The sequence below is a fragment of the Lethenteron reissneri genome, chromosome 54 (genome assembly GCF_015708825.2).
Source record: "Lethenteron reissneri isolate LAM-NWPU_2019-01 chromosome 54, ASM1570882v1, whole genome shotgun sequence".
NCBI classification, from domain to species: domain Eukaryota; kingdom Metazoa; phylum Chordata; class Hyperoartia; order Petromyzontiformes; family Petromyzontidae; genus Lethenteron; species Lethenteron reissneri.
In genome coordinates this window covers 8,987,365-9,059,453 of record NC_083832.1, presented here as the reverse complement: position 1 = coordinate 9,059,453, position 72,089 = coordinate 8,987,365, and the positions used below count along the sequence as shown (strand labels likewise).

General features: G+C 47.3%; 1 protein-coding gene across 2 annotated transcripts; it reads right to left on the bottom strand.

Annotated features, from left to right (window-relative positions):
- Positions 1-34,194: 34,194 nt before the first annotated feature.
- LOC133356443 (protein Wnt-7b-like) lies at positions 34,195-67,251 on the bottom strand. 2 transcript variants are annotated; one of them, XM_061573973.1, is made up of 4 exons: positions 66,461-67,251; positions 45,850-46,076; positions 41,576-41,847; positions 34,195-38,408 (listed from the first exon to the last, which is right to left on the bottom strand). In XM_061573973.1, the coding sequence occupies exons 1-4, from the start codon at positions 66,529-66,531 to the stop codon at positions 37,929-37,931; spliced, it is 1,050 nt and encodes a 349-aa protein (XP_061429957.1). In that variant the 5' UTR covers positions 66,532-67,251; the 3' UTR covers positions 34,195-37,928. The 2 variants fall into 2 exon arrangements, with proteins under 2 accessions (XP_061429957.1, XP_061429958.1); XM_061573974.1 differs by having other exon boundaries at positions 41,633-41,847.
- Between the last annotated feature and the right edge of the window lie 4,838 nt (positions 67,252-72,089).

Below are 72,089 nucleotides of genomic sequence, written 5' to 3'. Positions count from 1 at the left end.
CACACGGTAGGCCTAGCTGGTAGCGCTCTGCTTTATGAACCCGGCGACCCGAGTTCGATTCCCGCTCACGACCAACAACAGTGACGATTTTGATGAACCGGTCCTGGGCCCGTATAGCCTGTAACAGACTGTTGGGAAAAGTGCTGTTAGCGAGCACGTATTAAGGCCGGCACGGCACACGAGAGGGTGGGTGGCCAACACCACGCCCGGCCGCCTTTATCTCCCTAGTCGCGATGTTTACACACATCACCAGCTACTAATTTGAGGCTGAGTCGACCTAAGGGAGGCCCAGGACCGGTTCAGATAATCGTCACTGGTATTGGCCGTGAGTGGGAATCGAACCCGGGTCGCCAGGATCGTAGCGCAGCGTGCTAACCGCTACACCACCGCTCCCTACAAACACATGCACACTTCCACTGAAAGTTCTGTGCACCTGAAACCCCTGAGAGCCAGGTTTGATTTCTAGCCATGGTGGTGAACAAACACGAGTCGCCACCCCCCCGCCCGCCCAACGGATATCTGGACCATGCAAAGGGGGGGAACTCCAAAAGTTGACGCGGCCCAAAGTTAAGAATGTGGCGTTTTTTTTTTTGGGGGGGGGGGGGGGGTTTGGGCACCGATCAAACGTTTTTCGCGAGAGACGAACGCGACTAAGTTCGCCCCAACGTTGGCCCACGCCGCCAAACCTTCCCCCGCGTCCTCCGCAAATCGACGACGAAGATGATGACCCCCCTGCCAATCACTCCCTTGACTCGGAGTGGGATTTGAGCGTCGAATGGTCAAGCGAGTGGGAGAGGTCAGCGGGGACGAGACGAGTGACGTTCGTTGTCTTTGAATGGCTCCGGCCTCCTCGACCTTCAGTATTGGGGAGGGAGGGGTGGGGCTATTTATTTTAACTGAACTGAATAATTGGTGAGTATTTTAATGACTTTCAATCGGGCTCGCACACGTTCCTTGCAGATGGTCAACAGATGTGTGTACGTACGTTGAACCTTCTTTCGCACCGTACGTAGCCAACCGCGCGAATCGGAGGTGCGGGAGATGGACAATAAACTTAACACAGACAGCAGTTCGAAAGAAATGCGTTTTCAAACGAAAGGCTTTAGAAATCAAATACAAACTATATATTTTTTGCATGCTGTACTTTAATTGACGAGCTGGCGAGAGTTTTGTTCATATTCCGCGTTAGATTTCGAGGTTCAATAAGAACAGAGAGCCGTGATGAACTGGCATTGAAGTTGGCACCTCGACCATGCAGAGTACATGTGCGTCCGCCAGGCCATGGAAGGACCTTTTAGAAGCAAAATGAATCTCAATTATGAATATTAATTAATACAATTAACCTCACTTATTAATATTATTATTACTCTTTGGTTTTTTCGGTAAAGTCTCGTAGGTAAAAAATAAAATAAATAAAATTAAATAGAATGAAAACAACTAAAAGAACATTTATTTTAGTTTTCATTCTATTTTATTGTTTTCATTCTATTTTATTGTTTTCATTCTATTTTATTTTATTTATTAAAATTTTTACCTACGTGACTTTACCGAAAAAACCAAAGAGTATGTTTCCTTGCAGTCACGAAAACTTCTAATATAATTTATTTATTTATTACCGCATGCTCTGGATTATAAAATACTCTCTGCCCAGTAAGACACCCCCCCAAACGTGTGCCATGCAAGTTCAGCAGCAGTGGCACATTCACCGCGTTGTTGCAGAGGTTTGCTGTGCCTGATGTGGCAAGTCACGTATGGTGGGGTAAAGCGTGGGTGTTGTATTGCCCACCTCTTCCAACACGTCTGGTCAACGTGGAAGAGTAGACCAAATTCAATCTCGAATTCACCCTACCGGTGGCCCTTCCACGAACAGTGGCACGAGTGAGTAATTGCAGAGCTGCACTTTTTCAATTTTTTTTTATGTTTCTTACAAATGTAATATTTATGAGGTTTTGCAATATTTCGTGGAATAATTTCGCATGAAAACCTAGCGGTTGAGAACTGTAAACATTACAATTGACATACTGATAATAAGGTATCTTTTATTTTGTCAATGCAGGGGAAATATTTGCAAGAATGTGTTTGTGTGTTTAGGCGCACTTTTTTTTTTAACAACATTTCTCAAGTTGGCCAGATGTTGAATTTTCTCGAACGTGTTTATTTGTTAAAGGGTAAACTGTGGAAAGACAATCTTTAACCTTGAATTTGTTTTATTTACTAAAATAACAAGGCCTTGTTTTTTGGGATTTGTTATTTTTTGCGGAGAACATATGGGACTGGAGAGTAATTACGATTATTTGTTGTTGTTGTTTTGGATGAATTTAAAGCATTCTAACAACACAATATTGTCATCTACTTAAGCCTATTATTTTTGGGGTATCTTGAGATGAGGAATTTCTTACGGGGAGATAGGAACACTAATGTTAACGAACCTGGCAATAAATACCAGCCTCATTTCGGTAAAAAAAAAATTGTGACAAAAATGTGAAGGCGTAGCCCTGCAATTGCTTGCTCACTCCGCTGCTGGCAGAAGGGCCTCCATCAGAGAGGGAGAGAGAGCTCTAGAAGATATTTGGCCCACTATTGCAGTGCCCACACTTTAACCCACCACACGGAGCCTGCCAATTCGACTGACTGTGGTGAACGCACTTCCGCTGCTGGGTGGACAGAGGTGAAACCTGGCCACGTTTTGGTCGTCGTATTTCAGAAAAAACCCATATCCAAAATCCAGAAAACATCGTCAAATTACAGTTACGCACGATATATATCAAAATATATATGTCGTCACATTAAATCAATCGTATATCCAAACGCTTGTGTAAAAATACCAAAACAGCGTCGTTTGTTAGCATTATTTAAGTTTAAATTCGCCGTGTGTGTGTGTGTTTTTGTACCAAGTACCTGGCTGTGTAAGCGTTGTTCTGGCAGTGAATTGTGACTTGCCGAGGCATGCGACAGATAAACACAACCGGATCGACGATTGATGGCACCGAATTCTTTAAAATCGTCATAACTTATCAACTCGAAACTGCATCGTGGAATGTTCTCAGTAGCATCTGGCAAGGCGGTATTTAAAATCCGTGTCTTAATTTTTTTTACACCTTTTTCTGGCGTGGCAAATGAGAAAATATCTCGCATTCACGAGAACGGCAGGTCTACGTTTTAACAACAAGATTTGTAGCACACGTTTTTAACACATTCGCGTAATTGTCAATGACGCGCGTGATCTCCAACATCGCCGGACTAGAGCAGGTTGGAGTGGTTTTGGGAAGCTGAACTTTAGAACAAATAGTAACATAGCAGTGTGGCTGAAAGAATAAAGCTTTTAATCAGTGATTATATTGGTGATTACCCGCAATAGGGTATGGTTAGGAACCGTGGTCATAAATGAAAACTATACAACAAATACTGATGGGCATGCAATGAAGCATGAACAGAAGTCATCAATTAACTAAACTATTTTTTGATTTTACCACGCAAGGCCCACTGAGCTGTCTAACTCTTTTTTAGAAGCGATCTGGCCACAAATGATAGCCCGACGAAGTGGCTTATCACGTGGAAATGTATAGCAGCCAAATACTCTAAACGCACGATGATTCTAAATGTGGAGGAAAACGCCGGAGGACTCCGAGACACATCCACGCGACCACGTGGAGAGAGACACGCAAACTCCAAATACACAGCAGGCGTCAGAGTAGGGATCTAACCCATGACCTCCTGCATACCAGGCGAGGGAGTTAACATCTCACCACGGAGAGAGAGAGACACATCGTAAACTCCAAATATACAGCAGGTGTCAGGGTCGGGATCGAACCCACGATCTGCTGTATACCAGGCGAGGAAGTTAACATCTCGCCACGGCGGCACAGGCGCGCACGCTTGGATTTGTCTTGAGAGACAGGAAGAGGAACACGTGGATGAAAGAACGTGGTGCGCGAGTCAATGACATTATCCAAGAGTATGGCGAAAAGTAAATTGGCCTTTGGCAGGGAACGTCGGGTTTAGAAGGTGTGAGAAGCGACGGTGAAGAGTAATTGGAACGGAGTGGCAGCCAATGGAACGGAACGCGTTCCAAGAGGACCTCCACCGAGGATGCGGAGCGATGAGATCGGCTCGCGCGATGGCGGATTGTCACATCGCAGGAATGTGAGAGATGACGGTGACTGTGGCGGCCTTGGGGGATGCCTTCATCCAGCGGTGGATTGTCCGTGGCCGCTGACGACGACGACGATGACAATCGAACGCGTCTCGCGATAGTACGAAAGAATCACGCAACGTTAAGCAGTTGTGCAGATGTAGAGGAGTAGAGGAGAGTAGTGGCGTCGTGTGCGCTGTCCAGTGCGATGACGTCACGGGAAGTGGGGTCACGCGCGCTGGACAGTGCATATGACGTCACGTCTCCTAGAGTACTTAAGGGGGACCCCGTGACGTAAGCGGGATGACTGTGGGAACGGGTGAAGTAAGAAGGGTGAAGAGGGAACCAGGGGTAGAGAGGGATCGAGTGGTGAGTCTGGGGAGAAGCCGGTGGTAGCCGTAGAGGTGCTTTTCTCTCCGCTCGGTGGAGTCGGCAGAGTTCACGATCCGACACGAGAGAGAGAGACCGGAGCTAGCCGGCAGGGACCCGGACTCAGAGTAGGACCCCTAGCCCCTGGGAGTTGTGTACCCTGCTGTGTAATATTGTTAAGCTTTAATAAACCCTGGCGGAAGCCTCTTAACTTACCTCCGTCTACGAGTACGTCCGTCGGAACTACTCAACACATTTAACAACAACAACAACAACCATATTAAAACATCTCCCCGCACCTGCGAGCGGGTTGTGTGCACCTAAGCGACACGGCACGGGTAATGCGCCCCCTAATCCAGGATTACAAATTGTTTTGCGATGTCTCCGAGCATCCACCTGCCTGGGCTGACACTGCTTCTCCCAGCGGTGAACGAAGCCCACCCCAGCTCCCCGTGGCTCAGAGCCAGCACGGATTTGCCCCCAGGGGCCCCCCGGACAGATTTGCGACGGGGGGGAGTTTGGCAGTGAATCAATCGGGACGTCAAACTCAAGTTGCTCCCTTACACTGACACGCTCGCTTTCTACCACACCTTACCTCTCTCTCTCTCCCTTTCCTGCCCCCCCCCCCCCCCATTTATCTCACTCTCTCTTCACCACCCCACCTCCAAGCCAAAAGGCTTTAAAGCATGGCACGCCTGTCTCTGTGAAACACAGCAAACGATGAAGGTTTTTTGTTTTTACACATATATACTTTTGATTTAAAGCTTTCGTGATTGCAGGGATTCATATGCTTGGTTCTTTCGGTAAAGTCACGTAGAAGGAAAATAATAAGTAATTGTTTAATATTTTTATAATGTTATTATTTCCCTTCTACGTGACTTTACCGAAAGAGCCAATAATACATATAAACTTGTTAAAAAAAACTCACCGAGGGAGTTAAACAGAAGTGTTTAGGCCGTGTAAAGTGAGCGGACGGGGTGAGTTGGCAGTGGTTAGCGCACTGCACTATGAACCCAGTGACACGGAGTTTGATTCCCAGCCATGGGCTTGGCTTCAGTGACGAGTGATATCTGAACTTGCCCTGGGTTCCCCCTCTGCTTTACCAACGCAAAGATGACCAGCGTCATGAAGCACGGTCTGATGTTACTTACAAGCAGATTGCTTTATTGTGGGGGGAGGGGGTGGGTGGAACGGGGAGGGTTATTTATTATTTTATTATTTTTTGTCGCGATTATTGTGATGAGTAGAAATGTTCACTCTAACGCCAAATGAATGTAAGGAAAGCCTTTCTTCGGCCAAATTTCTGTTTTTTTAAAATATATCTTCTTCTTACGGCTATGATCTCCCTGTGAAGACCACATTGGATACGACATGTGAATGAATCATACGGTCGTCTCCTTGCGAGATGAAACACCAACATCGTATCGTGAGTGTGTGTGTGTTGCATCTTTGATAAAGGGATTTCAGGTCGACTCAGCCTCAAATGAGTACCTGGTGCGGTGTGTAAACATCGCCACTAGGGAGACAAAGGCTGCCGGACGTGGTGCTGGCCACCCACTCCCTCCTGTACTGTGCCAGCCTTCATAGGTGCTCGCTAACAGCACTTGCCCCAAAAGTATGTTTAGAATATACGGGTGATCTTTGTCTGTGTTGCATATTGCCACTCCACCTCTCTCTTTAAAACACACTTGTCCCAATGAGTCCTTATGCACTTATGGATAAATGGCTACCTACCAACGTAACTTCCTACCTACCTGATGACCTGCCTCCCAGTCAAGTTATCCACCTATCTACCCGCCCACCTATCTAGCCAACTATCCACCTACAAACTTACATGCCCACCTACCTGCCGGTGTAATTATCTACTTACCTACATACCGACGTGTCTACTTACCTAAATATCCACCCACCTCCCTATCCACCTACCTACCTCTCCATCTGCATACTAGCTATCAACCTACCTACTTACCTATCCACCTACGCAAGGCCATAGCCATGGAGTCAACATTGGGGGGGACCAAAATCTGGGTCTCCCCCTCCCCCCTATAAAACAAAAATCTAAATTTGAAAACTAATTTCCTGCCTAAAATATTATTATTTTTACTATCGCATGGGATGGACTTTTTATTTATTTTTTTACAATAATTTCTAATAGTGTATTGTATTACATTGCTCTGTTTCTTCTTTTTTTACCTTTTCTTGTTTCATTGTATGTAATGGCAGAGATTAGGGATTTATAAAGTACAACCATAACCACAATCATATAATGTAAACAGCACTCTATTTTATAGCGGTATATTGGGGGGGGGGGACATTTTGAGCATATTTGAATATCGGGAGGGATGTGTCCCCCCCCGATATATATTATAATTACGGCCTTGCATCTACGTACCCATATATCCACCTACCTATCCACCGACATACTTACCTACTTACCAACATACTTTCTGTCTGCCCACCTACCACATTGTCTCCGTACGTACCTACCTTCCTACCTGTCATTTTCCACTGACATTCACAATCCCGTCCATCACATACCTGCATTTCCCATAAATATGCTAAATTCCTCTTGCTATGCAAATTCTTTTGTCAAGGCGCCCTTTCCCCCTTCCAACCCAGCTTAAATAGACGCTCCAAGCGTGGGGGTGTTTCATTCAGACGCAGTCTCCCCGACAGACCTGGTCTTCACCTGAGGACGGCTGCTTGCGTTGTGGCCGAAACGTCGTGAGAATTATTTTATTATGTTTTATTTTTATTATTTTATTACTTCCCTCCTACGTGACTTTACCGAAAGAACCAAGAAGATGAATCCCTGCAGTCACGAAAGCTTTAAATCGAAAAATCCCGTCCTTGTTGCATTCGGTGACGCATTCGCAATCCTCAAGTAACTGTGCACTGATTTTAAGTCCAGCACCTATTTGCACCTGGCTTCACAGTACATTTTCTACCGCTGTTCAACATATCTTTAAAAGCAGAAAACCATATTGATAACTGGTGACGTTTCAGTCAATGGTCCTACTTCATCCTTTGTATACGTGCTACGAAGAAGGATCATTGCCTGAAACGTCGCCTATTGTATGCGTCCTTTTAAGGCGACACGCGTTGGTGTTATTGACACGTGCGTTGAATTTACCATTGTCGATTGCGTTTGTGCACCATTGTCAATGCAGCAGCAGCAGCGGCGGCGGCGTCGTCGTGACAAACAAAGCACGAGTTCAACACAACATCAGAACGTTTCACGCGATCCGCGCTGACGAGACGGATGCGCGTCATCATACCGTCGCTTAAACGGAAACAAATCCACAGCCGAGCGATTGCGACACACGGGATGGACAGCCCGGGGTCCGGCAAATGCTTCCATACTTTTAATATTGATCGGTAATTCAGGTGGAGGAGCAGGCGGGGTGGGGGGGGCGTTTTATTTGAACTCTTTTCCTGCATCAGCTTCTGCCACTCGACACTATCTCCCCCCGCCCCCCCCCCCCCCCCCAGGAGTTCATGTCCACTCGCCATCCACTAACTTGCCAGAGATTTACTGCCGTGGGAATGCGGGCCGTGCTGGCCTACATCGAGCAACATCTTGGGGTTTGTACAATGCTCCTGGGATGCCTCAGCCACCGTGGCAAAACGGGGGGTAAAAGTTAATCAGCTCCAGTGAAATGTAAGTGCGCATTTATTATACGGCTTGCCATCCTATCGCCTCCACAGAATTCACCAAACAATGTTGATGCCAGTGCAATTAAAACTTTAGATGTCTTTTTTCTTCCTCCCCCTTTTGAACATATAAATTGTGCATGGCCTCGTTAAATACATTTGGATATTTTGGAATTGTTTTCTCTCCCAAATTGCCACTGTTCGTTTTTTTTTTGTTTTAACATGCGTAGCCAGTAAACGGACCGTGTTAAATTTGTAAATGTAGGATGTTTGGCAGGAATGTTTTCACCTTGCAATGACAGATTTACGGTTGCTTGCTATGCAGCATGGCACTGATTTATTTTCACGCAGTAAAGAACATTTTACAGTCGCGCTTGCTCTATATATGTTCAGTGCCAGTCTACCTAAAGGATTGAGAATATCGGGGTACGTTTTATTCTGGAAGAACGTTGGTCTTGCTGCATGCTGCAAATCGTTACGTTCCGGATCCGCCCCCCCCCTCCAAAATATGATTTGCTCTTTGTCCTGAAATGTAATGCAATCATGCTGTCGGCATCATCTGATGAGACAAAGCCTCTTTTTTTCAAGAAGGTCCTGGGATTGGAATGTTTTGCCAACAACATTGCTGAGTGTTTGGTATGTGGGAGAAAACTGGATTACCCGGAGATAATCCACGCTTACCAAGGGGAAACACTCAGCAACGATGTATCCTGGCCACCTCGCAAACCCATGGCCTGAACCATCTCCAACCAAACTCAACCGTGGACTCCAATGAGGTCAGGGGTCACCATAGCAGAAGACCGCAACAGCCTTCACGTGGCCCCACTCTGTTAGGTGAGAAATCACGACGAATGGCATCAAGGCGCCGACCGAACATCGACCATCGATCTCTCGATCTCCAGAGGAACAAAACCATGGGGGTCATCGTAGCGCGTTGTTGGTTGTGCCACTGTATGCAAGCATTTCAAATTTTCTGTGGAACTAAATGCAGTAGTTGCATTATGGCTGTAAAGTTATTATCATGACCTCTCAGTTTATCAGGTCAGTTATCACGTCTGTTTTTTTTAGCCCACAATTAAAAGTGCTTTTGTCTCTGAGCTATCGGACCAAAGATGACTTATTGGTACCACCCACGGTGGCAAATGTTACCAAGGCATTTCTTGAAGCATTTTTTCTCTGAATCACGAATATTTATGATAGCAAGATCCGCGTAGAAGCTTTTTAAAAATAAAAAATAAACATTTTTTTTAATAAGAGTACCGCAGTATGTGTGACAGAGAAAATAATTTTGGGAGAAAGAAAAACCCCGAACGTGATATGAAACATCTACAGAATATGAGAATAAATAATCTACAGAAGAGCGTCTCTAAAACGGACAGGACGCATGCCAAGATTTCTGCCCACGGTGCATATACTAACCATGGTGGATAGTGCCAATATTCACCACCCTAAGGGGTGTTGAGTTCATGGGCTACTTTGCATTTTACAGACAGCTTTACTCTGCGTTTTACCGCATAGCATCCAGCCTCGTCTGCTTAACAGGTGGGCTGGCTGGTTTCCCGGGTATGCGAACAAACCCACACGGGAGATATCTCCCCTCCCCCCTTCTTGCGAATGTTGCTTCATGAGACACCGACGTGCCGTGGCGAGGCTGGCATCCCCGCGGGCGAAACGTCCGACGGTTCGCGCTCCAATCAGAATCAGAAACGGTTTTAATCGCCATGTAAATTTGCACAAACAAGGAATTCACTATGGCGGGACGGTGCATACATTGAACAAGTAGGAATCTTAACTTATATAAAAGGTATACACTCTAACTATACTAACGTTACAAAGTATAAGTAATACCAAAGGGCTAAAATCTTTAAAATTATGAATAAGTAGACCTTATAAAATGCGAATGTAAAATGTTAATTAGCCGTATTAAACAATCTTAAAATACAAAAATACAAATAAGATTACACGTTGTAAGTATGGAAAGGTGTAATTATGTAGATAAAATGTTATAGTAAGTGTAACAGTCATTTTAAGTGTAAACGTCCGACGGTTCGCGCTCCAACCCCCCTTCTCCCCCCGCAGTCCGTGTTGTCGCTTCAACGTGCGCGCGCGCGGTGGTCGGGGGGGGGGGTCATCCGCACTTGCCCAACGCTCACCGCTAACCCACCACCACGCTGGGAATCTATCGAGCTCCTCTCGCGAACGTGGTTCAGCGTGCGTCTGAACGGGGTCGGGTGTCGGGAAGGGGGGGTGGGTGTCCTGGGGTTCAAGGGGCAATCAGCCAAGGATGAGACTCGCGGTGGTCGCCTCTACTTACTCTCTGCGCTCGGGGCTGAGCACGCGGCCACTTGAAGGGCGCGTTCGATGTGCCGGCAAGATTAGCCGCCCTTTCCTCCGCAGCCGCACTCAAAATCCCCATTGGATTTGTCTTTTTTTTTTTAGGTTCTTTCGGTAAAGTCACGTAGAAGGGAAGTAATACAATAATAAAAATAAAACATAATAAAATAATTCTCACGACGTTTCGGCCACAACGCAAGCAGCCGTCCTCAGGTGGAGAACAGGTCTGTCGAGGAGACAGCATCTCCCCGACAGACCTGGTCTTCACCTGGCCTGCCCATGGACTAATTATATAACTAACATGACTAACTCTATAATGTAGACTGTAGCGATGGTTAATAATCATTGCTACAGTCTCCATTATAGACTACCAATACACTCACCAAACTTGATCACCAGGCTACAGTCTACATCACAGATTGCAAGTACACTCACTCCGATTAAGAACCACGCTACAGTCTACATTCGTATTTTTTTAAATTCACTTTCTTTTTAATTATTATTTTTCTATCTACGTGATTTTACCGAAAGAACCAAAGAATATATAAAGCACCCATTCATATTTATGGTTGGACAGGTGGGGGGATTTAATAAACTTGCGCCCATTGTGTCAAATGCCGCGCTGGGCGATCTAATCGAACCTAAGCCTCTTCGATCGGGGGGGCTATCTGGGAGAAGAAAACACAAATAACAATTCCCGTAATGCTAATCTCATAATGTATTTATTTTAAGTGGCGCAATCGCTCCGGGCAATGCTGCTCCTGTTGCATGCAGGGTGCGGTGAACAAAGTGAACCGGAGCGTAGAGGGCCCCGACACAACACGTGTCTGGTGAATGTATTTCATTCTCTCGGTGGCGTCAAGGTACATTGAGCGTGGAAGGATGGCCGTTGTTGCACCGCTTAAATTGTTGGCTTATTATTCAATAGGCGAAAGTGTTGGGGGGGGTGGCAGGGGCGAGTGGAAATGCCCCTTCTTAACATCACTTCCTCCCGCGATACCCATTAAGCACAATGCTCTTGAATGCCCCGTGCGCCACTCAACGTTACGTGCGAGACCTCCTCCCCCGTCCCCCCCCCCACCTTGCTCAAGTAAGTTATAACATTAACACGCCGCGTTAGATGCTCGCTTAATGTCGCAATTCCTCCAAGCAGAGACGCCGCTCGTCTCGACGTCCACATCACGGCACGCTGCCGCGGAGTTGCCGTTCGTTTCGCAGCTCCGCGGGGGAGGGTGGGCCAGGTATGCGACGCGGATTCGGGGCTCGCGTTGACACAATTCTGTCAGTGGCAAGGGGTAGCGACGTGAGAATGGAGAGGCTTTTCACGCACACACACACTGACCTGGGTCTTCGTCTCCCAGGGGGGGCGCATTGTCGACTGCAGCGTGACGCGCACTGAAGAGACACTGGGCGACAATGTAGTGTACTCCGTTAACGCACACGCACACACAAAGATCCCCCATTTAGCCTTAACAGACTGTAGGGGCAAGTGCTGCTAGCGAGCACCTATGAAGGCCGGCACGGCACACGAGGGGGTGGGTGGCCAGCACCACGCCCGGCAGCCTTTGTCTCCCTAGTGACGATGTTTACACATCGCACCGGGCACTAATTTGAGGCTGAGTCGACCTAGGGGAGGCCCAAGACCGGTTTAGATAATCGTCACTGGGTGTTGACCGTGAGCGGGAATCGAACCCGGGTCGCCGGGTTCATAGCGCAGCGCGCTAACCGCTACACCACCGCTCCCCACACACGCACGCACACGCACGCACACACGCACGCACGCACACACGCACGCACACACACACACGCACACACACACGTACGCACGCACGCACACACACGCACACACACACGCATGCACACACACACACACGCACACACAAACGGGGAAAGGCAAAAAAAAGCGATGCATGAGAGCCGTTGCACGAGAGGTGATTTATGATGTAGCCGTAACCTTGGGCCTCGCTCTCACCTTCTTGCCGACTGTGCGGGCCTTGCTGTACCGTCATGACCCCCCCCTCCCCCAGCGGCCGTTGTCTTTGAGCGAGACGCAAATAATAAGCCCTCTGCCAATCACCGGGCGGGCATGCCACAATGGGGGCTTTGCTTTTCTCTCTCTTTCTCTCGTCTCTCTTTCCTCGCTTTACGCGTCGGAACAATGGACAAATATGTCGACATTTTGGGGAAAATAAATTACCGGGGCGGACAAAGAAGGTAAAGAAAAATCCCCTTCAAAATATTTTGACACACTCTTTCACTGCCGAGAAGTTCAATCGCGTAGCCCCCCCTGTGTGTGTGTGTGTGCGTGTGTGTGTGTCTGTTTGTGTGTGTGCGTGTGTGTGTGTTGGGGAGCGGTAGTGTAGCGGTTAGCGCGCTGCGCTATGAACCTGGCGACCCGGGTTCGATTCCCGCTCACGGCTAACACCAGTGACGATTATCTGAACCGGTCCTGGGCCTCCCCTAGGTCGACTCAGCCTTAAATGAGTACCTGGTGCGGTGTGTAAACATCGCCACTAGGGAGACAAAGGCGGTCGGGCGTGGTGCTGGCCACCCACCCCCTCGTGTACCGTTCCGGCCTTCATAGGTGCTCGCTAACAGCACTTGCCCCTACAGTCTGTTCAGGCTATACGGGGGATCTTTGTGTGTGTGTCTGTGTGTCTGTGTGCGCTGTCCACGCAAACACGTCCCCGCGCTTATACTTCTTCGCGTTAACGTGTTTTCCCCTTTCTGTTTAAAGTCTGCACCCCTTTGAATGAACCCGTCACAATAAGCAGAGTGTTGGAAATTGATTAATTTATTAATTAGATTACCGGTGTGACGTCGCGAACGGACGGCACAATGGGATACCATGCTTTGAAAGCGTAAAAACCGTCAATTCAAAAGTTCAACAATTTGCCCTCCGCATTGGGGCCGTGTGGAGAGAAGTGGGAGGGGGGGTCCAATGATTCCACAAAGTGTCAGAGTTCATTCGGGGCTTTTTTGGGCTTTGAAATCTTTCGCAATGAATGTTGAACTTCTTTCGCACCGTACGTAGCCAACCCTGCTCATCGGAGGTGCGGGTGAAGGACAACGCACGAAATGCAAAAATCAGTTCCAAGGATATGAGTTGTCATTCTATAGATTTTAAGAGTGCATAGCTCCAAGTGGCTTCCTAATATCGGAAGAGCGTTCCAGACGGCCGCAGAAGTGCATCTGAAAGCCCTGCCCGATGCAGTGACCGTCTTTCTTCGACGGCTAGCCAAAAGCCGCTACTGCGTGCATAGCCGAATTACCTTTAAAACCACTCACGACGCTTTCCACAGCGCTACAACGTGGCAAGACCGTCGCGAGGGTGCAGAATTAACCGCCCAAAAAAAGGCATTGAGCATTTGTCCACCGCAGCGAAAAACTGTATTGAGAGTGACATTGGGACTACTGAAGAAGGGGAGTTTTTTTTGAGCGAGTTCTTGAATTACGACAGTGACTGCTTCACGTCGTGTTTCTCTTGCTCAACGCCGGCAACATTTCTCCACTGTACATCTCCCTTCTGCATACCCAAGAGCCCGAGGGCACACGGCTAAGAAATCAGGTATGTGGATTGGGCAGGTTTGCACGTCTGCATTTACGAAATATCCCAGGTGCCACCTCCATCCCAGGTCCTGCCACGGTCGTGAGAACCTGCCCGCGGTGCAGTGGTGGTCAGCGCGCCGGACTTGCAAACCAGAGTCCATCTTCCGTTGAAACAATGGGACGAGATATTTTAACCCCCCCCCCCCCCGCGCCTCCCCCATTCCCCACCCACCACCTCTGTCCAACCCAGCAGTGTAAGTGGGTTCGTCCGTAATCGCTTGGGCAAGCCGCGTGTGGTGGGGGCGCGTCCACCTCTTACGACGTGGTCTGGTCAACGTGGAAGATCAGACCAAATGCCTCGTAAAGTTCGCTCGAGTTGGAGGCCCTTCCACCAGCAGTGACGGTAGCAAGCAATTGCAGGGCTGCGCCTTTAACCTCGTTAACCCCCACCCTACCACCCCCCCGTGTCTTCACCATCTAAATCAAGGCAGCGCTCATTCTCACATCCTTGGAGGGCTGAGCCAACCTCTCAACCGGGAATTTGAACTTCTGATTGCGAGCCGAATGAGCCACTTACATGGCTCGGTTACTGCCACGGTGACGCGGCACCTCTCTAAACGCAACTCTCCCCCCCTCCTCCTCCCCACCATCTCTCAATGTACTCAGTCGAAGCTGCCGCTTTTGGGTGCCCGCCGGCTGGCTCGCCGACTGGCCGGCCTGGGAAAATCCGGAGAAGCGCATTTCAGAGCAATTATTTCGCTCAAGGGCTTGTGGTTAAGGAGGAGACCCAAAAACAAAGTCGGAATTAGATTGTTTTTGTATTCATTCATACTGCAGGAGGAATCCGATGAGCTATGAAGCTTTTTGATCACAGATGTCCAGTAGGGGCCGGTCAGAAAGTTACAACAGTGCAAAAGCACGATAGGAGTGCAAAGTATAGGAAAGGTAAGTACATCGTACACCAATATCTTTACTCTTTGGTTCTTTCGGTAAAGTCACGTGGGTATAAAAAACTAAATCATCACGACGTTTCGGACACAACACAAGCAAGCGTCCGTCATCAGGTGGGACAACAACAGAAATAGTTTATTGTTTGTTTCTTGCTGTGGTTGTCCCACCTGATGACGGACGCTTGTGTTGCGCTCGAAACATCGTGATTTAATTTATTTTATACCTACGTGACTTTACCGAAAGAACCAAAGAGTATGAATCGCTGCAGTCATGAAAAACTTCAAATCTAGACTAATAGCTTTATTAAAAAAAATGATAACAGCTCAAATCATTTTAAAGTGTCTTATCGAGTGCCAAGTAGTCGATGATGTCACGCTCGCTGCGTCTCTCCGCTGCTCAGGGTGGACACCGCTGAGGTGGAGCAGACAAACACCGTCACGTGTCCTTCTACTGCGAGAACATCTCAGACATGAAGAACATCTCACAACACCAGGAGACTTGCAACCTGTGGAGAACTTACGTGTAAACACATCGCTTTGAGTGATGAATTATCATCATCATTATTCACCATTGGAACCTCATTTTCCAGTAGCAAAATATGATAATTGTTTTTTTACCCTTTTACCTGGCAACAAAACTGACACCTTTTTACAAGGAGTCATGTTTGCATTGCCCACAATAGCTGCAGTCGGAATTCAAACAAAAAACATAACTCTGATAATGTATGTACTGTCCTTGAAATTGATTGGTCCACACCCGAGACAGCTTTCTTTAGAGCCTAGTCTCTCATGGTGTTGGACCAGATGACGCCAAAAGGCGACGCCTTGGACCAGATGTCCCGGGAAGACTCACAGATTTCCACTCAGGACAGCATTCTGCCTCAATAAGAGGACAGATCCTGGGGAAATCAGGACAGGCGTGGACCCTGATGGTCGATCTTGTTCTTGTTGCTGTTGTTGTCGCACGGCTGATGTAGATGCAAAACAACAGCTGCAATGTCTGATCGAGGCAGACAGACAACTGCCTTAAGGCACAAGTGCATCGATGCGTATTTGTGGATCGAGGATATTGCGTCCGTTATGATGCTGCACTTTCTGTTCTGGATGACCACTGGTCGCACACTCTTGCAGAATTTCTGATGGAGTGCAAGATTCACTACTTTCTCACGGCTTTGACTCGAACATTATTGTCGTTGCATTTCATTTGAGTGTACATTGGTTTGATAATCCCTCTCGAGTGGAGGTGATATTACATTTAAAACGAACACTCTTCGCGGTTTCCACGGCCAGTGACGTGATCTGTTCATCGGCGATGTTCGGGTTCACCTCCCTCGCGAGGGGCCCCGGTCAAGTCCACACTAATTGCACAGCAGTTGTTGCAACTCTTTGTATGCACGTTATACATTAAAACAAATAATCTCGCACTCACCTTTCACTAATCCGACGCGGATTAAAGAGATTTACGTTTCTGCTTTTAAGTTTCAAAAAGACACACACACTAAAATTTTTTTTTGTCATTACGTTAAGTGACCTGAAGTGGTTTTCGCAATTAGATGAAATGGGTGTCTCTCATACATTACCGCAGAGCAAAGCCAACCTGACTAATACGGATTTAGTGCCGAGGGTGATGTGCGCTGTAAAGTAAAGTCACCTGGCCAAAGTTGGCACATCAATTCGAGCACTTTCCCCACTTCGTGAATAACACGGCATCCATAGCAACAACAACAACAACAATCTACTGAATGTTTAGAATGCCAAATGCCTTAAAGAAGATTCCTTTTCAATTGCTTGCAGTGAAGTATGGATCACGCTCCACAGATTCCTTCTTCGACCTCCAGCACCATCGCCTCCTTTCCCTGCTGCGGCATCTCATTCTTTTCCAAACCCGATTACCGACGGCCGTAATACTCCACCCATCCTGCCCTTATTTTTGCCATTTTTATACCGTCGTGGGCAGAAGCATTGTCAAGCGCCTTGGCGAAAGGTGCCTTTATAAATTCCCCAAAAAGTTGAATAGTGTAGAAAAAGAAGTTTGAACAAAGACTGGAGTTACGCGGCGAAACGTGAAGCGGCACGTGCGTTGGAGATGATGGTGCAGCACATCATGTGGCATGTCCACGAGAAAGAGAGAGAGCGGGGGACTTTGGGAAGGAGCCGTCGCGAGAAGGCGCGATGGGCGTCTGGTTGAGACAACGACGGAGTGGCAGCCGATGGAGGGGAAACACGCCCGACCACGCTGACCACCGCTGAGATGGAGCAATGGAATCAGCTCGCGTGCGGGTGCTACTCTCATTGTTAGACCAAGATAACCACGAAATGTGTGATCATGGCCGATGACCAATTTAGTTCCGTACAGCACTGTGAGATGCAATCGCATTTCACAATCACAGCGGTGCTCATCGTCACCCACGATATTGCCAACTTGTGGATGAACGCCCTCCGAAGTTACACCCATCACTCACTTCTAGATATGACCGCACAAACCCGAGCTCTTGACGCTTTTTTGATATTTACAATGCTGCCGTTCGGCGCTGTTCTCTGGTCTAACACTGGCCGTGAGACATGGCCATGAAGGAGGCTAATCTGATGTAGGCCAATCCGTTCTCAAAGACAGTGCGTACATTGTCAAAGCATGTTTTAATCCGAGCACGTGTGGTTAATGCAAACTCGATATGTGGCTATTTGGTGTTTGACTATCTTAACACCTGCCGTAGTATTTCATCAAATGTTGCATCAAATGTTGCATTGAACTCTCTGATGGGATTCTGGGTTGCACCTGTGTTGTTTCCCGCACCTCCGATTAGCACAGTTGGCTACGTTCGGTGCAAACGAAGTTCAACATACAGGAACTCCTCTACTTTCAAACGAGTTAGGTTCCAGAGGTCTGTTCATAAGTCGATTTGTTCGTAAGTCCAACTTTACTCCTGTCAATTCCAAACACGTTGTACGGTGTGTACACTAAACACGGGCATGGCTTTAAACGTTGTATACTCTTCCGCAATATGTTAATGCCACTGGTTCTTCATGTTCTACAGATGTAGATGCCACTGGTTCTTCATGTTATACAGATGTAAATGCCACTGGTTCTTCATGTTCTACAGATGTAGATGCCACTGGTTCCTCATGTTCTGCAGATGTAGATGCCACTGGTTCTTCATGTTCTGCAGATGTAGATGCCACTGATTCTTCATGTTCTACAGATGTAGATGCCACTGGTTTTTCATGTTCTGCAGATGTAGATGCCACTGGTTCTTCACGTTCTGCAGCTGTAGATGCCACCGGTTCTTCATGTTCTGCAGCTGTAGATGCCACTGGTTCTTCATGTTCTACAGATGTAGATGCCACTGGTTCTTCATGTTCTGCAGATGTAGATGCCACTGGTTCCTCATGTTCTGCAGATGTAGATGCCACTGGTTCTTCATGTTATGCAGATATAGATGCCACTGGTTCTTCACGTTCTGCAGATGTAGATGCCACTGGTTCTTCATGTTCTGCAGATGTAGATGCCACCGGTTCTTCATGTTCTGCAGATGTAGATGCCACTGGTTCTTCACGTTCTGCAGATGTAGATGCCACTGGTTCTTCACGTTCTACATATGTAGATGCCACCGGTTCTTCACGTTCTGCAGATGTAGATGCCACTGGTTCTTCACGTTCTACAGATGTAGATGCCACCGGTTCTTCACGTTCTGCAGATGTAGATGCCACTGGTTCTTCACGTTCTGCAGATGTAGATGCCACTGGTTCTTCATGTTCTGCAGATGTAGATGCCACCGGTTCTTCACGTTCTGTAGATGTAGATGCCACTGGTTCTTCACGTTCTGCAGCTGTAGATGCCACTGGTTCTTCATGTTCTGCAGATGTAGATGCCACTGGTTCTTCATGTTCTGCAGATGTAGATGCCACTGGTTCTTCATGTTCTGCAGATGTAGATGCCACTGGTTCCTCATGTTCTGCAGATGTAGATGCCACTGGTTCTTCATGTTCTGCAGATGTAGATGCCACTGGTTCTTCATGTTCTGCAGATGTAGATGCCACTGGTTCTTCATGTTCTGCAGATATAGATGCCACTGGTTCTTCACGTTCTGCAGATGTAGATGCCACTGGTTCTTCACGTTCTGCAGCTGTAGATGCCACCGGTTCTTCATGTTCTGCAGCTGTAGATGCCACTTGTTCTTCATGTTCTACAGATGTAGATGCCACTGGTTCTTCATGTTCTGCAGATGTAGATGCCACTGGTTCCTCATGTTCTGCAGATGTAGATGCCACTGGTTCTTCATGTTCTGCAGATGTAGATGCCACTGGTTCTTCACGTTCTGCAGATGTAGATGCCACTGGTTCTTCATGTTCTGCAGATGTAGATGCCACTGGTTCTTCACGTTCTGCAGATGTAGATGCCACTGGTTCTTCATGTTCTGCAGATGTAGATGCCACTGGTTCTTCACGTTCTGCAGATGTAGATGCCACTGGTTCTTCATGTTCTGCAGATGTAGATGCCACTGGTTCTTCACGTTCTGCAGATGTAGATGCCACTGGTTCTTCATGTTCTGCAGATGTAGATGCCACTGGTTCTTCACGTTCTGCAGATGTAGATGCCACTGGTTCTTCACGTTTCTGCAGAATGTAGATGCCACTGGTTCTTCACGTTCTGCAGATGTAGATGCCACTGTTCTTCATGTTCGCAGATGTAGATGCCACTATGGTTCTTCACGTTCTGCAGATGTAGATGCCACTGGTTCTTCATGTTCTGCAGATGTAGATGCCACTGGTTCTTCACGTTCTGCAGATGTAGATGCCACTGGTTCTTCCCGTTCTGCAGATGTAGATGCCACTGGTTCTTCACGTTCTGCAGATGTAGATGCCACCGGTTCTTCAAGTTCTGCAGATGTAGATGCCACTGGTTCTTCATGTTCTGCAGATGTAGATGCCACTGGTTCTTCACGTTCTGCAGATGTAGATGCCACTGGTTCTTCATGTTCTGCTTAGATGCCACTGGTTCTTCATGTTCTGCAGATGTAGATGCCACTGGTTCTTCACGTTCTGCAGATGTAGATGCCACTGGTTCTTCATGTTCTGCAGATGTAGATGCCACTGGTTCTTCACGTTCTGCAGATGTACATTCCACTGGTTCTTCACGTTCTGCAGATGAAGGCGCCATTTATTCTTCATGCGACATCTGCATGACACCCGGACAGGTATGTTCGTATCTTTATAAGTTCGTAAGTCGAGTGTCCGTAAGTAGAGGAGTCCCCGTACATACGTAACAGTCTGTCCCAGGGACTGCCCACCCACGGGCTGCAAGGCGTCGCCTGTGAAGAGACGACAACGTCTGACGGACGAGGGAGGATGGGCGATGGGGATTGGCAATCCGAGGCGTGGAAGGCATCCGAGAGGATGTCCACCGAGGAGATCGCCAACACAGATTAAAAACGAAATGCCGAAATGCCTTTGAAGTTTCAGCGCAACAATATTGGAACGCACGGAGCGAATATTGTCTACGTCGTGTTTCATTATGTAACCAAAGACGCAGCACAAAAGCGCATTCACGTGATTGTATCCGTTGAGCTCCATTCATGCTCATCCCCTCTCCTCCTTCGCCCCCCCCCCAGCCAGCCCCCTTTGTATTCTTTCTTCGTCTGTCCATTTTGCCTTTATTCCGAATGTCCGTTTTCCGTGCTCTTCCAAATCCGATTTTGATACTCACACACACGCACGGACACAAAGACAAAGCTCCGCCCGTATGGCCTGAACAGGCTGTTGGGGCAAGTGCTGTTAGCGAGCACCTATGAAGGTCGGCACGGCACACGAGCGGATGGGTGGCCAACACCACGCCCGGCCGCCTTTGTCACCCAAGTAGGCGATGTTTACACAGCCTCACCAGGTACTCATTTGAGGCTGAGTCGACCTAAGGGAGGCCCAGGACCGGTTTAGATAATCGTCACTGGTGTTGGCTGCGAGTCGAACTCGAGGGTTCGCAGCGCAGCGCGCTAACCGCTCCACCACCGCTCCTTTATTCATCTGTTCATTTTGCCCTGATTCCGAATGTCGGTTGGCAGTGCTACTCAAAATCAGGATTTTGATACTCACACACACGCCACGTATACACACACGCAGCACCACACCGCGCGCACGCACACACACACACGTGCAGGTACAATACGCCTTTGTGTTGTATTGTGCGCCTCAGATAATCGCGGCTCACAAGTAACCCAGGCGTCGGACGATACGAGGAGGATCTCGCCATGAGGCTCGGCGCTTTTTGCCCCCCCCCCCTACCCCCCCGGGGTTCGCTTTGCAGTGTCCGATCCGCTCGGCTCGTCACACGGGGGGAGAGGCGCGGCATATTTGCGCAGATCACACCGGTCTACAATTGTTTTAGACGTCGTCTGCTTGCAGAGAGATGAAATGCGCCGTTTGTTGTGGATTTTGACGTGCTGAATTGAAACATGACGATTTAAACAACTGCTTTGCTACTGTTCCCAAGATATTGAAGTGTTTACATTTTACGTCTATCGATATTGTGTCGATAATAGAGTTTTAGTCATAAATTACAAACCGAGGTCTTTTCGTGCGTTCATGGTTGCTTTACATGATAGAATGTCGCCTGTTCTGTTCATGTAACACTTACAATATCAGCAAAAAGGGTTATATAAATAAAATGTATTATGATACAAAATGCAAAACACTATTATTATGTAAATATAAGTACATAGTTGAGTCCTTATTCAGTGTCTACTCGGCGCTTTTCGGCTGTCTCTTGCATTCATTAAATGGAGCATCTCTCGTCACTGTCCAGCAAACGTCTGCAAGCACTGATGAATTCCATTTGCCCTGATAGCAGTACCGGATTATCTTCGTAGCAAAAGTAGCTACATATGCTACAGGCCCCGCTTTTCAAGGGCCCCGCGCTAAATGCTTTCAAGCTATCAATTCCGGTTCAGTGATTTTTCACTTGCTCTATTACTATAGTACTATACCGCCTTTAACTTTTATGAACGACTGGGTGTTTAAGCTTAGCGATTTATCGTATTTTATAGCTGTATAGTGAATTAAAAAATACAATTACTTTACTATGCAAGTTAAACATGTGTGTTTTAATATTAATGTTTATTTATTTATTATTTAGGGCCCCATTATAACAAATGCTACAGGCCCCGCACTAGCTTAATCCGGCACTGCCTGATAGCGTTTCTCCATTGTTGGATAATTATCGGCTGGCTTCGCGGAGCGTGGGTCTCTCTCCTCTGCGCAGCTGATCAAAGTCGTTCGAATTGTTCTCCCCCCCGCCTCGTGGCGAAGGACCAGGAGATGACGGAGACGAGAGAGAGAGACCCGTCTGCACCGTTGGGTCATCCTCACTCGCGTGGGGCCCAGGGCGGGCAGCAGTCGTCGTAGCAGCGACAACAGCGGCAGCAGCAACAGTAGCAACAGCAGCAACAGGGGTAGCAGCAGCAACAGCAGTAAACAACAGCAGCAGTAGCAGCGGCAGTAGCAGCAGTAACAGCAACAGCAGCAGCGGCAGCAACAGTGACAACATCAGTAGCAGCAGCAACAGCAGTCGCAGGAACAGCAGTAGCAGCAGTAACAACAGCAGCAGCAGCTATTGCAAACTTAGCATTGATGACATTTTACTGGCAAACGTCAATAATTCACGCTAATGCCGGGGTCTCATTAGCGGAGAGTTTAAGTTTAATTGTGTAACCTCGTAAAACTCCTCCGCATTTAACGTGGGCATCTGGACCAACATGTGACGTTGATCTGCAATGTAATAATAGGTAACAGTGTCCTTTACTTACCCAGAAAATCCCGCCTGAAGAGGATTTGTATCCATTACTTACTTCGGTATTTTATATATTTTTGAGTGTGCTCACAAATTTGTACCCGCGGCCCAATCATGGGAATGTGGTGAGTGTCAAGGCACAGTAATCAAACAAGAAGTAAACTAAACTAAACGTCTTCTTGGTTCTTTCGGTAAAGTCACGTAGAAGGGAAGTAATACAATAATAAAAATAAAACATAATAAAATAATTCTCACGACGTTTCGGCCGCAACGCAAGTAGCCGTCCTCAGGTTTTTATTTGTATTGTCTGACCTGTCGTCTCGACAGACCTGTTCTTCACCTGAGGACGGCTGCTTGCGTTGTGGCCGAAACGTCGTGAGAATTATTTTATTATGTTTTATTTTTATTATTTTATTATTTCCATTCTACGTGACTTTACCGAAAGAACCAAGAAGATGAATCCCTGTAGCCACAAAAGCTTTAAATCGAAATTGAAACTAAACGTATTTTACCAGGTGAGGCCCACTGAGCAATACAGCTATTTTTCAGAAGCCACCTGACCACAAATGATAGCTTAACAAAGTGGATCATCACGTGGACATTTAAAGCAGCCAACTTCTCTAAACGCATGATGCTAAATGTGGAGGGGTAAAAAAATTTGAGGACCCGGAGACAAATCCAAACGACCACGCGGAGAGATACATACAAACTCCAAATATACAGCAGCAGGCGTCAGGGTCGAGATCGAATTCACGACCTCCTGCATATCAGGCGAGGTAGTTAACATCTCCTAGCCACCGTGATGATGCTGAGAGAGACACACACAAACTCGAAATATACAGCAGCAGGCGTCAGGGTCGGGGTCGAATTCACGACCTCCTGCAAACCAGGCGAGGCAATTAACATCTCCTAGCCACCGTGATGATGCTGAGAGACACACAAACTCCAAATATACAGCAGCAGGCGTCAGGGTCGGGATCGAATTCACGACCTCCTGCATATCAGGCGAGGTAGTCAACATCTCCTAGCCACCGTGATGATGCTGAGAGAGAGACACACAAACTCCAAATATACAGCAATAGGCGTCAGGGTCGGGATCGAATTCACGACCTCCTGCATATCAGGCGAGGAAGTTAACATCTCCTAGCCACCGTGATGATGATGAGAGAGACACACAAACTCGAAATATATAGCAGGCGTCAGGGTCGGGATCGAATTCACGACCTCCTGCATATCAGGCGAGGTAGTTAACATCTCCTAGCCACCGTGATGATGATGATGATGAGAGAGAGACACACAAACTCCAAATATACAGCAGCAGGCGTCAGGGTCGGGGTCGAATTCACGACCTCCTGCATATCGGCGCCTAATGAATGGAAATTAGAAGAGAGAAGCTAAAAGTAATGGGCTGTAAGAGGGAGATGAATGAATAAACTGGAGACAATGGTCACGATAGGTAAGGGTGGAGATGAGGAGGCTGCATGAGGGCGTCACTGCTGCTGCTACACGGGGCGGCTTCTGTTCTCACAGTGGGCGGGGAGAGGGGAGGGATTCAGAGTGGGGGTGGCCACACAGATGTCTCGTGATTGACAGGCGTTTTGCAAATACAGGTTTAAGTGAACCAGAGGAGGGTCTATAACGCTCTTGCGAATTCCTGATCAAGAGTTTCTCCGGTAACCTTGTGGTCAAGGTCACAGACGCCGCCACGGCCACGGCCGTTGATGGCACCGCGCCTCGACAACGCTTTCCAACCTGTGCCAGGATCTACTACTGGTGCACAGTAGATGCGTTAAAATGCGGTAATGAATTTTTTTTTAAAAAGTGTTTGTATACCTATCGTCACGCGTTTCCAATTTATGAGTCGAATGACACACCCCGGAGCAATATGGGAAATTAGATGTTCCATCTCATGAGATGTTCCAGGTAAAATATTTTAACGAATAGAATAAAAAAATGCTAAATATACACAGATATTCAGTTCAAAACACTGTTGGATAAAGGTCTTCCCACACAGTATCGGTCGTGGGGGTGACTTGACCATACTTCACCATGCTGGCCAGTGTGGGCTAGTCAGGGGTTAAGGCTCAGGACCAGTTCAGATATCACAATCTTCTGATGTTAGCCTTGACCGGGGAATCGAACTCAGGTTAAAACAAGTTCCCTGCGAGTGAAAACGACGTGTCTGCATCCGTGGCAAGACTCAAGTATAACAAGTCGAAGGCCTGCAATTGCTCTCCCCTCTGTCATCGCTGGCAGATCTAGATTGAAAACCTGTTTACTTAGCACTGCGTTGTTGTCTTCAGTTTGTTTTCTTTCCCCCCGCGCGCCTCCGATTAGCGTGGTCGGCTACGTACGGTGCGAAGGAAGTCCACGTGCTCATAGCGGTAGACGACATCGCGGTTTCACTTTGCAATAAAAGACACGAAACAACTGCCCCCCCCTTCCCGACCACCACCATTGATGGTAATATCACCATCATCATCAACAAACAACAACAACGCCAAACAAAGTAAACAAAAAGCAAACAACAAACACGACGGGTGAAAACAAAACTAAAACAAAGTAAAAAAATAACGATAAGCAAAATAAGGCGAAAATTGGAACGTGCGTCTTTTAATTAGTTTTACTTTGAATGAAAAGAAAGATTGCGTTTCTATTCCCAAGTCCGCGTGTGTGTGTGGTGTGTGTGTGTGTGTGGTGTGTGTGGTGCGTGTGGTGTGTGTGTGTGGTGTGTGTGGTGCGTGTGGTGTGTGGTGTGTGTGTGGTGTGATGGTGGGTGTGTGTGGTGTGTGTGTGTAGTGTGTGTGTGTGCTGTATGTGTGTGGTGTGTGTATGGTGTGTGTGTGGTGTGTGTGTGTGGTGTGTGTGGTGTGTGTGTGGTGTGTGTGTGTGGTGTGTGTGGTGTATGTGGCGTGGTGTGTGTGTGTGGTGTGTGGTGTATTTGGTGTGTGTGTGGTGTGTGTGTGTGTGGTGTGTGTGTGGTGTATGTGTGTGGAGTGTGTGTGTGGTATGTATATGTGGTGTATGTGTGTGGTGGTGCGTGTGTGGTGATGCTGGTGCGTGCGTGTTTGAGTGAGAATTTTTTTTTTTAAAGAGAGACCCCACAAAACCTGTCAGCCACTGATAGCTCATTGCAGAATGGCGTGAGAGCCTTCCCACCATCACCTCCTGGGGGCAGCTTTGTGGCCTCCACACAGGGGGGCTCCGGCCTCGATAAACACGGCCAAGCGCTCCATTCACGGCGCGGCGGCTCTATTGGACGCGGATTTGTCAGGACGCGTTGAGAGCGCTCGACACTTGGGCTCGGTTTCACAAGAAAGGAGTGGGCAAAAGAAGCGGTGCGAACTCGTAGCGAATCTGCCAGAGAAATTATTACGAAGGAGAACGCGGTGCTTCCGTTACGCATGAGGGTTGCAAATGCCGCAGCTCTGTCTCTCTGTCTCTGTGTGTGTATGCGTGGATGTGTACACGTGCGTTCATGTTCATAGGGTGCTCGCTGACTGCAACTTGCCCCAAATGAAAACAAAAAAATCTGTTTCGACAATTTCGTGGGACCTTTGTCTCTGTGTCCATGTTGAGTGGCAGCGGTGGTGCAGTGGTGCAGTGGTGCAGTGGTGCAGTGGTGCAGTGGTGCAGTGGTGCAGTGGTGCAGTGGTGCAGTGGTGCAGTGGTGCAGTGGTGCAGTGGTGCAGTGGTGCAGTGGTGCAGTGGTGCAGTGGTGCAGTGGTGCAGTGGTGCAGTGGTGCAGTGGTCCGAACCCGGCGACCAGAGTTCGATTCCCGCTCACGGCCAACGCCAGAGATGATTTTTGAATCGTTCCCTGGGCCTCCCCTAGGTCGACTCAGCCTCGAATGAGTTCCTCGTGCGGTGTGTAAATATCGCCGCGTAGGGAGACAAAGGCGGCCGGGCGTGGTGCTGGCCACCCACCCCCTCGTTTGCTGTGGCGGCCTTCATAGGCGCTCGCTAACAGCACTTGCTTTAAAAGTCTGTTACAGGCTATACTCGTGGGGATATTTGTCTTTGTTGTTGATATGACCGAGAAAATAAAAGTCTACCATGCATATATACAGTAGATGTACTGCAATCGACTGATGTGTTATAGGCAATATAAGGAAGACCTGCTCCGATTGTGGTAAAACAAATAGTAATTAAATTTCGATTTAAAGCTTTCGTGACTGCAGGGATTCATCTTCTTGGTTCTTTCGGTAAAGTCACGTAGAAGGAAAATAATAAAATAATTAAAATATTAAATAATATTATATAATAAAATAAAATAATATTATTTTTATTATTTGATTATGTTTTATTTTTATTATTTTATTATTTCCCTTCTACGTGACTTTACCGAAAGAACCAAGAAGAAAAATAATAATTCATTTATGCTTGGACACCACTGATAATGGATTTTACGGTTTTTGTTGCTTTGTTTCATGTTCGGGAATTTCACGATCACCGGTGTTTTGGAGAGTATTCAAGTCCGAAACAGGAGGATTTCTACACAACTCTGGCTGTCGCCTGATGATGATGGTTGTAATTCTCGGGCGAAGCGTCTTACTCGCATTGTAAACGGTGTGGGTTTACTCTCCAACGCACCCTTGTGCTTGACTAATAACGGAACCTTACCTACTAATTGGCTGTGTCGGGTGGTGGCGGGTTTAACGGCACATTTATAATTTAGACGATCAAAGCCAAAACTCTATATCATGGACTCTCAGGTATTCCATTTATTTCTCACGTATTTCATTCTTGCTCGCTACGAGGCATCTACCTGCTCACTGCCCCCACCCAAAGTCCCCTTGGCAAGTCAATGAAAAAAAAAAGATCTCAATTCGGTGTCACGATTCTGGGTCGACATTCCGGGTCATAATGCGAGGTCCCAAATTTGGTGTTGCAATTCTGGCTCACAATTTTGGGGTCGTACATTTGTATCACAAATTCGTCTCATTTGCACAACTCCACCTGCACATTGGCATTGGCGGTAATTTACATAGAATGTACACAAAGGTGAAGATGCAGCTCTGAAACTGCTTTTTCACGCCACCGCTGTTTTTTCACGCCACCGCTGTTGGATAGCCCTCCACTCGAGAGTACTCAAGGAGACCTTATATAGAGGTTATTTTGCCTACTCTTCCACACTAGCCGGGCGTCTTGGAAGAGGGGGGGGGGAGTACCCATAATAGAACCCACCACACGTAACCCACCGAGCATCTAACTGTGGTTAACTCATTTATACTATGGGGTGAATGGAGGTAGGGGGCTTTAAGAAACTTGCACCAGTGGGGGGGTAAGGGTTAAAGGCGCAGCCCTGCAAGTTCTTGCTCTCGCCACTGGCTGGTGGAAGGGCCTCCAACTCGATCGAACTCTACGGGGCATTTGGTCTGATCTTCCACGTTGACCAGACCACGTCGTAAGAGGTGTGCGTGCCCACACTTTACACCACCACACGTGGCCTGCCAAAGCGATTACGGTGAACCCACTTACACTACTGGGTTGGAAAGAGGTGGTGGGTGGGGGTGGGGGAGTGTTTGGGTTTAAACAAAAACAAAAACTTGTCCCATTGTTTCAACTGCCGCGCCGTCGGAAAATGAAATCGAACCGGCGACCTCTGGGTTGCAAGTCCAATGTGCTCACCGTTACAACCACTGTGGCAGCATCTATACATTTTACCAAATGATAAATAATCCAGTTTTTTTTACAAACATGTCTTCACGCGCGCATTACCGCTATTAGGAATAGTTGATTTTTTCACCAACGAATCAATGCTTCGTACGAACACCTATTTGTTATCTCTGCGAAGTAAAACAAATTGAGTAGAATTAAAGTCACGGTGACATCGCACGGCCTTTGCCTCTCAGCTGATGCTTGGCCCAGACACTGCCTGATGCTCACAGATGGCTCATTGTCTGCTGTAAGTGCTTTAAGTGGCCATTACGTCTGTCAGCTCTCACCTGGCCTGGGACTCTGCCAAAGACAGGGTCTGCGGTTACCCAGAGCTACTGTGGCTGTTGGGCCATTCCGACATAATCCCATTGCGCGCTGTGCAGTCACCACTATGCAATGGTTGGCGAGCTCTCGTGCTAATGAGGGCAAAGCAAAGGAGGTTGCTTTGGACAGATCAAACGAAGATGCCAACGGCACCGCTGCATTGGCACCCCCCTCCCCCACGTGGCTCGTGACGTACATACAGCGGTGGCAAATCGGAGGTGTTTTTCTCAAGGCTCCTGCACTCTGTTGTGAGATCACCTAGCTCGAACTATAATAAGTAGTAAATAACAAGGAACTGCCGGTTGTCGATTCACTGCTGCATTAAGGACTTCCCGCACTGTGACAGTCAAGAGGGCTTCTTTGACCATCATTTATTGCGCTGCGTCACAGCGCCATTTGGTGAATTGGGTGGAGGTGCAGTATCGGTTCTGATATCACTCGCCACTGATGTTAGCCGTGGCCAGGAATTGAACTCTGGTCGCCGGGTTCATCACACAGTGGGCAAACACCCGTGCCACCCCTCCGCCCAAGGTAGTATTAAACGCGATTGAAATTTCGCTGAAGGTAATTGGCAGCTGATAGAATTTACACATACATTGTGTACGTTTTGCAACGTTCTTTCGAGTTCCTTGTATAACGTGTCTTGATAGAATTCAATGGAAAACCTAAAAAATAAACGGAGCGTGCTTGGTCGATTGATCCTCAACTCACTGAATCACTCAAGTCATCCACTCAATCACTCATTGCCATTCAATGGCTTCATTGTCACTTTTCCCACCCCCATGAACGTCACGCATTGATACCTCCGCCGATGTTAAGGACTTGTTCTACCAGACTGACCGTTTTCCTCGCATGCGCAGTGCGTTTGAGGAGCATCGGAACACCCTCCCGTGACCTCATCGATTCATTTCCGATGCGCGAATCATTGTTGCATGCAACCTGCTGCCGGCCTGTGCCCAGGAATTTGTGACAACAGGCAAATACTTCCAAACAAGAGTTGACTGTCCGTTTAGTCACATGAAGACATCGCGTTTACCGATATGCAGTAGGGCAATCAGAAATAAACTGTCATATATTATTTCTTGAGTAACAATTCAAATACTCTTTGGTTCTTTCGGTAAAGTTACGTAGATGAAAAATAATAATAATAAAAATAATAAAATGAAAATAACTAAATTAAATCACGACGTTTCGGAGGCAACACAAGCTTCCGTCATCAGGTGGAACAGCCACAGCTAAACTGAGCTAATTAAGTTATTTTCATTTATTATTTATTATTATTTTAATTTTCATCTACGTGACTTTACCGAAAGAACTAAAGAGTATGGATCTTTGCGGTCACGAAAACTTCAAATCTAGAACAATTCAAATGTTATTCGTGTCATCGGTGGCAATCGTGAGTGATGAGTGCGTAGCGGCGTGAACCATGCTGCTTGTGTTCCATTCCTGGTTACGGCTGACATCAGTGATGATATCTGAATCGGAACTTCTCCCCTACCCACCCTCCCCCATTCACAAACCCGCATTGACCAGATTGGTGAAGTATGGACACCGCACAATTCCCACGGCCGACACGAACATCACAGTGGTGTGGTGTGGTGAGGCTTTAATCAAGCAGATTGATTTGCAAAGGGTCGTAGGGTTATTATAATTCCCTTTACGCAGCTGAGAACGGCTCAATGATTTTCAAGACTCTCAGTATTGTGCAGTACCGGGATGTTGGGCCAATTCTCTCGCGGGTATCCAGCAATGATGAGATGAATTGTGAGCTGATTTCGTTCGCTACTGCGGAGGCTTTTCGCGGTCGTGCTGTGGGGCTCTCTGATGTGCTTTATTTTTCTTTCTCTTTTTTTCGGGTTCTTACCGAGTGCATTATTTGTTCGGCACGAAGTCCAACGTTTCACAGGATGTTCTTGGAGGTTTTCATTTCGCTCGCAATCGACCTGCAATGCATATTTATGTTGAACGCCTTTCGCACCGCGCGTAGCCAACCGTGGTAGTCGGAGTTGCCGGGGGAAGGACAGCAAATTGAACGCGAGTGAGAGAGAGAGAATGAGGGCCGCGTGCGTTGCTTGACTGCAGTGTATCGTCCTCATCTGCGGTGGATGGATGGGTGCGAGCGAGAGAGAAAGAGAGCAATTCAGCGATTCATTGCTGACAAGATCTCTCTCTCGCAGTGTGAAATCGCTGCCGTTCTCTCTCGCTCCCTCCCCCCACCACCTCCCCTCCCTCCTCTGGCCCGACCCCAGCCATCAGGGCCACTTATTAACCGGTGCCGGCAGCTGGCGGTGAAAAAAAACGCCACGCTCACGAAGGGGGGTCCCTCCCCCCTCCCAGGCTACGTTTGAAAAGCGGTCGCTTCATTAAGATGCGGAGCGGAGCGCCGCCCGGAGGCACCGGTGGTGGATCCTGCGGGATTGTGGTGGTGAATCCTGCGGGGATTGTGGTGGTGGATCGTACGGGGATTGTGGTGGTGGATCCTACGGGAATGTGGTGGTGAATTATACGGGATTGGGGTGGTGAATCTTACGAGATTGTGGTGGTGAATCTTACGAGATTGTGGTCGTGAATCTTACGGGATTGTGGTGGTGGATCTTATGGGGATTGTGGTGGTGAATCTTGCGGGGATTGTGGTGGTGGATCTTACGGGATTGTGGTGGTGAATCTTACGGGATTGTGGTGGCGTCTCCGCCGCCTCGGAAGGGGCGGAACGGAGCTGATCGGAGTGGAGCGGAGCGGATCTGCGCCGCTGCAATTCATTGCCCGTGCCGACCCACGAATTTTCGGCCGGGGGTACCGACCGCCAAAGCCGCCAAGCTGCGATGTTGTTCTGCGCTTTTGTGTCTCCCCCCACTCCCTTGTGAGAGATTGGGCGACGGTAGCAGTAGCAGCAACAATAAAAAAATGGCAAGATTGGTTTGGGGTGGGATGCGAGGAGGGTGGTGGTGGGTTGGTGGTGGAGGGGCAGTGGCAAATTTACGTTGCTGAATTCTCTCCGGCTTCAATGATCTAAATGGGAGGGCAGGAACGGCTGCGGCGGCGGCGGTGGTTGTGGGGGTGGTGGAACTGTGGCTAAACAGCCCTGCGAGGGCGGTGATCACCCTTACATTGGCCATCCTTTGTGCCCGCACTTGCTCCACCCAACCTCCTTGAGTCGCCGCCACTGGCAATTTCGTTTCGAAAAAGGGGATGAATGCGATGGAATTGTGACACGGAGGGCTGCGGCCTCTCGAACCGCTCGGGTCCTCTCGCCCTCCCCACGAGGCTCCCACAATGTAAATGTTTTTTTGTCGCTTTTCCAATCCGCAGATGCGCGCCGCGTGTAACGAGCTCATTTGCATGTTAATATTATTTTTTTGGGCTAAACGGGAAATGATGGTAAGCTTTGAACGGAACGTCTGCATGGTGACACGCATGCAAATCGCGAGCTGCATTTTTTGTTCCACTCAACATTGTTTCATCTTTCCTTCTGCTAGTTTATTTACGATCGCGCTATCGGTGTTGTGCCGTGCCGCGAGAACGAGGGTCCGTGTAGAAATGCCACAGATCGATGCGTAGGTAGCCCCCCCCCCCCATCCCCGTGTGTGTCGGTAGGGAACGGTTGCGGGAGAGATTTTCATCGCGGTACTTTTGAACAAAAATAACCAGGTGGTCATTTGACCCTCTGTACAGCAGGAGTCGCACTTTTCCACACACGATGCTATTCACACGATATAACACCCCCCGCAAAACAAACAAACCTGCATTGTGGATATTGGTCACGATAGCCTACGGTGTTAAACTATGCAATGTTGGTTGCGTGACAAGTCAAAACAATATTTGTATCACTGTTATAGTCAGAGATGTTATTTAATCCAGTCAAGCGCAAAAGCCATTTTTAACGAGTTAAATATTTTCTTTGCGCGGTCATTGGTGACCAGCCTGATGCCGCATCCGATTTACTTCCCAAAGGGTTACGGTATTTCGGCAATTGGACGGTGGTGAGGGGGGGTTGAAGTTCACCGAGTGGATCGAAGATGAACGCAGTTTGTTACCGTTCTGCTTCGGTATGGGATTGCTTTTTTAAATCCTTTATATTAAGTTCGCTTGCTTGCTTAGGACCGTGCAAATCTTTCGGTCGTTTTTAAACCAACTTCCCGTGATCCAATCGAGCTGACATTTTGCACACAGACTCGTTGTGCGTGACAATTTATTTTAGTGAAATTTATTTTCCAAAATTTTACACTTTTTAGGAAAAAATAAATTATATTTAATTACCAATTGCTTAATGGTGGCAGGCAATCATCTGACCCATGGGTGGCAGCCATCTCAAGCCAGAGGACGAGAGGACTCTAGCCGCCACGCATATACTGTAAAGGATTTAGAGTGAAAAACTTTGTTTTTACGGGTTAATTTTTTTCTCCCCCCACCCCGCCCGTTTCTCCAAATATTAAATAGTGCGTGGAATACGCGGAATCTTACTGCCGTCATTTGTTGCCTCGAGCAGTAAATCGGTCCCCAATTGAGGGATGCAATATAAAAAAAAAACTGGACAAAGTGCTGCTTGCAGACTTTCATTCAAGTATCTGGGGTCTGGTTAACTTACAGCAGCAATAAACACCCAAGTACGTTTTGATGTTTCTGTAAATTGATTTGACTACACATGGTTTTTTTTCTTTCAGTAAAATTGTCGAAGCCAATATTCCATTGCTTCTGTAGTGCGTGAGTCCTTTGCTTAAATATAATCTTGCTCTTGTTTGCCGCTGATTGCTATTTTCTTCACTGATGCATTTTTTTTATTCGTACGTCTCGAGTACTCACCATGTTTAACAAAATCTCATTTGCACTCAATTTGTGCGGTCAATATAGTTCATTAACAGTTTTAGATCAGCTGGAATTAACCTTAGCATTCATGATACTATATCTACTAGTGGTTTAAAGATGTCGTCTCATCAGCGACATATATCTTCTTAAGCTCACCGTACAATGCATCAACTTGTGCGTGTAAGAATCAATGATTTTAGATTCGTACGTGTTGCATTTCATGTATTTCAATCACCCTTTGATGCAATACAATTCACGCAATTATATAGGGGCGCCATGGTGTTAAGATGTTAATTCCATCGCCTGGTATGCAGGAGGTCGTTAGTCCGATCCAGCAGACTCTGACCCTTGTACATTTGGAGTTGTATTCTTCTCTCCCGTGGTCTGGTGGAATTTTCTCTGGGTTCTCCGTTTTGTATTTCCACATTTAGAATCTACATGTTTTTAAGAGTATTTGGCTGCTTTAAGCATCCACGTGTTACGCTAATTCGTTGAGGTATCATTTGTGGCCAGGTCGCCTATCAAAGAGAGATGCATAGCTCAGTGGGTCTTGCCTGGTAAAATTAAATAAGTATATATTTTTAATAGTTCTATAAAGAACGAATCCTTGAATGGAATCGTCATAATGTGGAATTTCTGTCATGTCATATTTTGGTTACCAGAATAATTTACAAATCTGTTTCACCACGAAAATATAATAAATTAAGTATTTTTTTTCTCCATTTGCCTATCAGCGTATGGAACAATTGTTTTACGCCACAATTTAAGCAGGTAAATGCTGGACTGGTTTTAAATTTCAGAGTCATAAGCAGGGCGAGTGCCCATTTGCTGCTCACCACGCAAATTCCACGGAGCCTCAGTACGGAAAACAAAGCACAAAAGTTATGACTTGCTGTTGTGGTGGATTGTATGGTTTACTTTATTTTTAAGTGGCAAAACAGACATTCGTATTATTATAACTGTATTACTGTTATTACCCGTTAGCAGGCCACTGATTAGAAATTGAATATTCATTTTAAATCTGGGGAATTTACATTTAAGAAAAGAAAAAAACACTCGTCTTACTGCGAACTCTCAGAGCAGCCAACGCATCATCACAACGTACAACACGGGTCGACAGCCAGGTTAACCCTTTTCAAGACAATCACGCTCATCGTTTTTTTGTTTTTAACGTGGACAAAAGCAGACCCGAAAAAATGCAGTGATGGCCATTTATTCTCTGCGGAGGTTTGTGCGCGTAGGCAAAAATTGTTTCGTACGCCGACAGCGACGCGGGCACGTGGGCACGCAGGCTGGCGAAACGCACTGCGCCCATCCTGCCTTGGCGTTCGCGTGACAATTCCAGGGTGTGTAAGGCGGGCGGGGGGGGGGGGTGCTCACTCATTGTAACAACGAGACTACGGTAGCGTCGAACACCGTGCAATCCCGAAGACGGTGCACGCCCCCCGCCTGCCACCACCACCGCAGCCGCCGCTTTTTGGGCTTCTGTCCCGTGGCCGTTGAAGTCCCGAAACGCACCGCTTGTACACACGCGTGAGCCCAAACCGTGCTTTCGTGAGAAACAAAATATAAAATAAACCGCAGGACAAACCCACCCACCCCATGACTACGTGTCGCATGCCTGGCAGACAATATGACCACATTTTCGTGCACTCCCACAACTATAGTGCTTAGACAAAAAAAAAAGAGACAAACGCAAAATAACTGAATTTGTTCTACCACAGGTTTTCAACCGTCAGTCTGTATACCCTGCCTTTTTTTGTTTTGTTATGAAGGCGTTTCAGGATTCGTCATCTATTCTTCCCCTCCAGTTTTGAAAATGTTGGCCAACCCCTGCTTGCTTGCAGCCTTACTTATTGTGTTCGCTACACAATTCACCTTTGGTGTTCCCCCCCCCACCCCCCATTCGGTGTGCTGTCCACTGCCCGGCTGATCCGATTGTACAAACCTCGTGCCCACCAATCGCCCTCATTGTAGCTGCTAAGCGAAGGGGCCTTAGGCCGCTCACTGTGACCAAGATGAGCCACTCGCTCTGCTGTCAACGTCAACGATTGTTTGGCTTCGTGGCCGTGATTTGAAGAAGAAAAAAATCACATTTTTAATTACGCTCGAAATATACGGTATGACAATTCTACGCGCTGTTTGTTATGGGTAACAATTATAATGATCATACTAATTCTCATTCACAGGCGTTTTTCTTAATCCGCTGCTGGATGAAAGCCTCGTGATGTCGTGTCAATCATGGAGTGTATTACATATTCGTATAACATCGATCTTGTATGTCACATTCAACTGGTTCTGAATCAAAGGAACTGAAACGATTTCGTGGGGCAGGCTGCGTAAATGTGGGCAAAGGTGCAGCCCCTGCAAATGCTCGCTCACGCCACCGCCGACGCAAAGCCCTCCGCTCGCACAGACTCTAAAGGGGACTTGGGTCCACCTTTCCACGTTGACCAGACGTGTTGGAAGAGGTGGACGTCCCCAGACTTGACCCCACCGCCACGTGTTGACCTCAGGTGTTCTCATTTACATCGCCAGGTGGACAAAGGTTGGTGGTGGAGGGGGAGGGGGGTGTGATTTGAGTTTCAACTACCGCGCTGGAAGATGGGATCACACCGGCGACCTTTCGATTGAAAATCCGGCGTGCAAATCAATCCGCACTTCCGTGGGGGTAGACCACTCATCGTCAATTCCCTTGTAAGTGGCCAAGACTGTCGTGTCAAATTATTGCAGTGTTTCTTCACAATTAGTGCAGTTCAGTTACTATGCAAGCGTCGAGAGAGGACACCGTGTACCGCAACTTAAACAATGAATCTGTCAGTGTTCCAAATAAACTTTTCCCCTTTCTTGGTTCTTTCGGTAAAGTTACGTAGAAGGGAAGTAATACAATAATAAAAATAAAACATGATAAAATAATTCTCACGACGTTTCGGCCACAACGCAAGCAGCTGTCCTCAGGAAAAGACCAGGTCTGTCGGGGAGACAGACCTGGTCTTCACCTAATTCCCTTCTACGTGACTTTACCGACAGAACCAAGAAGATGAATCCCTGCAGTCACGAAAGCTTTAATCTAAACTTTTCCTCTCAGCAGTTACATTTACAAAAAAAGAAAACACAGCAATATAAATAAAATATTCATATAAAAATACTCTCTTGCAAAATATACAAATAAATGCATTGCTAAGCAAGACTTCCCTACAGTTTAATAGTAAGTCCGTACAAAATAAAAATAAATAAAAGGTAGAGAAATGTACTTTTGCCTAAAATGCTAAACGGAAGCAAATATTCTCCACGAGTCCACGTGTAACCGTCAACGTTTAGTCTCGCGGTTTTTTTTTTATGCCAAACCTCTATAAATTAGTTACGAGGAACACATTCAAAAGTTGATACGCAACAAGATATTCTGCGGCATCAGCTGTATGGAAACGAAAAAAAAGCCGGCGTTGTGTGTTTAGGATTCAAATTCACTGATTTCCCCCCTCCCCCCCTCCCTCACAAATCATCACAGAGAACCGGCAAACGCACAGACTGCACATAGCTTGGATTGTTTTCTGTTTGTCAGTGCTACACGTTACGACCAAGGTCTTCACACATCGTCTATGAAAAGGTCTTAACAAGACACTCGGAGAGCAATTGAGCTCTCCACCCACTCCCCTGTATATTGCTGCTATTATTTTAACTTTTTTTCTTAAGTTTGTTAATTTCTCGCAACAATAATATATTGATTCATTTCAATCTGAAAATTTAAACAAAAATAATTATACTTAAAGTACAATACTCCAAAGTAAGTTTTTTTTTACCTTATTCGCGGAGACTTGTTAAAATTAATGTAAAAATATAATTCAATTTTAAAAGTTATTTCATGTTTATATACTGCATGCAAAGGTTAAGTAAGTATGCTTTGCAGCAACAGCATGTTTAACTTCATTTTTGTTTAACTTTACTTCTGAATGTAAATGGATTTTCAGAAGTAATTAAACTGTTGAGGTTAAAACTTTGCCCCTCTTTCGCGAAACGAAATTTGCTTCCACGGTCCTCAATTAATCCTTCCCACTCTCAATCGGCACTTCAAGCACACGGCGATGGGATCTGTCATTATTGAAATCCACCGTCTCACGAATCGCGTGCCATGGAAATTACACTTCCATTTCACCCCGCGTTATAATCATTTAAAATTAAAATAAACTAAAAGTAAAAATAAAAAACTGTCAAAAAGAACGCCGACAAAAACAACACCACCACAAGAAACAAAAACGTAAAATCAAACGAGCTCAATACTTAACGCCGGCAATAAAAACCGAAACAAACACAAATCAAACTGCCCTCCCTCGCCCCATCATTTCAAGAGGGCATCACCGACCAACCGCCTCCGTCACTTGCACGTGTACTCCTCTGTCCTCTCGCTGCACGTGCTGCAGCGCACGTAGCAGCACCAGTGGAACTTGCAGTTGCACTGCCACGCGCGCGTGTACTGGTGCGTGTTGTAGCCGCGGCCGCAGCACAGAAGGTCGCAGCCGTCAGCGTGCGGCGACGTGCGGTTACACAGGCGACCGCGTGTCCCCGCGCTGCCCGTAGCCGGGTCCTCCTCGCAGTAGTTGGGCGAGCGCTCGATGAACACGAGCTCCGTGTCGAGCGGCTTGCGGTACGAGCGCGACTTCTTCACCTTGAGGAACATCGGCCGCAGGTAACGGCTGCCGCTCACCGGCTCCACGTGCACCGTGTGCTCGTACTTGTCCTTGAGCGCGTAGCCCACCTCGCGGAACTTGGGCAGCGTGGTCCAGCACGTCTTGGTGGTGCACGAGCCCGACACGCCGTGGCACTTACACTCCAGCTTCATTTTCTCCTCCAGCACCTGGTCGGTGGAGTGGAAATGGCGATAAGGAACCTCTGCGAACAAGCGCCACAAGAAATATGCGTGCCGCCACTGGGCTCCGTGCTGCCGGCAGAAGGCGGGTTATGGCAGAGCGTGAAGAGCGAAGCGTGTTCAAACACAAGTTGTGTGCCGACTGCATCCTTGCACTGGGCCATTGGGTTTTACCGCTTACACCAATGCAAGACTGAGTTTGATTCCTGGCTATAGCTAACAAGAGCTGCCTTTACCAACCTGCACTAACCGGCATGGTGAAGTAAGGTTAAATTAACCCCTAAAAACTGAAACAGCATGGGGATTCATTGCTAGTATTGGAACATCGTATGAATTAGAATGGAAACGTTGTATGTATGTTGAACTTATTTCGTATTCGTGATGAATCGGAGTTTCGGTAGTTGTATATGAATGCTGAATATATGCAATTCCAGATTAATACAGTTTGTTATTATCTGTAAAGCTATGTTTAGTATTCTTTGTGTCTTTTGGTAAAGTCACGTAGATAGGTTCAAAGAAAATAACGAAAAACTACGACGTTTCGATTGCAACACAAGCGTTCATCATCAGTGTTAATGCACGAGCTCTCTTCGTCCGTCCATTCACACATCACCGCTGAATTTGGTTCCCAGAACGCGAGGCGAACCGCCAGACATCGTGCCAAACAGCATGCAGCACGGCCCGGACACTATAAACTATTTTAAAAAGATGTTATTTGACTAGGTAAGGACCATTGATCTATATAACAATTCATTGGGCTATCACAAATGATAGCGCAATGAATTGTTACATAAGTGGATTAGCATCTGGACATTTAGAGCAGCGACAAACTCTAAACGCACGGTGATTCTAAATCTGGAGGGAAAAACCAGAGAACCCGGAGAAAAATCCACCCACTCACTGGGAGAACATGCACACCCCAAATATATTCCACGTCTATGCTTCTCTATGACATCTAACACAGACTTGATACATTTCCAATGAAGCTGAACGATATCACAAAATAGGTCGGTTTTTGCTTTCATTAATCTGGTTCCAAAGAATAAAAAATAATGATGCTCTCAAAATATTGCCACAGACGACATGAATGTAGTAACCTCTTTGTTGTCGGTATTAATGTTTTAAATTCAACAGCAATATCCCTCTAACTCATTGCAATGATTACCGGAGACGATATAGCTGATATATAAATTTGCGTCAATTGCAAAACACTGTGAATCAAACTAAGGCATTTGGTAAAAAAAAACTCAAATCGTGTAAAGTTCAGCATTTTAAAGTGTTTCACAAGAACGCACGGCCACCTAACGCGACTGTGGTTTTAAAGCGGCCACTTACGATGCCGTCGCAAGAGGATCGCTCCGTGACGGAGCGTCTCTCACTTCGAGGGTCATTTTACAAAACAAAGCGTGCATCCTTTGCGGGCTTTCGTGGCAAGTGGGTTAATTTTTGCCATAACACCATTACGACAAACGCACAATGACACGCTCTTGTGAAAACCTGCCTTGGTATTTATTGTCCGCGGGCTTAAATATTTTCTCTCTCGCGCTCTCGGGAGGGGCACCAAAGGGCGGGCGGGGAGCTGTGCAACCAGGTGGGGTTTAAAAAAAAACCTCTCTCTCGCTTCTCAAACAATCCATCTTTAACCCTGCAAATCCCAAACTGTCTGCATAGCTGTGATGTTGCTGTTTCATCTGCTTGTGAAATGCGAGAGAGTCTGAGATGGGGTTTGGGAGGGGTTGGTGTGAGAAGGCAGGCGAAGGACTGATATGAGCTACCCGTCGGAGGCCGTCGGACTGCGAGGGGGGCTGCGTGCAGAACGAGAGAGAGCGAGAGAGCGAGAGAGTGAGCGAGCGAGCGAGCGAGAGAGCGAGCGAGAGAGCGAGCTAGAGGGGGGGGGGGGGGGGGTTTACATAAAGCCAAGTTTTAACATTTTTAATTAAAAAAAAATTACGAAATTATGAACGAAGCAAAGTGCCGAATACACCGAGCAACTTCTTGTTTCCACTGATCGTAAAAAAAAAGAAAGGAGCGGAGGAGGAGGGAGGGAAGGAGGGAGGGAGGGAGGGAGGGAGGGAAGAAGAGGAGTGACCCGTTAAAAGTAAAAGGTCAGAGGTAAGGGTCAACGCGAGAGCTGCGTGCGGTCAAATTCGGTAACCCCCTTGCGGTGTTTCAATCTTTGCGAGGTAAAATGGAAAAGTAAAATATATATATATTTTTTTGCCGTGACGTTCCAAAACGCTCTAATGCTCGCTCGGATTGCGAGGGCGGGGGTGAGAAAGACACATTTGCAAGTGACCCGTCATTGCAATTCTGTATCATTTGATTGTGCAACATAACTGCTTTTGTTCTATGTTTTATCTGTAATTGTGGAATGCTGTGATGTTGTCTGCTGGCCGAGTCATCATTGAAAAATTGTTTCTTAGCTCTCTGTGGCTTTACTCGGTGGTAAATACATTTGTGACTCCGATTCTGATTACATTTCGGGGATTTTATTAAAGTGTCTTGCCTGCTTCATACTGGATGATGTTTTTGTCCAAACTGCTCATCCAGAAGTGTCATTCTAAGCCAGGGATGGGGGGGGGGGAGGGGCTTTCCTTCACTGGTGGCCAAATACAACTCTCAAATCCCGTAAGCGGGTGAGCACACATGAGCATGCACCTTGTAAGCCTCGACAGTGCATGAAGGAGCCCTTGATGCAAAGTGATTGCACTTTACTCAGATTAGAAGCACAGTGTTTCCAGGTCGATTACATCGAATATATTCCCCCTGATTAGTGTTGCTAAGATGCTTGTAGTGATGATCACGTGATCGTAATTTTAATTGTTTTCATCGTAATTAGATTTAAAAAAAACATCATTTTACGGGAAATTCTATTTGATTTAATAGTTACGTAGATTTGTTAACATTTTTGTTCCTCCTCTAAAACGCAGCTTTAGCTCCGCTCCGTTATTTAATCGCCAATTTTTTTTTTCAGTTTACATTTTTTTGTCGTCTTCGTCGATTCGCGTCCACTCTCGCAAACGAGGCTGGAATCCTGGTTTTCCCCCTCTCGACTTCTCACTGGCTGTCTACACGACCGCCGCGTGACGACGGCGACGACGGCGACGACGGCGACGACGGCGACGACGGCTGGCTAGCGACCGCCGGGCGCTCACCTTGCGTCCCACGCGGTTGTTGTGCAGGTTCATGAGCGTGCGCGCGCTCTGGCGCACCTCGCGAGCGTCCACGAAGAGGCGCGACAGCTCCAGGCCGTGGTGGACGTCCGCCGAGCAGCCGCCCCAGCGCCAGCCCTCGCGCGCGTTGTACGAGCCCTGGCGCGCTCGGTCGCAGCCGCACTCGCTCAGGTTGCCCTGGCTGCACGCCGTCGTGATGGCGTGCGCCACGCCCGCCGACGCCACCGCGTGCGCAAACGCCGCTTCTCGGCTGCCTTTGGAGGGGTCGGTAGGTGTCGGAGGGGTCGGTAGGGGTCAGAGGGGTGGGGAGGGGTCGGAGGGGTCGGAGGAGTCGGAGGGGTCGGTAGGGTCGGTAGGGTCGGTAGGATCAGTAAGGGTGGGAGGGGTCGGTAGGGGTCGGTAGGGTCGGTAGGGTCGGTAAGGGTGGGAGGGGTCGGTAGGGGTCGGTAGGGTCGGTAGGGTCGGTAAGGGTGGGAGGGGTCGGTAGGGGTCAGTAGGGGTCGGAGGGGTCGGTAAGGGTGGGAGGGGTCGGTAGGGGTCGGTAGGGTCGGTAAGGGTGGGAGGGGTCGGTAGGGGTCGTAGGGGTCGGTAAGGGTGAGAGGGGTCGGTAGGGGTCGGTGGGGTCAGAGGGGTCAGAGGGGTCGGGAGGGGTCGGGAGGGGTCGGGAGGGGTCGTAGGGGTCGGTAGGGGTCAGAGGGGTCAGAGGGGTCGGTAGGGGTCGGAGGTGACACGGGGGAGGAGACGCGTATCAGTGGAGGAGGGGGGTGACATTTGCGACATCGACGAAATTCCCTGGAAAACAGCATTGTGGGGGGAGGGGAGGGGGCAGCCTCACCACCACCCTCACCACCCTCACCACCCTCACCACCACCACCCTCACCACTACCACCATCACCACCACGCGGGGGACGGCAACTTGAGGAGGACTCCCCAGTACGACCGGCAACGACTCGCGATGGAAAATAGATTCTGAATGGCCAGCGATGCTCAAATACCAAAGAATAAAAAAATCCGAAAAATACAATGTTGAACATTTGTGACATCGTTGAACGCATCTGAAATTACTGAGATTAATAGACATGCATGACATCACCGCACGTGTATGATTTCGTTGACTCTGCGGTATCTTTTTAAGGTCACTCATTTTTTTATCACATCTGCACGTCCTCCTAAACTGCATTCGACCCGTTGTGATCTCCTCCACGGCTCATGCCTACAAATGCGATGACATCTCTTCAATCCGATGGTGGTCATCATCTTAACCACCATCATCACCATACGTCATGGTCTATCAACTGCTGGATGAAGGTTTTCCCACCTTGTCAGCATCCCTCACGGTTCGGTGACAACCCACAATCCATATCATTCCGAAGCATAAACTTCTCATCACTCGCTCCATCCCTACGGAGGTCAACCTCTCGTTTGGATTGTATGTATGTTGAACATGATGATGATGTCACCCTGCTGCTGCTCTATATAAGAACGGGAGACAGAGCAAAGCCTCACCATTCTGGCGAATTGCCCGATGATGCTTGATGCAATTACCAGCGAAACGTCGTACTCAAATTGTAAATGTTGTGGTTTCACGCTTCAACACACCGGTGGGCTAAAGCAGTGAACTATTTGTCTTTTGTCAACGTGACACTTTTTTACCGATTGGCCGTGTCGGGTGGTGGAGGGTTACGACACATTTATAAATAACGCGATCTAATTGGAGGTGCGAGCAAAGACTACAAACTAAACACAAAAAACTGTTCAAAATAAATTAATTTTCACTTTAGATTTTAAAGTGCATAGCTCCAGTGGCTTGCTAATATCAGAAGGAAGCACATTCCAGACGGCCGCAAAAGCGCATCTGAAAGCGCGCGATGCGGTAACCGTCTTTGTTCGATGGAGAGCCAAAAGCCGCTGTCAGGACGACCGGAGTTTGCGTGAAGACGGTTTCCATTCTGTTAACAGCCTCGATCGGAGTCCATTGTCCCTTCGAGCAAACGCCTCCTGCCCAAGGCCTCGTCGCTTTCCCTAACGTTCAAAACGATGTCTCTAATTTGCGGGTGTTTCCTGTTCCACGTGTTGCAATTTACACCTGTCAGGGCAATTGTAAACATGAGCCTTTCCATACTTTTATTCCATTTTAACCATCATTGTCGATATTTTTTATGCATGTCACTGCGGGTAATATTAACCGATTGCAAACATTTTTCTGCATTGCATTTGCTGTTGTTGATCATCAAATTCACATTTCTAATAACACTGCAAACCTTTGTCGCGTTGAGCCTAATCTGTCCTGAAGAATTTCCCCTCGTGGAAATGTTCTGCTTGAGTTTATTTATTTGTCTCCTTTTGTCCTTACTGGACATCTGTAAAAAAAAAAAACTCCAGAGCTTCCTTGCTCATCGGATTCCTCCTCCAGTAGTCTAAATGAAGATTCCGATTTTCCACGTTGACCTATGGCCTTTAGCACTTAACAGCATCAGCAGAAAGAATGCTGTGAACCAGCGATCTGTCTGGGGCCACTTATCCCATAATCACACTGAAGGTCAAGACTTAAGGTTATAGCTAAGGTGAAGAGAAGCCCCCCCTCCACCCCACCGCGCACTCACCTTCACATTAAGTGGCGGGAATAATGACAAACGCCTCTGGTAGTAAGCAAAATACCACCTCAGTTTGGCAAAAGAATATTGTTTTAAACGAGCATTTTGGAAACACGCCGAGGTTGATAGACTTCAAGGCTTTGTCAAAAGTGCCGGGACATGCAGGATACTATTTATATATGTTAAAACCTCTTTGAATATTTGTGCTACTATCATCCACAATTTTATTGGTGGTAATGAGGGAAATATGATTGTGAGAGATACCAAAACTAATGGATTCACGCGGACATTCATAACACGGTTGTTAAAAAAAAAACTCTTAAATCGAATCGTGCTGATGCTCGCCAAAAACGAACATTCTATTGAAAGGTTTCTTCAAAGAGGGCGCGACGCGGACACAGTGCCAACGATGAGAGCTCAAACCAGGCCCTCGCCCCTCAGCTGTCACGTGATTGATGGGGAAATTCAGGGATATTTTTTTCCCCGGCCGCAAACACATAGCCCCCATTTTTTTCCACAACAACCGATTAACGGATGCGCGTCAACGTTCACCGCCCAGGTGATAAGCGCTGCAGACGAAGTGACGAGGTGGAAAATTGTCACCCTGTGGAGTGTGACGCACTGCATGGCGTGGCAATGGTCACTGTGCGTTGTGTGTGCATTGGGCGCATATTGCTGGACTGTGTAGAGCAGTGCTTCTTAACCTGGGGTGCATGCATCCCCTGGGCGTGCGAGATGCCCTCTCTCTGGGGGTGCGAGACATGGTCAGATTTTTTTGTTTAGATAAATCATCGAAACACCAAATAAGCACGGGCACACGTAAGTACAACTACTTTGTTTCATCAAACCTATGTATTATTTATTAACGTTATGAATTTTTTTTTTTACGATTAAAAACCAAAGGGGTGCAAAGGTTGCAGTAAAGGTTAAGGGCCACTCGTGGAGAATAGCCGATGATCTGTCCAGCAGCTTTGCTGTTGAGAAGGTTGGCTCTGTAATCGATTGACCGTCTAGCTGGTGAACTTCTTCGAAGGTAGACCGTGCAGCAGCAGCAGCAGTAGTTTGAAGCTCGGTAAACCATGTGTGCGGCTGGTGGCATGTCTGTTGCATCCGCTCGACTGTATCGCTGGTGGACTTCTCAACTGTAAAGTGGGTGAACTGTGAAGTGGGTGAACCCTGTAGCTATTGGGCTTTCCAACTGGTGGACTCTGTCTCGGATGTATCTTGAGCTTGGTAGACTATAGCGAGGAGACTCTGAGCATAAGTAATAGACTGTGTTGCTAGCGACGCTGTGAGGCAGCTGGATTGTGCAGCCCAATTGATTACGTAGCTGGTGGGTTTAGGCTGTGGTCTGGGTCTCTGGTGGTCCGTGTCGATAGATGATCGAGGCCGATCGCCTCCAAGACGGGTGAGTTGTGTAGCCGGTGGACTGTGCGCACAGCCGACAGGGCTATGTGACTGTTGTACTGTGAGACAGGCTGACTTGGGTGTGCTGGCAGACTGCGAGTAAAGCCAGCAGTCTATGTGGTTGGAGGGGGGACAGTGACGAGACATACGGCCCGCGTGTGTAACCGACACTACTGCGTGTGTGAGCCACGCACCGCTGCGTGGACTGTGTGGACCGCGTGTGTCGGGGCGTGCCGCTGTAGCGAGGCGACTTACCTACTTTGAGCTCTTGCCCGAACACAGTACGTTCACCCAGCGCCGTGCAGTTCCAGCGGCCGAAGCGGAACTGGTACTGGCACTCGCTGATGCCCAACTGCGCGCCCTCCCCGATGACGATGATGACATCGGGCCGGCTTTGGCACAACGCTCGCTGCCGCGGGGCCAGACCCGGGATCTTGTTGCAGATGATGTTGGCACCCAGCGCAACCACAGACGACAGCGCCCTGCAGGTGGGCGATGGGGGATGGAGGGATGGAGAGAGAGAGAGAGGAGGGACAGGGGTGATGGGGGAGCAGGGAATGAGTGGCATATTGAGAAACAAAATTCAAATGAGTCCAGGTCCCCAAGGAATAAGTTGCCAAATTCTATGCGTCATCCGGAGACCACCCATGATGTGGTACCATGGTTGGGCTATTCCGATGATCGGTTGCTTGGTTGTGGTTTTGTTGGATTGTCTGAGATTTTGTTTTGCTGTTGGTACAACGCTCGTACAACGCGCGTTGGTACACAGGCACGAACTGTGCAATGCGTACGTGCTTTGTGACCCGAACGCATGTGTAAGCACAATATTAAATAAATATTAACTTATTAGTGGGCTTTTCATTCTTTCTATCACACTCCATGGGAGGTAGATTGTTTTGGTTTACTGACAAAAGAGACGATGTATTTGTTGGTATTTTGCATGAGACCTTAAGCAATGTTAACCCTTAGGCAGAGCCTGCCCTATGAGTGAAATCAGTAAACCCTATAGACAATCATTCAGTTTGTCACTTTTGTATTTTAGTTATAGGCATAAATTCGACAAAATTTGAACAAAGTTTTGGTTCTCTCGCGCTTTCTAAAACATCACAAAAAAGTGTATCACTCACTCACAATCATCTCCACCATGTGCGATAGGACCGTGATGTATTTGTGCACAATGCTGATAGAAAGTAACACACAACGATGGCGATTAAGTACATTCAACGCATTCATACATCAAGTCACATTTGAGAGGATTACAACTAAAATGCAATATGGTCATCGATGGGACTGTGCTTTATTCTATAACTGAATGATAACACGATGTAACACGATTTTGTTCTTGGGTAGTAAGTGTTATTTTCTCATTGCTTATGCCTCAAAAGTAGTAGAACATGGCTATTATTCCCCACAAACTTTGCTTTTTTGACCAGGACTTTATGTGAAGGAATGACACAAATGCACACGTTTACTCATTGAAAATAGTTAAATTAAAAAATATCAGCGTCCTGGTCACAAAAGCAAAGTTTGTGGGGAATGATAGCCATTTCTGTACCTTTGAGGCATAAGCTATTAGGAAATTACACTTACTACCCAGGAACAAACAAAATTGTTACACAGTGTAATATAAAGTATTTATATAAAGTAATGTAATAACTCTGTGCAGCATATTATGTTAAATCACTGTTTACAGAGTAACACATCAAATTGATAAATAAATATCAGTTTAAAGACGTAAACACTATACATTTTGGTCTCATTTATTTTTTAGAATACATTTTCTAGACCGCATTGTATTTTCATATAACAAAAAGACTCACTTTGAATAAATTATGAATCCAAAGTCAAACGAGTGTTTCTAAGGCATACATATGCAAAATATGTTAAAACCTTTTTTTTACATTATTGTCGATTTTGATTAAATAACTCAATGTTTCAGCACATGTGTTATCGCCAATAATAAATAGTTACATTTCACCGCGTTTACATTTGTAAACATATAACCAGATGCCTTCCAGCATGTTCGTGAGCGTTAATTTAAAATACAAATAGGTTATTAAAATACAACACACAGTTAATTACCTTTTTAAATAGCGTGCTCTGTAAGAACATAGTCTGTGCATTGTGCGCGAACCTCACAGCGACTAGCAACACACTTTATGGATGATGGCCTCCCTAACCCCACGTTGTGTCGGTCAGAGAGGTTGTTTGACCATACTTCACCACGTTGGTCAGTGCTTGTTGATAAACGTGGAGAGACGGAACAGGCGTGGTTTTTATTTTATCGGCTAAGGCCCACTGAGCTGTACAGCTCTTTTTTTCAGAAGCGACCTGGACCCAAATAATAGTTCAACGAAGTGGCTTATCAAGTGGAAATGCACAGCGGCCAAATATTCTTAGGTTTTCTCGGTAAAGTCACGTAGGTAAAAAATTTAAATTATTTTACTTTTATTAATTGAAATGTTTTACCTACGTGACTTTACCGAAAAAAACCTAAGAATGTGAATCCTTGCAGTCACGAAAGCTTCAAATCTAGCAGCCAAATACTCTCAACGCCACTGATGTTAGCCGTGGCCCGGAATCGAACTCAGGTTTCATAGCCGAGATGCGCTAACCCGCTGCGCCACCGCTCCGCCTGTAACGATATTCTTATTCAGGGAACTTCATTGAAATGCTCTCCCTTTCATCGCCGAGTCCAATTATGTTACATTACCTGCCATTACCGAGTGTGATACTTGGCACGGGCGCGTGACGTACAATTACGCAGCCCACCGCTGATGTGCGGGTGAATGCCCCAAACCTGAACAGCAGCAGCAATGTGACGGAATTATTACTATCATTAGGACGAAGGACAAATACAAAAAAACAACTCCACGCCGCATTCCTTTGTGTTGTGGATACTTTCGTAATTGCTCAGTCGAGATCAGCAATACCTGCGGGAGCCATTGCATCCTATCGGGAGGGCTGTATGCCCCCTCGCATTAAAAGACTCATCGGAAAGTAAGACGTACCCCCAGCTTTCATCTCGCCTCACATTACAGACACATCGACCGGGTCAGAAGAAGGTGCACTTCCCAACGTTTTCATTCAGATACAGGCAGGACATGTGTTGTTTAAACGCAGAGAGACCTCCACGGTGTACCATGCGCAACGAAAACGTAGCCCATGTTTCTCGTTCTTTCCCGTTCGACGCGGTGATGTCTGCCGATTGAGACGAGTTCGTTTTCGTTATTTGCACGTGCGCACACTACTGCCATGGCAGCCAGCCCCAACACTCATTCAGTGTGACCACTGCCATCACAGCCAGCCCCAACACTCATTCAGTGTGACCACTGACATCACATACAGCCCCAACACTCACTCAGTGCGCACCACTGCCATCACAGCCAGCCCCAACACTCACTCAGTGCACACCACTGCCATGGCAGTCAGCCCCAACACTCACTCAGCGCACACCACTGCCATCACAGCCAGCCCCAACACTCACTCAGTGCACACCACTGCAATCACACCCAGCCCCAACACTCACTCAGTGCACACCACTGCCATCACAGCCAGCCCCAACACTCACTCAGTGCACACCACCGCCATCACACTCAGCCCCAACACTCACTCAGTGCACACCACTGCCATCACACCCAGCCCCAACACTCACTCAGTGCACACCACTGCCATCACAGCCAGCCCCAACACTCACTCAGTGCAGACCACTGCCATCACAGCCAACCCCAACACTCACTCAGTGCACACCACTGCCATCACAGCCAGCCCCAACACTCATTCAGTGCACACCACTGACATGGCAGCTAGCCCCAACACTCATTCAGTGTGACCACTGACATCACAGCCAGCCCCAACACTCACTCAGTGTGACCACTGCCATCACAGCCAGCCCCAACACTCACTCAGTGTGCACCACTGCCATCACAGTCAGCCCCAACACTCACTCAGTGCACACCACTGCCGTCACAGCCAGCCCCAACACTCACTCAGTGTTACCACTGCCATCACAGTCAGCCCCAACACTCACTCAGTGCACACCACTGCCATCACAGTCAGCCCCAACACTCACTCAGTGCACACCACTGCCGTCACAGCCAGCCCCAACACTCACTCAGTGTGACCACTGCCATCACAGTCAGCCCCAACACTCACTCAGTGCACACCACTGCCATCACAGCCAGCCCCAGCACTCACTCAGTGTGCACCACTGCCATCACAGTCAGCCCCAACACTCACTCAGTACACACCACTGCCGTCACAGCCAGCCCCAACACTCACTCAGTGTGACCACTGCCATCACAGCCAGCCCCAACACTCACTCAGTGCACAGCACTGCCATGGTATCATCCCCAACACTCACTCAGTGTGACCAATGCCATGGCAGCCAGCCCCAACACTCACTCAGTGTGACCACTGCCATGGCAGTCAGCCCCAACACTCACTCAGTGCGCACACCACTGCCATGGCAGTCAGCCCCAACACTCACTCAGTGCGCACACCACTGCCATGGCATTCAGCCCCAACACTCACTCAGTGCGCACACCACTGCCATGGCAGCCAGCCCCAACACTCACTCAGTGTGCACCACTGACATGGCAGTCAGCCCCAACACTTATTCAGTGTGACCACTGCCATCCCAGTCAGCCCCAACACTCACTCAGTGCACACCACTGCCATCACAGCCAGCCCCAACACTCACTCAGTGCACACCACTGCCATCACAGCCAGCCCCAACACTCACTCAGTGCACACCACTGCCATCACAGCCAGCCCCAACACTCACTCAGTGCACACCACTGCCACCACAGCCAGCCCCAACACTCACTCAGTGCGCACCACTGCCATCACAGCCTGCCCCAACACTCACTCAGTGCACACCACTGCCATCACAGCCAGCCCCAACACTCACTCAGTGTGCACCACTGACATCACAGCCAGCCCCAACACTCACTCAGTGTGCACCACTGACATCACAGCCAGCCCCAACACTCACTCAGTGCACACCACTGACATCACAGCCAGCCCCAACACTCACTCAGTGCACACCACTGCCATCACAGCCAGCCCCAACACTCACTCAGTGCACACCACTGCCATCACAGCCAGCCCCAACACTCACTCAGTGCACACCACTGCCATCACACTCAGCCCCAACACTCACTCAGTGCACACCACTGCCATCACACCCAGCCCCAACACTCACTCAGTGCACACCACTGCCATCACAGGCAGCCCCAACACTCACTCAGTGTGACCACTGCCATCACAGCCAACCCCAACACTCACTCAGTGCACACCACTGCCATCACAACCAGCCCCAACACTCACTCAGTGCACACCACTGCCGTCACAGCCAGCCCCAACACTCACTCAGTGTGACCACTGCCATCACACCCAGCCCCAACACTCACTCAGTGCACACCACTGCCATCACAGTCAGCCCCAACACTCACTCAGTGCACACCACTGCCGTCACAGCCAGCCCCAACACTCACTCAGTGTGACCACTGCCATCACAGTCAGCCCCAACACTCACTCAGTGCACACAACTGCCATCACAGCCAGCCCCAACACTCACTCAGTGCGCACACCACTGCCATGGCAGTCAGCCCCAACACTCACTCAGTGTGACCACTGCCATGGCAGTCAGCCCCAACACTCACTCAGTGTGACCACTGCCATGGCAGTCAGCCCCAACACTCACTCAGTGCGCACACCACTGCCATGGCAGCCAGCCCCAACACTCACTCAGTGTGCACCACTGACATGGCAGTCAGCCCCAACACTTATTCAGTGTGACCACTGCCATCCCAGCCAGCCCCACACTCACTCAGTGTGCTCCACTGCCATGGCAGTCAGCCCCAACACTCACTCAGTGCACACTACTGACATCACAGCCAGCCCCAACACTCACTCAGTGCACACCACTGCCATCACAGCCAGCCCCAACACTCACTCAGTGCACACCACTGCCATCACAGCCAGCCCCAACACTCACTCAGTGCGCACCACTGCCATGGCAGTCAGCCCCAACACTCACTCAGTGCACACCACTGCCATCACAGCCAGCCCAAACACTCACTCAGTGCACACCACTGCCACCACAGGCAGCCCCAACACTCACTCAGTGCGCGCCACTGCCATCACAGCCAGCCCCAACACTCACTCAGTGCACACCACTGCCATCACAGCCAGCCCCAACACTCACTCAGTGCACACCACTGCCATCGCAGGCAGCCCCAACACTCACTCAGTGCACACCACTGCCATCACAGCAGCCCCAACACTCACTCAGTGCACACCACTGCCATCACAGCCAGCCCCAACACTCACTCAGTGCACACCACTGCCATCACAGCCAGCCCCAACACTCACTCAGTGCACACCACTGCCATCACAACCAGCCCCAACACTCACTCAGTGTGACCACTGCCATCACTGTCAGCCCCAACACTCACTCAGTGCGCACCACTGCCATCACAGTCAGCCCCAACACTCACACAGTGCACACCACTGCCATCACAGCCAGCCCCAACACTCACTCGGTGCACACCACTGCCATCACAATCAGCCCCAACACTCACTCAGTGTGACCACTGCCATCACAGTCAGCCCCAACACTCACTCAGTGCGCACCACTGCCATCACAGCCAGCCCCAACACTCACTCAGTGCACACCACTGCCATGGCAGTCAGCCCCAACACTCAGTGTGACCACTGCCATCACAGCCAGCCCCAACACTCACTCAGTGCGCGCCACTGCCATGGCAGCCAGCCCCAACACTCTCAGTGCACACCACTGTCATGGTAGCCAGCCACAACACTCACTCAGTGCACACTACTGCCATCACAGCCAGCCCCAACACTCACTCAGCGCACCCCACTGCCATCTCAGCCAGCCCCAACACTCACTCAGTGCACACCACTGCCATGGCAGCCAGCCCCAACACTCTCAGTGCACACCACTGTCATGGTATCCAGCCACAACACTCACTCAGTGCACACTACTGCCATCACAGCCAGCCCCAACACTCACTCAGCGCACCCCACTGCCATCCCAGCCAGCCCCAACACTCACTCAGTGCACACCACTGCCATGGCAGCCAGCCCCAACACTCTCAGTGCACACCACTGTCATGGTAGTCAGCCACAACACTCACTCAGTGCGCGCCAACGCATGCAATGCTCCACGCCGACTGAGCGCCGCCGCATTTCTGTTCCGTGGCGATGTCGCCGCTACGATCTCGCCGGCTCGTCGTTTAGCCCATGGCGCGCGCTTGTGAAGAGCCGATATACAAATAATTATTTACACCGTTCGTCTTGGTGTTAGCTCATGGAACCACAAATTTTTTTACCCACGATCGTGACGAGCGCCTATTTTGGGAAATAAATAAATAAAACAACCCCGCCGCGTTTTCGAGAAATGACAATTCAAACTCGTGTCGTCTCTCTGCTTGCATCAGTGCACACAAGTTGCTGTGAATCTTGGCCCCAGCGATTTGTTTGCTGTTAAAAAACAAACAAACAAGCAAACCGTCGAAACAAACTCTGAGGATGACTGATGGGCTTTAACTGAACATTATGAATATGACTGATGGCTCCCACCGAGCAGGAATAATGCACCCAGTTGCATTGTGAGCATTGCTTTGTGCGACTGCCGTGATTGTGGCTAATGCAGAAGCTCGGAGTTTTAGTTGTTGTTGTTGTTAAATTTCGATTTAAAGCTCTCGTGACTGCAGGGATTCATCTTCTTGGTTCTTTCGGTAAAGTCACGTAGAAGGGAAGTAATAAAATAAAAATAAAACATAACAAAATAATTCTCACGACGTTTCGGCCACAACGCAAGCAGCCGTCCTCAGGTGGAGAGCAGGTCTGTCGAAAAGACAGCGTCTGAATTCAGACTCTGTCTTGAGTGACAGAGTTAATTTTGAGTAAAATCAATGAATTCAGACTGTCTCCTCGACAGACCTGCTCTCCACCTGAGGACGGTTGCTTGCGTTGTGGCCGAAACGTCGTGAAAATTATTTTATTATGTTTTATTTTTATTATTTTATTATTTCCATTCTACGTGACTTTACCGAAAGAACCAAGAAGATGTTGAACTCTCTTATCCAACACAATTTTGACGGTGCCGATTGTTGCTGACCACTTGGTGTTCTGGGCCTTTGGAATCTTTGGTCACAACTGCGTTATTTTTATATGTAAACAATCGTCTACAAAGTGATATTAACACTGGTGAACAACATTGTTCAAGTCCATCACCATTATCATCATCAATAACACTGGTCAACACACTTTTTCTGGCATAAGGTATTCCAACAGTTCTAATGTAATTTTTGGGGTGCTGATTCTAAATCTAGCATAAGTTTTTGTCTATCACATCAGGTTTTTTAGATATCAAATATTGCATTTTCAATAAAAACTGCAGAAGAAAAATATTAAATAAATGTGGATATCTACATAAAATTATATTATAAACACACTATCCAAAAAATACAGCATCATATTTTAACACTAAAGCAGTCACTGACTCGCAACAACTTGCAATCATAAGTGACAGAGTTAATTTCGGGTAAAATCAATGAAAATGGGGTATGCCGATTGCATAAAAATAAGATGTGATAGAGCAAATCTGAGATCAGATTTGGAATCAGCACCCTGAAATTAGTCTAAAATAGCTGCAAAAGTCCAGGCCAGAAAAAAAATGTTGTTTTTGTTAACCAGTGTAATCTTCATCATCAGTTTAATATGTTCGGTGTTTGCGTCATCATCAGCAGCCGTGATGAAGACGTCCCTTCACGGTGCAGGAGTCGGCAACCTGCTGCTTCAGAGCCGCATTCGGTGGCTCTTTAAGGACCACTTTGTGACTTGATTTAAGGACCACCGTCTCGTCTTCACATACATTGCGGCTCTGGAAATATTGATGATTTTTTTTACCTAATTAAAAAAAGATTGTTTTTGTTATTTTGGTTGCCAACCTCTGACCATGGGAGTTCAATTTACCATTAAAGTCCAGTTCATCATGGGAGTCCAGTTTACCATGGAAATTCAGTTTACATGGGAGTCCAGTTTATCATGGAAGTCCAGTTTATCATGGAAGTCTAGTTCATCATGGGAGTCCAGTTTACCATGGAAACCCGTTGGCCATGGGAGTCCAGTTTACTCTGGAAGTCCAGTTTACCATGAGAGTCCAATTTACTAGGAAAGTCCAGTTTACCATGGGCAGTGGTCGACAACCTGCAGCTCTGAAGCCGCATGCTGCTGTTCAAGGACTGCTTTGTAACGCCGCTATTTATCAAGAACCGCCGTCTCGTATGCACGTGCATTGTGGCTCTTGAAATATTGAGGGAATTTTTTTGGTTTGTTACCGAATTCGAACAAAAAATTATATTCTTGTTATATTGGTTGCTCACTCCCTGCCTTGCTTTAACCTTGCCATGCAAGTTACAATCATGAGCAATGTATTGCACAAAGGGGTACGAACGGGGGAGAGGTTTTGGTTTGATCGTGATCAAACCCAAAAAACCTGTATCATGGATGATATTGGTCGCGAAAGCCGACGTGTTAAGCTGGTGATGATGAAGTAGTGGGTGGCGCATTGAGCGAAGCACCTGACGAGCCGTCAGCGGCGACTGATGCCCGAACCAGTCTGGTGAAGTAGGAACTTGTGGTCAGACGGCCACGTGACCGACACAGGGTGAGAGGGCCTTCATCCAGCAGTAGATGTACAAAGAAACCGCTGTATCACTGTATATATATATCTTCTTGGTTCTTTCGGTAAAGTCACGTAGACGCTGTCTCCCCGACAGACCTGGTCTTCACCTGAGGACGGCTACTTGCGTTGTGGCCGAAACGTCGTGAGAATTATTTTATTATGTTTTATTTTTATTCTTTTATTACTTCCCTTCTACGTGACTTTACTGAAAGAACCAAGAAGATGAATCCCTGCAGTCACGAAAGCTTTAAATCGAAACTGTATATATATTCTACACACTATGTACGAACGCATTCATCTATCACTGAACTAACCCACACGTGCCACAGACGTGAATTAAAGTTGTCCTCTCCACTGCTGGGCGATGACCCACCTCCCCGTGACGTTTCAGTCGTGAGGGATTGTTCGAACGTACGGTAACTTCACCACCTTAGTCGGTGCAAGTCGCTTGGCCGCTGTAAATGTCCATGCGACGATAAGCCACTTCGTTGAGGTGTCATTTGTGGCCAAGTCGCTTCTCAACCAGCGCTTCATAGCTCAGCGGGGCCTTACCTCGTAAAATAAAAAATATCTTAGTTTTGTTAGAGGGGGGGGGGGGGTGGGGGGGGAGTGGGCACAAGGCGGGTTTATATATCACTCGCCGCTGATGTTATCCGCGGTCGTGACTTGAACTCTGGGCGCGGGTTCACGTCGCAGTGCGCTCGCTAATCGCTCCGTCACTGCTCCACGACACGAGGCAGCGAGCGGCGTTAACGACTTAGGCGGCGGTGGTGGCGGTGCTGGTGGTGGTGCTGGTGGTGCTGGTGGTGGTGGTGCTGGTGGTGGTGCTGGTGCTGATGGTGGTGCTGGTGGTGGTGCTGGTGGTGGTGCTGGTGGTGATGGTGCTGGTGGTGGTGGTGGTTGTGCTGGTGCTGGTGGTGGTGGTTGTGCTGGTGCTGGTGCTGGTGATGGTGATGGTGCTGGTGGCGGTGGTGGCGGTGCTGGGTGGTGGTGCTGGTGGTGGCGGTGGTGGTGCTGGTGGTGGTGATTGTGCTGGTGCTGGTGGTGGTGATGGTGATGGTGCTGGTGGTGGTGCTGGTGGTGGTGCTGGTGGTGGTGCTGGTGGTGGTGCTGGTGGTTGTGATGGTGGTGGTGCTGATGGTGGTGGTGCTGGTGGATGTTTTCGATTTGTGTTGGAGAGTTTCTTGCCGACGCAGTCAGATTTTGACAAAAGTCGCACAGAACCGATGATGGCACCAGTTGTTGAGTTCCACCTCTTAACGGTGCTGTATTAGATCCCGTTGTCTCATTTTCCACCGTTCTAATAACCTTGCCCGATGCAAGAAACGTATCAACGTTGTACCTATTGATTTTTTCCGGGTGCTGTTTGTTGCTGGGTATTCTGCGTTTTGGGCCTTTGGATAACAACGCATTGTTTCCTGTTGGGGACGATACGCAGCACGTGAGTGCGTACACGTTTTTTTTTTGTTATCTTGCATCTACATTCACGTACAAATGTGTGCATTGTGTATCTCCTACAAAATCGGATGTGTGTTTTATATTACAACAGCTCCTTACCGTAATAGTTGTTTTAAGACAGTATTTTTTTCTGACGATTGTGATTTATTTACCAACAGTTATCGATTCGCAATTCACACAACACACACACATCAATTATTTAGTAATGCTGCTGCATTGGCAGCGGTTCACGAGCACAAATAACCACAACAACTCGCACGAATCACACGAGCACGGTATGTGTATTTAAAACAACAACTTATTGGTTCTTTCGGTAAAGTCACGTCCTCAGGTGAAGACCAGGTCTGAATGACGCTGTCTCCCCGACAGACCTGGTCTTCACCTGAGGACAGCTGCTTGCGTTGTGGCCGAAACGTCGTGATAATTATTTTATTATGTTTTATTTTTATTATTTTATTACTTCCCTTCTACGTGACTTTACCGAAAGAACCAAGAAAAATGAAGGGATAGTTCCGATCATCAATAATGATGCAACTGATAAGGATGACATCATCATCACGATCTATGGGCAGATCGGCCGTAGGTGTCCACTGCACACTTCGTCACGTGTTGTTTCCACCTTCCTCCGTCTTGTGCCAATACGCTCAAGCAGTGCCACATATTTCTGGCACCAATCTCTTATGTCGTCCTCTCTTTCCAGTTCCTTCCATTTTTCCCAACGACGCACTTTTAATTTTCGTGTTGTTGTCCATCCTACACGTGTGTGTCCAACGTGCCAGTTCCCTTCTCATCACTCACTGCCTGCATGGTCAGGCCTTCTTCTATTCGAAACCTTTTCTCACTTCTACGTTGGCCACTTTTTGACTTTGGGATGATAGCACAGATTTTTAAATTGTGAAAATCTTATACTGCATAGCCACTGCTCAAAAGACTTTTTAAAAAAACCCCACAAAACTACAACAACTCGCTTCGCAGATCCACTTTCTCAACACCGACTGGTGGGACGTGCTCAGTCGGAGTGTGCGCCTGATCTCTCGATTGAGCAGATAAAGGAGAGGGGGGGCGACGGGAGAAGTGGGCGTGCGGTGATCCGTGACGTGAGCCGTGCCCGTGGCGTGAGCCGTGCCCGTGGCTTTCTGCACCATGGGGATTACAGCGGTTACAGACGCATTGCAACAAGCCGCTACAAGTGCGCGCGACACGCACAGCAGAGACCGTAGCCGTAGCAGCAGCAACAGCAGCAACAGCAGCAGCACATTTCCCAGCCTGCATCCATTCATCATCTCACAGCTGAACACGTTGTGCGCATACGTGTGCACATTGTTTTGTGTGCGCCTGGTGTGTGTGTGGGTGTGTGGGTGTGTGTGTGTGCGCCTGGTGTGTGTGTGGGGTGTATGTGTGTGGGTGTATGTGTGTGTGTGTGCGCCTGGTGTGTGTGTGTGTGTGGGGAGCGGTGGTGTTGTGGTTAGCGCGCTGCGCTACGAACCCAGCGACTAGAATTCGATTCCCGCTCATGGCCAACACCGGTGACTGTTATCTGAACCGGTCCTGGGCCTCCCCTAGGTCGACTCAGCATCAAATGAGCACCTGGTGCGGTGTGTGAACATCACGACTGGGGAGACAAAGCCGGACGGACGTGGTGTTGGCCACCCACCCCCTCGCGTGCCGCCCTTAATAGGTGCTCGCTAATAATACTTGCCCATACAGTCTGTTAGGGCTACACGGGGGATCTTTGTCTTTGTGTGTGTAAAGGCGCCGCCCCTGCAATTGCCTGGCCAGACCACTCATGGCTGGCGGAGGAGACTTCGACCAGAAGCTTCAGTCACAATGAAGTGCTATGAAGAAGGGCCGTTTCCCTAAACATCTGTAATGTACATGTTTTTTTTTACCATTAAAAACAATGTTGTTGACTCATGTGTTGAGTTGTTTTGCTATTTGTGCACCACTTTACAGCGCCGCATCACCGCATTATTTGCTCAAGCAGAAGGCGCTCTAAGAGAACCGCTCTAGTGGGCGAATTTGGCCTACTTCTCCACACGGGCCAGGCGCCTTCGGAGAGGTTAGAAGTATCCACACGTTACGCGACCTGCTGCTGAATGGAGGTAGGAGATTAAATCATGCTACCAGTTGTATAAACTGCCACGTCCGGAGATCGAATCAAACGAGTGGCCTCTGGATTCTACATATTGGTCGCGAAAGACTACGTGTTAAAGGGACGTCTGGATTATAAGTCGAGTGCGCTGATCATTATACAGAGGGGTGCTTCAAAAATATGTGAACACTTCCGAGAATTTGCAACAATGCCACGAGAAATGTGCCTCGGGGCTCTGGAGACCACCTGGAGAAGATTCCAGGCACGTGTTGACAACGATGGCGAACAAGTAGAGACTCTTGACTTTTTGAAGTTAATAACGTCACATTTGTTATCACGTTAGAGTGTATTATCCGTTATTTTTCCGTTAAAAACGATAGTTCCGTATAAGTATTCTTGGTTATTTCGGTAAAGTCACGTAGAAGGGAAACAATAAAATAATATGAATATAAAACAATAAAAATTCTCACGACGTTTCGACTGCAACACAAGCAATCATCATCAGGTGTGAAATCCACACCTTTTTTCAAATTTTCTTGCTGTGGATTTCTCACCTGATGATGATTGCTTGTGTTGCAGTCGAAACCGTCGTGAGAATTTTTATTGTTTTATATTTATATTATTTTATTATTTCCCTTCTACGTGACTTTACCGAAAGAACCAAGAATATGAATCCCTGCAGTTACGAAAGCTTTAAATCAACATTTGTCCGTATAAGTGTTAACATTTGTTTTAAGCACCCTGTATATGTGCACACAGCGCGCATGTCTATCAGAATCAGAATATTTATTCGTACTGGAGGAATCCGATGAGCTTAAATGCTCTTTTTTATAGGATGCCCAGTAGGGGCACGGGGTCAGAAAGTGACAGCAAATGACCTGGCAGCCTATTTTTTTCGGGGGCTGAGGGCGAGCCACCAGACCACGGAGGCTAAGCAGCGTTGAGCCTGGAAAGTGCTTGGATGGATGACTGCCAGGCACAAAGAGGTTGTCATAGAACCTCTCCGTTGTCTCAGGATTACTGTTAAAACTTTAGATTTTGTATTTTACGAGGCAAGGTCCACTGAGCTATGTAGTTGTTTTTCAGAAGTGACCTGGCTATCACAAATAATAGCTCAACGAAGTGGCTTATCGTGTGGAAATGTATAGCTGACAAATCCTCTCAACGCACGTTGAGTTTAAATGTCGGGGGAGGGGGAACCAGAGGTCAGAGAAAAATCCACACAACCACGGGGAGAACATACAAACTCCAAATATACAGGCGTCAGGGTCGGCATCGGGAGCGAACCTACGACCTCCTGTATATCAGTAGAGGTAGTTAACATCTCGCCACCGAGATGTTAACACTTCGGCATGTTCGGCCAATGCCACGTTGTCTCTGTGTTGGAGTAAACTGGAGAACCCGGAGAAAATCTACCACACCACCGTCCTTGCTACTGCCATCTATTAAGCAACACTCCAGAGCCCCGCGTCTACAGCACACCTGGAACGCCCTGGCAATCGCCCACTAAATTCTGGGAGGCCCTTTGTGAATAGGTAGGGGTTAGCTGACGGGTTTGTTGTGTAACGTTTTGCGAGTAAAACAAAAAAAGCATTTGCAAGCGCACAGGCATAAAGGCACGTCGAGGTTGGGAATAGATAGCATCTTGAAACGACACAAACAGTTCTGTGCCATAGGTACGTATCACCATCACCGTCAGCCACGGCCAATCCACTGCTGGATGAAAGCCTCCCCGAGTAGCCACCACCACATCTCACGATCACTCAATGCAATATTCCAACCGACGAACTGCACACGAACTGATTTCATCACTCTCGCTATATATAAATACAAAATAACGATATATATTATACATATACAAGGGAATCATGATGTAATGTTCCGTAATATATGTTGAAAAAATATAATTTTAATTTCTGCACATATATCCTGTCCTAATGTGCAGCTGAAAATAATAACGATGGCCCTTGATTTACCCAGGAAAGCCTTACTGAGTATCAAGACCATATTACAGGAGCATCCTGCATTTAGATGTTTGGCCAATTCCCTGTATGCGTGTTTTGCGTGTTAATAAATGTACCAAGTTATAGAGTGGTGACATTGACACGAGGATAAACTAGGCGTGGGTGCAATAAAAATGTGCATGCACATGTACATTTGTGTGTGTGTGTGTGCAAGTACATACAAGATTTGAACGTAGCAATTGCATAACACTCGGAATAATTCAAGTTACGTGTGCAAGTGACTTGACAGACAACAAGGTTTAGATAGAGTAATACAAAATATTATTTCATTTCCATCAACGTTAAGAAAAATAAATTTCGATTTAAAGCTTTCGTGACTGCAGGGATTCATCTTCTTGGTTCTTTCGGTAAAGTCACGTAGAATGGAAATAATAAAATAATAAAATAAAACATTATAAGATAATTCTATAGACGTTTCGGCCACAACGCAAGCAGCCGTCCTCAGGTGAAGACCAGGTCTGACTTGGTCTTCACCTGAGGACGGCTGCTTACGTTGTGGCCGAAACGTCGTGAGAATTATCTTATTATGTTTTATTTTATTACCTGGTCTGACCTGGTCTTCACCTGAGGACGGCTGCTTGCGTTATGGCCGAAACGTCGTGAGAATGATCTTATTATGTTTTATTTTATTATTTCCATTCTACGTGATTTTACCGAAAGAACCAAGAAGAGGTTAGGAAAAATACTTTGTTGTATAACAATTTGCTCGTTTGAACATGCATGGTGTCAACCTGACTGGTTGTATTGTATTCCGTGGTGGAATACAATACACGGTAGCAGCCCAAATGATTTTAGATTACTCTGTACAAGCCTGTGATAATTATTTCTTGATAATTCGACAACGTATAAATACATATAACAACAACAAAAACACATTTACAGACACGCTTGAACACATCGATGAACACAATGTTCCATCTCAAGGGATTACCCTGCAGGTTACATATTCCAATCGATACGCAATCAATCAGCGTATCATACACGGACTATCAATTGGGTTATAATTCGATTATATCACCGATATGTATGACATGCAGGATGACTTCAAAGCAATCGCAGTGTCCAGCCGTGACAGCCCAACGTTTTGCCTGTAACGTTTCAATTTATTGCATTAGGTCCAAAGCCAATAATTGACAATGCTTTTATCTCAACGCATGCACTGTGGAATTATCGGTGTATAAATTGTAACCGTTATTTTATAACGTTAACTCCAAAGTTGTTTATATTGATGAACCAATGAATGCTATTAGGTAAAAAAAAAAGCCGTGTTCTTTTATATATATGTGTGTTTTTCATGCAAGATTACCGTTAAAATATAACCTAATTCTAAAAGAAATCGATCTAATTTGGACGATTAATTCAACATTGATTATTCCTCCAAATCGAACACTCGTCTGCCATATATTTATCCCACTTTGTGAACAATATAACCGCACGTGATCGTTTTACGGTGAAAGCAAAGAGGCAAGTACGTATACACTGCATTGAATGTTCACAAAAATACACACACACGCACACCCGCAGCTAAAGATACAAATATAATTATACGTTGAGAGTTGGCAGGGAGGCGATTCATCATCTTTTTTTCCACCCAAGATTTTTTTTTCTTAAATAGCGTTTTAAATTACGCAACTTTAAAGGGAATGCGGCTGAGAGATAGACCGTGTGTGTGTGTGTGCGCCCCAGGCAACGGATGTGTATACGAGACATGTGTACCAGGGCCATACCGCACCGGGCGTGCTTTCAACACACTCCCCAAACATTTGTGAAACGAATACTTGCACACACACGTGCATATATACATACCAAAGATAAAGGTCCCCCCGTGTAGCCTTAACGGACTGTTGGGGCAAGTTCTGTTAGCGAGTAGCACCTATGAAGGCCGTCACGGCACACGATGGAGCTGGGTGGCTAACACCACGCTCAGACCGCTTTTGTTTCCCCAGTGGCGATGTTTACGCATCGCACCAGGTGCTCATTTGAGGCCGAGTCGACCTAGGGGAGGCCCAGAACCGGTTTAGATAATCGTCACCGGCGCTGGCCGTGAGCGGGGAATTGAGCGGGGGATTGAACTCGGGTCACCGGGGCTCGTAGCTGTACGCGTACCATAAAGATAAAGATCCCCCGTATAGCCTTAACAGACTGTAGGGGCAAGTGCTGTTAGCGAGCACCTATGAAGGCCAGAACGGTACACGAGGGGGTGGGTGGCCAGCACCACGCCCGACCGCCTTTGTCTCCCCAGTGGCGATGTTTACACACGCGTACCATACACACACGCGCGCAGACACACACTCAGATTCGCATTCATGTGAACTCCGTGATGATGCCGGTGGACGATTATAGCGGACCCTATTGTCGGCGAGATTTTACTCGAACTTATACGCAGAAAAAAAAAACGTCGTTGATAATAAAAAAAAATTAACCCGTAAAATCAACGTTTTTCACTATAAATCCTTTATATGAGTGGCATCGGTTTTATTTTATTATTCATTTCTGTTTTTCTTGAGTAAGAGTTTCATTTTTATCACATTGGTATTTTAAATGAAATATTAAAAAAAACATTTTCCTAAAAAGTGGAAAATTTTGGAAAAAATAAATTGTCACGCACAACGAGTCTGTGTGCAAAATGTCAGCTCGATTGGATCACGGGAAGTGGGTTAAAAAAACGACCGAAAGATTTGCACGGTCGGAAGCGCGCAAGCAAGCAAGCAAGTGAACTTAATATAAAGGATTTAAAAATATTCCGCGGATAATTGGGTCAGGGATTCTCTACAAACCGCGGGTTTCCCCACAAACTCCAGTTCTCTCCGTCCGCCGCGATCCGACGACACTGCGCGTGCCGCCTTCCCCCGTTCCAAACACGAATTAAGTCGTCAGCCGCGCACAACGCACCGCGCGCGATCGTATGATTGCCAAACAAAAGCCTCGCTCCGCGGAGAGCACAGCCTCAAGTGAAGATAGCGATCAGTTCGTTTGGGTATATGCGCGTATGCCGGTGTGCGTACCCGTGTGTGTGCGTGTCCTACGTACTACCAATCATCAGGCGCGCGCGGCGCGTGAACGCGACGAGATGCGTGTTGGTTTCGAGGACTCCGTGGTTTGATGAAATCACCCTACAGGCCTGAGACACCTCTAGGCACCTCTCTTACCCGCCTTGTATTAGGGGGGGGGGGGGAGGCTTCAATCCATGCGTAGCGCGCTCATATCAACGAGACGTAATGTGTGTTTATCAAGAAGTTGTCATTCAATAATTCCGGAGCCCTTTGCAACCTCGCCAAGGTCGTCTCGGAAGATGTTGCGGCGCGTTGAGCATACGGGCAACTTGCTGCGCGACTTTATCTGATGGTGTGCGTGTCAAGTGTCGTGTGAATAGACCTCGACTCGATACACACAAAGACAAAGATCCCCCGTATAGCCTTATTCGACTGTTGAGGCAAGTGCTGTTAGCGAGAAGTACATATGAAGGCCGGCAAGGCACATTCGGGGGTGTGGGTGGCCAGTACCACGCCCGACCGCCTTTTCTCCCGAGTGGCAATGTTTTTGTTTTTTTTATACATCGCACTCGGTACTCAATAAAGGCTGAGTCGACCTATGGGAGGCCCAGGACCGGTTCAGACAATCGTCACTGGTGTTGGCCGTGAGCGGGGAGTGGCACTTCGGAAGCGAAACGCACCAACTGCTACACTACTGCTCCGCTAGACACACACACATATATTCTCGTAGAAGCTAACAAGTCAATGTGCCCAACACCAATTTCGAACGATCCCGCGTGCGTGTGTGTAGCTTTGCTAATCGTTATTCCTATAACTCACGGTGGGTCGTGTTCGCACGTATCGTAAGCGATGGGTGGTAGTGCGAGTTCGGCGGGTGAGGGGGTAGCTTACGAGAGTTTCTGAGCACTGGCTTTGCGGGCATATTTATGAGCGATCTAGTTTAACTAGTTTTATGTGTTTGATGTAAACAGCCTATCGTGTGCACAGTAGTCTGTGGATGCGCTGCCATACGAACAAATGCAGAAGTTCTAGGAACGCGTCTCACTTTGATAACTCTTGTCGATGTAACAAAAAATAAGTATATAGTTGAAAAATGTAAAATGATTATGCCAGTTATTGTTTTATATGTGCATGTAATATTTTAAAAGCTGTTCGATTTCAAAGGGAAATATAAGCAGAACTCCGCTGTGTCTCTCCACGTAAAAATAAAAATGTGTTTTAAGTCCATCAGTTGATTGGCTCTTAAAGACAGATATATTATCAAGCAGCCTGCATTTTAAGCAAGCAAACTCTGGACCGGATTCGATTTTCGGGGTCTCATCAGCAGTGGATTACCAGATTGTATGATTAACAGATGGTACGAACACGCTGCGGCTAATCTACCAATTAATGACAAAACAATTACACGTGAAAATATATAGAGCGTTTTTTTTTTATCTCTGCGCAGATTTCTAACTGTACGGGATATGTTTATATCCTTAATCGCACAAATATTCGCAGTGAAACCTGACATGATGCAAAATCGATACAGACGAATCACATACAAATACAAATTACGCATCTACTCGAAATGCAGAGCATCCGGTTAATCCCATTCCGAACGCAAATTATTCAAAGCTTTCGATAATAAAGAAGATGGTGGTGGTGGTGGTGATCACGACGATTGATTCTTACACACATTTGCCCATCGCTCTCCACTTCGCCGGCGAGCGCCAATGGGTCCTATCAATCGAGTTGCGTCGCGATAACTTCACAGAAGGCGGCTGAAGACAGACGCGAGTTTTTACAGGTGCGTTTCATTGGAGCAATAACGAGTCGTTAACAATGACGAGTCATTTACAATTTGCAATGACTCGTAATTGCAATGACTCGTGGCTTCTCTACGAAGATTGATAATGAAAGCGGCAAAGATTTTGGGATCGAGCCAGTCAACCTTGTTAAATGCCTTGCGCGAAGGCTGTTATTATAAGCCACTGTATATGTGTTTTTTTTTTAAACTAAACTTTTCAGCGCGCGCACTATTTGCTTGCTTATCAGATCTGGAGCCCTTCTTTGTGCGCTTCAACAGTTCGACTTTAGCTCTCCTCGTTATAAAAAATAATATAGCGCGTGTTACATGCAAGCTACGCTTATGTTACGCACGTACACGACACATTTGATCCTAACTTGATTTGATCGTGACCAAGTCGTGGCACGTTTTTGTATTATAAAACGTTCCTCGTTCTACCATCAACACACGCGGAGAGACGTACACCACGACGATCACGGTACATGTGCGAGCTACGCACGCATAGTCAACGATTGTACATGGATACGTTCATTCATATGGTTGTGATGCCCGAACTGTGCACCCCGTGTGTTTTTCTAGAGTTATCTTATCGTGGGCGGTGGCAAGTCGGCTTTTGGAGGCCTTCATCCAGCAGTGGGTTGAGCATGGCGTTATATATATATGAATGCGGTGCACTACAGTACTAACATCCACAAATGTATGCGATTCGTAAGCAGTGTCCCTAGTTCGTCCATCGCGTCAACTGTGTGCACATTTCTGTATTTGCGATACAACAAAAAAAACACAACTCACCCAATGCTTAGGTAGATGACTCCAATGCAAGGCAGAATGTGTAGCATCCAATGTAACATCCGCAAGCACATGATGATGAACGTCTGTGTGGAGAGGTCTATACGAATGTACAGCGAAGTGCGCGGCCGCTTGCCGCTGCTGCTACTGCTGCTGTTGTGGATGCTGCTGTTGTTGTTTAGAAGCACTTGTTAATAATAACCAAGGGCAGTCTAATCCCCGGGCCTCGCCTTCTCTTCCATGCAAGAAGTTCTCTACGAAATGTCAATCCGGTCCACGATGCAGCCAGTCGTGTAAAGGAGGAAAATTAATGAAGAAGGGAAGACGCGAAGACAGAAGAGAAAAAGAAAAGAGGGAGAGAGAGAGAGGGAAAGCACGGTGGTGTTTTTATAATTGACGGAAAAATCGCCGCTCTTCCCTCTTCATCTGTATGCATTTCATGAATGCGAGGCGTCATGAATTCCACGCGCAGGCAGGAGACGGACACAGCTTCGATGAGACTCGTTGTGAGCATCGATGATGGTAGCCTTCGGGTATTTTATCTCGTAGCTTCACACTCGCCCGATCAAAGCGCGCAGCACGGCCCGAGTATTCGCGCTTGGTTAGAGTAACTCTCCCTTGGGTATCCAGCTATCCCATCGCTCCGAGTCCCCTCCCCGTGCAAGGCTACTCCAAGTCACGCACACGTGGTGCGCTCGCGGAGATAGACACCGGCTTTTACTTTGATGCGCGCACGGCTGCACCGCAGTCAATGTTGTACGGGCGTGTGCACCGCAGGGCATGTATAGCGTACAGACGATCTGCGACGAGAATGAATAAATGCCAAGAATTGCCACTTATCTTCGTCAGATTTTTTTTTTTCTGGCCGACGAAGTTTTACCACTCGCTACCTTCGGGGCTAAGCGGCTAAGGAACTGAATCCTTTTTTTGCATGAAGAAGACGAAAAAAAACATCCGCAATGTGGCGCCATTCCAAATTAAATAAAGGTGATATGTACACTGTTGGGGGGGTGGGGGGTTATGGGTGCAATCTTGGACCGGTTTGATATACATACAGGCACACGCACACATACAAATACAGACACCACGAATTCATCAGTCGACGAATATATACATTGCGTCTGTGAAGTTGGTCGGATGACAATAATGATTGATAATTATTAGTGCTCGCAAATGGGAGGTTACTCGACTCAGTACTTTATCGTTGCGGGGTGGGATACAATGAAGCCGACAGCGCTTTAGCTGTGGATGGACTCAACGTAGGAAGGATGAATTTCCATCATTGGCTTAGGTTTGTAAGTAGGATTTATTTCTTCTCGACAATTCGGTGTCAATTGCGGTGCTTAAAATACATTGAAAAAAAGTTATGTTTTAATAACACCTCGCCCATATTATGTATCTCAGAGTCCCCCAGAGACCGTGGTGAAGTATTTACAAAGCCACTCCAGCTTCCGTCAGCCAGTGCAGAGACCTATTGACAAGACCATATGTTCAGCCCTTTGTTTAATCCACCGCTGGATGAAGGCCGCCACTGGCCGTTTTAGGTGTCGGTTTATAAAGTTCCCATTTTGTGGATTTTTTTATTTACAAAAAATAAATAACCACTCTCGTCAGCGCCGGTTGGTGATGAACAGAGAAGCCTGGTTCGGATATCACTTGCCACTGAGGTTCGCCGTGGCTGGGATTCGAACTCAGTTTTGCCGAATTCGTAGAGCAGCGCGCTAACCACTGCGCCACCCCTCATTTATCAACATCCAATCTACGGAGTGAAAGGATACAACTGTTGCCACCATAGGAGCCCCTTCGGCTCACGTGTGAATATACCGGTTCCAGGCACTTGTGTCTCCAAGCTGAATAGTATATCATTACTTTAAAACTTACATATGCAGGATTAACCATTTTTTATTATGCACTTAAATATATATATGAATATACCTACGGATGTTTTAGTTAATCTACTGCTGGATGAAGGTCTCCCCCACGTTGAGTCAGTTGCGAGGATTATTGTACCACACGTTACTGCTACTATAGCCAGTCCGGGTCGTTGTAGTATAACTAGCCACGGATGTTCGCCGTGGCCTGGAATCGAAATTAGTTAACCGAGTTCATAGTTATCCCCCCCCACCCTTCCCTTCACTAACCCGTATCGACCAGCGTGGTGAAGTATGGTCAAATAACGCACACGGAATTGGGAGGACTTTAGCAATTAATTTACGAAAAAGAGTTGCAATTTTTTTAAAATAAATGTTGTAGCGTGTCCCGCTTCTCAACCCGCATATGACGATTTACTCGCGCTTACAGAGTATTAATATAAATTTAGATTTAAAGCTTTCGTGACTGCAGGGATTCATATTCTTGGTTCTTTAAATTTTTTTTTCTACGCGACTTTACCAAAAGAACCAAGAATAGTTTTAATATAATTTAACTAACCGTACGTGATCTTACTCTCCAGGACAACACGGTAACGACGACATTTCCTTTACACTCCTATCATCGGCCATTGCCAATCCACTGCTGGATGAAGCCCATTCGAACTCGTCTGCCCACTCACGACCGTGCCATTGCAACAATCGCACCGACGCGCCTGCACGCGGACTCATTTCAACGCTCCATCTCTCCTCTCGCTGGACGAGCTCCAGATCCCGTTCCATCCCTGTCGACTGCCAATCCGTTATTGATCTTGACCATCGGCCATGGCCGCTTCTGGCTACGCATCCTGTATTAGGAATATTCACTCTCGCCACAAGCCCAGCATGGAGCGTGCGTGCGCAAATGAATGGAACAATGACGCTGCCTTGTGCTACGAACCCAGCGAAACGAGTTCGATTCCCAGCCATTGTTAGACAGCGTTGGCGAGTGATATCTTGAACTGGCTAATTCTGAGTCGACTCAGCCTTAAATGAGTCACCTTGCGTGGCGTGTAATGCGGCTGGGCACATCTGTAAAAAAATAACTATAACTCATCCAATTCCTCCAGTATCAATAAAGATTCTGATTCACACTACCACCACCCCTTCGTGATCCGTTCTGACCTTAACAGGTGCTCGCTAACAACACTTGCCCCCATACGTAGATGTCGGGGAATTTTTTGCTCTTTGGGTTCCAAATAATACAGGCACGCATTGAAAACGGTCAACAAAAGGCTTCCTTGACATCGTGTTGAGCAGTATTTCATCGGCAATTGCATGCGATAATGCAAGCGTCTTATTTACCCCGCTACCGGGGTCGTTTGTGTGTGTGTGTGTTCTGTATTTTCCACAGCATTCTGCTGAAACATTATTCACCGACGTGACGTCACTTGTGTGCACACTCACAACGGCCGAAGGGGCACGCGAGAGAAGCCCCCAAGGGTGACTTGGTCACAAGCCTATTCCGTAAATATGTTGACCAAATGTCTGCGTGCAGTGGCTGTTTGATATTTAATTTGACGAGTGAAATTCAGTACAACGAAATACTGGAGTGCGGGTTTTATTTATTTATTTTCGTACCTCATTTAAATAATCACGTGGATTTAACTTTGTAAATTTGTCTGTTTTCTCTCCAGAGAATTGTGAATGTTACACGTTAAAAAGACCCTCGGATTTCATTTACGTAGCTCCGCCACGGACAACTCCGGTTAAAATCAATCCCTGCCGTTACATGTGTGTGAAACGTGGATAGCGTTGCAATTGTTGTGCCAAAAAAACATCGGCTAGGCTTGGTGACTAACGCCTGCCATCTGGTGGAGGCTGATGCGAACGCTGCCAAGAACTTTGACTCAATTGTGGCCCCATTCCCAATCACCAAATTTTGCCATCTTTCGAAATGATGAAGATTATTATAATGATCTTGCTTTACGTTGCGTCTGATAATCATCAGACGCACCCCAAAACTGCGCACCGTTTCAAGAAAGGGACCGGATAAAAACAAATCTGGTCACACGTACACCTACTGGGTTTATAAGACTCACTCAGAAATACGTAATATTTAAAACAACTTTCTAAAACACATGCTTTTATGAAATGTACCGTACTAGTAATGGAAGAACTCCACGACTCTAGGAAGTGGCCCCGAAGCTTGCCGTAACGTAAGGCACCGTGGCCAATTACAGCCAACTTGAGTTGAGCGTGGACAATTAGACCCAAGCCGAAACATAACATAAAAAAATATGGTAAAAAAATACATCTTTTTTATTTTTTATGATAGAATATAGTATTGTCATCAGTATGACATAAGTATACCAAGCTTGCAGTCGATACCACATTGAGTTACAATATTTGAGGATACAACAACGACAACAACGACAACAACAACAGTGAGATAAAATCTAACCAGAAAACTATAGACAGACATATTAGTAGACAGATATCACCAAGATACATAGAGAGAGCAACACAGGTAACAGAGAGGGGTGATCGTCTCTGTGGGGTGGCCTTAAATAGACAGAGGGGGGCGGAGGCAGAGAGAGGGAGGGGGTTAGAGAAAAAAATTAGCATATCAATGAGTGGACAACAAACGTGATGCTGCAAGTGCGATGGCACGGCAAGCAAGCCTGAAAATCAGAAGGACACACTAAAATTAATCGCACTTGCAGCATCACGTTTGTTGTCCACTCATTGATATGCTAATTTTTTCTCTAACCCCCTCCCTCTGCCTCCGCACTCTGTCTATTTAAGGCCACCCCACAGAGACGATCACCCCTCTCTGTTACCTGTGTTGCTCTCTCTATGTATCTTGGTGATATCTGTCTACTAATATGTCTGTCCATAGTTTTCTGGTTAGATTGTATGTCGCTATTTCATTATACCTGATGATGATTGCTTGTGTTGCAATCGAAACGTCGTAATATGCTATTATTTAATTTATTAATTTATCTTTAGACGTGACTTAACCGAAAGAACCAAATAATAATTCCTGCAGTCACGAAAGTTCTAAAATTAAGAAACAACAGTGAGTTAAATAAAAGCGTGCAATGAAAAGGTTCACTGGGTTTTGAGACGTGTTTTTTCAAGAGGCTCCTGCTACATTGGGACGTTTGGCTTTGCGTGAACTCCACACAGATATATTCAGGAATACATTGCTGTACTGTACCGCCATCTAATGGCCAACTTGCAGCGTAAGCCCGATTGTTGTCACTACGCCACTGACAATACTGGTAGGAACCTCCTGGTTACACCAGCCCCCCATAGGGGATTATTGTGTTCGTCCGTCCGTCGTCCATCCAAAAATGGGAGGGGTGGGGCTGGGTGGAGAGGGGAGGGTGGGGAGGGGCTGGGTGGGGAGGGTGGGGCTGGATGGAGGGATGGGGCTGGGTGGGGGGAGGGGCTGGTCACCCCGTGGTGCCCGTATAAAACTCAATGTTTAACCTACTCATATTTGCGGAATACACCACGCCGCCGTTGACCCTGGCCATTGACCGAGCAACCCAACGTTCCTACCAGCTCCGTCCGCAGGAATGTGTTTATGTAGTCACTAAGCCACTGATAATGATGCAGTTACTACGCCACTGATATAATGTAGTTACTATGCTAATGCCGATGAGCAAAACAAACACAATTGAATAATCGTTGCACTGCACAGCGGTCAAAGGTCCGAAACGCCCAAGCGCCCAGCAATAAACAGCAAAGTTTGACTGCATCAGGGGCCGTCCATA

Coding starts and splice junctions, on each gene's coding strand:
- LOC133356443 (XM_061573973.1), bottom strand. CDS start 66,531: ATGTGCTTGCGGATGTTACATTGGATGCTACACATTCTGCCTTGCATT. Junction 46,077..66,460: donor GTCATCTACCTAAGCATTGG/GTGAGTTGTGTT, acceptor GCCCACCTGCAG/GGCGCTGTCGTCTGTGGTTG. Junction 41,848..45,849: donor CGGGCAAGAGCTCAAAGTAG/GTAAGTCGCCTC, acceptor ACCCCTCCAAAG/GCAGCCGAGAAGCGGCGTTT.